Here is a 72,089-nt window from a genome sequence, read left to right on the forward strand (position 1 = left end):
CGGCTGAGACGGCTAACCGATGTTCCTTCCAGGTTTGCGGGCTCTGGCGTTGTGATTGGTCGGAGCCATGATGATGTCTTAGTGGTCACGACAAGGGTCTTGATGGAACAGTATGGGCGGCCGTTACTTCAGAGCGCATGCGCAGATGACGTAATCGTGCCGTATACAACAAATATCTCCTAAACTGTGCAAGCTTAGATATTTACAGTAGACATGTGCAATTTGTTTCCTTCCGAATTTGTTTTCCAATGAATTTTGACAAATTTGTTAATTCAGAAATATCTGAATTAACGAAGACCCTTTTAACAGTTTTCCAAATATTCATATATTAGAATATTTGAAAATTCGTTAATTCAGAAATTCTTAAATTCGTAAGATCGGAAATTAGAAATTTTGAAAATTCGAAAACTCAAAAATTTGAAAATGTTAAATTCAGAAATAATAACTAATTAATAACCATTACTGACTATTAAATTATAGGTATTTTAATTTCCTTTCAAATTTGGCTGTTAGTAAACGTAACAAATACAAATTTATCCGAAGTTATGAATTATCCGAAAGATGGCTGCGGCCAGAAATGCTAGAAAGATGTTTTTCAAACTGATTTTATAGGAAAATAAAGCATAGAGACATGAATGGATGGTGGAGCTTGCTTTGAATATTAAAAATGAATTAAATACCATTTTTGGTATGTGGTGCTCAGACACGGTGTAGTTCCGCTTTAATGTGGAATTTATGAAAATTGAGCTGTGGTCCGTACTTTCCTGCCTCATGCATTAAAGAATCGTTCTATTATTACAACGGCACTGACTAATAATAAAAAGCAAGAGATGAGAGAGATCAGGAAAAGCTTCAACTACAGCCACTATTGGCTCTTTAACTGCTTCAGCCCCGGAAGATTTAGCAGCTGAATTCTTTTTGCGATTCGGCACTGCGTCGCTTTAACTGACAATTGCGTGGTAATGCGACATTGCACCCAAACAAAATTGACGTACCTTTTTTTTCCCACAAATGGTGCTTTCTTTTGGTGGTATATGATCATCTCTGAAATTTTTTATTTTTTGTGCTATAAACAAAAAAGTGACAATATTTTGTACATTTTGCTATAATATCCCTATTTTTATTTTTTTTAATAAAAGCTAATTTTTCCTCAGTTTAGGCCGATATGTATTCTTCTACATATTTTTTGTAAAAAATAAATAAGCGTATATTAATTGGTTTGCGCGAAAGTTATAGCGTCTACAATATAGGGGATAGATTTATAGCATTTTTATTTTTTTCTAGTAATAACAGTGATCTGCGATTTTTTGGGACTGTGACAATATGGCGGACACATCAGACACTTTTGACACATTTTTGGGACCACTGGCATTTATACATCGATCAGTGCTATAAAAATGCACTGATTACTGTAAAAATGTCACTGGCAGGGAAGGGGTTAACACTAGGGGGTGATCAAGGGGTTTACTGTGTTCCCTCTCTGTGTTCTAACTGAAGGGGGTATGGGACTGTTGAGGGGAGATGACAGATCTGTCTCTTCTCTTCTCAGAGAACCGGGATCTGTGTTTTTACACAGACAGATCCCGGTTCTTGCTCTGTCACGAACGATCGCGTGAGCCCGGCAGTGCGCTCCTAGTGGTCACCGGGGCAAAACGACGTAACATGACGGCACTTCAACCACCCGTGCCATTCTGCCGCAGTAAAACTGTGGTGGCTGGTCAGAAAGTGGTTAAATGAGGGTTTGGTAGATTTGTTGTCTTTCATGGCAACAACATTTTCAATGGTTGACATGTGATGCCACCGTTTTATATTCCTCAGTACTTCATAACTTAGAGTTGGAAATAATTAAGTATTAACCACTTCAATACCGGGCTATAGTCATATGACATCCGCAGATGGGATCTCCCATCCTGGGCGGGCGCCATATGATGTCCTCTGTATCTCGCCACTTCTGGGGGCCCGCGGAGCAGTGATCGTTGATGAGGTATGTCCCTAGGACACAGCCCATCCCAGATCGGGGTAAAGAGCCAATAAAAAATGTCTCTTTACCATGTGACCCGCTGTATCCAATCACAGCCGGTCACATGTATTGTCCACATGCACGGTGCTCGTGCACACCCCTAGGGCGTGCAGAGTGCCGATCGGGGACGCGGCTTGTCACCCTGACAGCCCAACCCCGATCGTAGTAAAGCACCAATGAAACTGTCTCTTTACCACGTGACCAGCTGTGTCCAATCACAGCTGGTCACAGAATGTAAACAAACCGCAGTAACGATATCTTACCGGGTTCTCCTTCTCACACACCAAACGTGTGTGAGAAGGAGATTGTGATAACATGTCGTTACGGCTTACAGTACACACCAACACACACTGATTGCCCTCCCTAATAAAGAGTACCTGTCCCTACCCATCAAAGTACCTGAGTACCTGTCACAGTATATCTGACTACCCAAGTACCCGAGTACCTGTCACAGCCCATCGAAGTATCTGAGTACCCGAGTTCATCTGAGTACATGAGTACCTGTCACAGCCCATCTAGGTACCTGTCAGCACCCTTCGAATTACCCGAGTACCAATCTGTAGCCGATCAGAGTACCCGAGTACCTGTCACCAGGCTGATCAGAGTACCCAAGTACCTGTCACCAGCCCATGAGAGTATCTGAATACTTGTCTCCAGCCCAACAGAGTACCCGAGTACCTATCTGCAGGTCATGCCTCATAGAATATACATTGTGGTGTTTGCTTTCCAAAATGGGGTCATTTTGCGGGTAATTCCACTGGCCTGGTGCACCAGGACCTTCAAAAGTGTGATGGGTAGGAATGAAATGAAATGTGTAATTTATGCTCCTAGAACGCCTGAAGGTACTACTTCGATGTTGGGCCTCTCTATGTGGATTGTCTGTGTAAAAGTTTCACATGTGGTATTGCCATACTCAAGACGAGGAGCAGAATGTGTTTTGGGGTGTAATTTTTGCTATATACATGCTATGTGTTAGAAATATCTTTATAAGTTGACAACTTTGTGTAAAAAAAATAAAAAATAAACTGTTCAAAAGACATACTATGCCTCATAGAATAGACATTGGGGTGCTTTCCAAAATGGGGTAATTTTGTGGGTAATTCCATTGTCCTGGTGCTCCAGGGCCTTCAAAAGTGTAATGGGTGTTAGGAAATTAGAGGTGTAATTTATGCTCTTAGAACTCCTGATGGTGCTCCCTGCATGTTGGGCCTCTGTATGTGGCCAGGCTGTGTAAAAGTCTCACACATTGTGGTATCGCCATACTCAGGAGGAGTAGCAGAATGTATTTTGAGGTGTAATTTTTGTTATATACATGCTTTGAGTTAGAAACATCGTATAAACTGACCACTTTGTGTAAAAAAATAAAATAAAAAAAAAGTTAATTTTCTTTCCACGTTTTCCGAAGACTTGTGGAAAAAAAATGAACCACTCAAGGCTCATTATGCCTCATACAATAGACATTGGGGTCCTCTCTGTGTGGCCAGGCTGTCTAAAAGTCACACACATGTGGTATCGCCATACTCGGGAGGAGTTGCAGAATGTATTTTGGGGTGTAATTGGAAGTATGCATATGCTGTGTGTGAGAAATAACTTGTTATGACAATTTTGTGAAAAATAAAATTAAAATTTAAATTCTTAATTTTCCCAAGAATTGTAAAATTACAACTTCAAAAAACTCAACATTTCCAGTGGTGCCTGGAAACCGCTTAAATGGTCGATGTTTTCCCTTGAGTTTCTTCTGGGTTCGCGGGCTCCGATGCTGTGATTGGCCGGGGGGAGCCCGCCATTCACAGGCACAGGGCCTGGAAGGAAGGACACCCGTGGCCATTCCTTCAGAGCATATGTGCCAGTGATGTCACTGTCTGCATGCAATGTAAATATCTCCTAACTGGTGCATGTTTGGGAGATATTTTCACTACTTATAGGTAAGTCTTATTATAGGCTCACCTATAGGTATATGTCAGCAGAGGAAGTTTACTTCCTCTTTAATCAGATTTATATAGTGACTACATTGATTATCTCAACAACTTTATATTGAAGTGTATATATTTTATAAAGTGGCAATAATCTCAAGATAAAAAAAGTAACATATTGCAGGTTAGCAATCGTTAGATATTTGCATTAGTTTTCCTTTCTTTAGACCACTTTCACACTGGGGTGCTTTTCAAGCATTTTAGTGCTAAAAATAGCGCCTGAAAAGCGCCTCTCAAGCCACCCCATTGTAAAAGCCTGAGGGCTTTCACACTGGAGCGGTGCGCTTGCAGGGCAGGGAAAAAAAGTCCTGCAAACAGCATCTTTGGGGCGGTGGAGGAGCGGTGTATACACCGCTCCTAAAGTGCCCTTGCCCTTTGAGATGAATGGACAATGCTGCCAAAGCGCCTACAAAGCATTTTGGCAGCGCCACAACATGGGTGCTATTAACCCTTTGTTCGGATGCTAGCGGGGGTTAAAGGTGCTCCGCTAGCGGCCGAAAAGCACTGCTAAAACTAGCAATGCTTTACCCGCTAATGCCTGCACCGCCCCAATGTAAAAGGGGTCTTACTGTAGGATTTTTTTTCCCCCTTTGCTGTCATCTGGTGATCTGGCCAGTAACACACCTCCTGTATTAGAGTGCCTTCACTCTGGATGAAGGAGCACAGCACAGGGGACACCTTTAAAATTTTGAAAAAAAACGAATTTATATACTGTATACCTGATCCAGTGCACAGCTGCTGCTTTTACTGCTCTTTAGCAGTAAGCCCACGTACACACGGTCGGAGATTTTGGCAACCAAATCCGTCGGATTTTGCCCGTCGGATTTAGTCCGACGGATTGTGTCCGAAACTGTTGCATACACACGGTCGGGCCAAGTTGGCGAAAAATCCGATCTTTCAGAACGTGATGACGTAATTTCGTTACGATGGGACTACATTCAGGCTAGTATCCAATAGCTTTGATGTAGGAATTTGATCTGAGCATGCGTGGCACTTGGTCCGATGAAAATGCTCTACACATGATCGGATTAGGTCCGTCCAGCCCAGTTGGTCGGGAAATATTTCCAACATGTTGGAAAATTGGGTCGGACGGAGATTCGGACAGAATCAGTCCCATGCATACCACACACAGTCGGATTATCCGACGACACGGTCCGATAAGACGCATTCCGACAGATTCTCCGACCGTGTGTACAAGGGCTAAAACTGTTATGGGGTGAACAGCAAGTGGGTAATAAGTGGAAAATGAAAGATGACGCACCTACAATCAGATTTATTGAACATGTACATTTAAAATCCTATACTCACTTCCACATTGGATTTCAATTATTTCTAGCCTACTTCTATTAATCTGAATGATCTTGACGCTTGTAAACTTACTTTGTGAAGATCTCACGTATTCCCTTCCTTGTATTCTGTGACAGTCACTATTCCCTGTGAGTAGGCAGTGCTGTGTCACACATTTCACAGAGCCTGCCTTCTGGATCTACAGAGGTGCTGAGAGGAGGAGTTCCAGGAGGTGGAGTCAGTACAGGAATCACTGTCTGCAGGCAGCAAGGTACAATGGGATATGTAGTCCTTAGAAATTGAAAGCAAACCAAAGGAATGAGCAGAGGCAAAGCTGCAAAGCATGCATGGAATCCAGGAAAATGTGTAAACCGATGGCCAGCAGAGACAGGTAGGAATCACAACATTTTTCAATTAAGCTTATACTGGGTTGTCATACATTGCTATTACAATGCTGTAATTGTATAAAATGAAATTGTATGCTGTGAATTTGTCGTTTATCAAGACTTTCAACTACCTATAAAGCAAAGATTATTGTATTGAAAATAACATTTATTTTACAATGTGTAAAGTAAAAAAATTGTATAGGTTAACCTTATGTAGTAGGGAGGGGGCAAGTTTGCGCTCCCTTTTGGTCCCTTTTTTTTTGTAACGATAAAATGTTGAAATAAATAAAGAATTAAAAAAATAAAAAATAAAATAACATTTATTATGATAGCTGGTAGAAGTAGTATAGTCAGAATTCTGTAGCAATATTTTGCAAAAAAAAAAAAACTTAGCAGAGGATGGTTTCGATCCATCGACCTCTGGGTTATGGGCCCAGCACGCTTCCGCTGCGCCACTCTGCTACTTGTTGGTCTGGCTGTGTTTTATTGGCTTTTGTGGTAGATCAGTTGTGCGTTTTTGCTATTACAATATTGTTATAAAATAAAAGTGCATGCTGTAATTCATGTTGTTTATCAAGACTTTCACATACCTATAAAGCAAATGTTAATTTATTGAACATTTACTATGGTAACTGGTATGTACATAGCAGCTAGAATGCTATGGTGCTTTGTGAAAAACATATATAGAAGAGTAAAATTTTGATTTATCAACCTCTGGGTTATGGGTACAGCATATTCCTGCTGTGCCACACTGCTACATACATAGATTTCCTCTGTATTACCTTTTTGAAGGTAGGAGCTTTTGTATGAGCTCTTGTGTACTAGAGCAATATGGTGGCGCATCAAGGCAATTTGTTAGACAATAAGAAAGAAAAGGGATATATATATATATATGTGTGTGTATATATGTATATGTATATGTGACATGTGTATATGTATATGTGTGTAACGGATGACATTTTGGACAAAGTGTCATTCATGTGTAAATTTTTTTTTTTTGCCTCAGAACGGTAATGGTGTTCTGAGGGTTAATTATGCAGGTTAACTTTGACATCAGTTTGGCTGGGCTGTGTTGGAGTTCTGCCTGGTCATGTGTACGGTGAGGGGCACATGACAGGCCAGAACCAGGCCTGGTTGGATGTTTTGGGTATCAAACCAATCAGTGGGTGTGCTGGGCCCCACTGAGGAGTCTGGGGAGGGGTACTTAAGATGTTGAGGTCACGTGTTATGGGTTGTTCGTTCGTGAGGAGATATGTATATGTGTGTGTGTATATATATATATATATATATATATAAAAATATAATATTTAGAGAAAGATTAAGTAATAATAATGTTATTTTTTCATTTTTGTACTGTTTAACCTATTCTTGTTTAGGACATTTCACCAAAATCTGTATGAACAACCTATTTAAAACACATCAAAACTTAATATATTAAAGTGGAGGGCCACCCTGAAAAAAAAAAATACATTACAAATTAGAACAAAATCAAAAAAAAGAGAATTTTTTTTTTAACTTACCAGAAATGCCTGTTGCTAGGCACATCATCCTAATCTGCCTCTTCCTCCTCCGCGGAGATCCTCTGGTCTTCTCTCCTCCGTGCGGCGTCTTCTGGGTAATGGGTCACGCTGTGTTCTGGGAACTGTGTGTCCCAGAACACAGCGCGCCCCATTCACAAAGCGCCGCGCGACTCGCGCATGCGCAGTAGGAAACGGGCAGTGAAGCAGCAAGGCTCCACTGCCTGTTTCCCTTAGCCAAAATGGCGGCGCCGGAACCCGAGACCGAGGGACGGGTCAGCCTCGGGCGGCCGACATTGTGGGCGCCCTGGACAGGTAAGTGTGCTTATTAAAAGTCAGCAGCTACAGTGTTTGCAGCTGCTGATATTTAAAAAAAAATTTTTTTAAACCGGCCCTCCTCTTTAACTTGTCAAGTAACTCTGTCTGAACAGCCTGGGGGAAAGGCCAAAGAAACTACTTGTAATTAGTAGGGTAGCACTGATATCAGTGTTTTAAGACCGAGTACGAGTAGTGATACTTTTCCTCAAGTACTCGCCAATACCGATTACCGATACCTATTTTTACTTTTTTATTTTTTTTATTTACATTTTTATAACTTTAACTTTTTTGTGGGGAGGGGGTTATTGTTTAGGGCAGTGGTCATCAACCCTGTCCTCAGGACCCACTAAGAGCCGGTTCACACAGGGGCGACACGACTTCCAGGACGACTTTGTGAGGCAACTTGGAGACGACTTGAACACTACTTAGACATGACCTGGGGCGACTTACAACACGACTTTAAGTCGCCCCAGGCCAGGCGACTTTTGCCGCGGCCGATCAGAGAATGAGCTCTGAAGGGGGAACTCCACGCCAAATAAAAAAAAAAATGGCATGGGTCCCCCCCAGATCCATACCAGACCCTGATCCGAGCACGCTACCCGGCCGGTCAGGAAAGGGGGTGGGGACGAGCGAGCGCCCCCCCCTGAGCCATACCAGGCCACGTGCCCTCAACATGGGGGGTGCCTTGTCCCCATGTTGATGAGGACAAGGGCCTCTTCCCGACAACCCTGGCCGTTGGTTGTCGGGGTCTGCGGGCGGGGGGCTTATCGGAATCCGGGAGCCCCCTTTAATAAGGGGGCCCCCAGATCCCGGCCCGCCACCCTATGTGGATGAGTATGGGGTACAATGTACCCCTACCCATTCACCTGTGAAAAACAATTTACAAAAAAAACACAACACAAAAGGGTTAAAATAGTTTATTGCACAGCTCCGGGGGTCTTCCGTCTTCGGGGGTCTTCTCGCCGGACTCCTCCACTATCTTCTGCTCTTTTGATAGCTCTTTCACTAGCGGAGGAGCCCGGCTTTCTTCTTCGCCGCCGCCCGGGGGTCTTCTTCAGACTTCGGGGGTCTTGTCCCCCTCTTCGGTTCTTCTTGCCGGGCCACCGCGCCTTCTTCTAGCTCTTTTACAAGCGGTGGCCTGGTCTTCTGTCGCCGTCTTCTGTTCTTCTCTTCTTCTCTTCGGGAGATGTTGCCTCGTCGCTCTCTCCGCTCTCTATGACAGAACACGCGGCGTGCGACGACTTATATAGGGACATCACCGGATGATGTTCCCGCCCATTATGATGTCACAGTCCCAGCATCCTCTGGGACTGTGACGACATCATAATGGGCGGGGACATCATCCGGGATGTCCCTGTATAAGTCTCGGCACGCCGCGTGTTCTGTCATTGTGAGAGGAGACAGCGACGAGGCAACATCTCCTGAAGAGAAGAAAAGAACAGAATACCGCGACAGCGGCAACAGAAGTCCGGGCCACCGCTTGTAAAAGAGTTAGAAGAAGGCACGGTGGCCTAGCAAGAAGAACCGAAGAGGGGGACAAGACCCCCGAAGTCGGAAGAAGACCCCCGGGCGGCGGCGAAGAAGAAAGCCGGGCTCCTCCGCTACTGAAAGAGCTAGCAAAAGAGCAGAAGATAGCGAAGAAGTCCGGCGAGAAGACCCCCAAGACAGAAGACCCCCGGAGCTGTGCAATAAACTATTTTAACCCTTGTGTGTTTTTTTTTTTTTTTTGTACATTTTTTCACAGGTGAATGGGTAGGGGTACATTGTACCCCATACTCATTCACATAGGGTGGGGGTCCGGGATCAGGGCCCCCTTATTAAAGGGGGCTCCTGGATTCCGATAAGCCCCCCGCCCGCAGACCTCGACAACCAATGGCCAGGGTTGTCGGGAAGAGAACATCAACATGGGGACAAGGTGCTTTGGGGTGGGGGGCCTGGTACGGCTCAGGAGGGGGTGTGCTCGCTCGTCCCCACCCCCTTTCCTGGCTGGCCGTGTAGCGTGCTTGGATAAGGGTTTGGTATGGATCTGGGGGGGAGCCCCACGCAATTTTTTCGGCATAGGGGGTTCCCCTTAGAATCCATACCAGACCTAAGGGCCTGGTATTCTCTCGGAGGGGGAACCCACGCCAATTTTTTTTTAATAAATTTGGCGTGGAGTTCCCTCTTGAGAGCTGATAATTCTGTGAGAGTCACCTCCGTATAGACGGAGATCCGACTTGTAGGTGACCTCCATTGAAATTAACGGGTACCAGTCGCCTACAAGTCAGATTGATGTAGTACAGAAACCTTTTCTGAAGTCAGAGTGACTTCAGTAGTGTGCATTAAGACGGCTCTCATTCACTTTTTACATGTTGTCCGACCTGAGGCGACTAGGGGCGACCTGAAGTCGGATCTGAGTCGCCCCTGTGTGAACCGGCTCTAACAGGCCAGGTTTTATGTATTACCTTGGGGACATGCAGACTAGAATACTGCAATCACTGAGCAGCAAATTATATCACCTGTCATGTATTATAGTTATCTTGCAAACCTGGCCTGTTAGTGGGCCCTGAGGACAGGGTTGATGGCCACTGGTTTAGGGCGGAGAGGTGGGCTTATTGTTTAGGGCGGAGAGGTGGGGTTATTGTTTAGGGCGGAGAGGTGGGGTTATTGTTTAGGGCGGAGAGGTGGGGTTATTGTTTAGGGCGGAGAGGTGGGGTTATTGTTTTGGGGCGGAGAGGTGGGGTTATTGTTTTGGGGCGGAGAGGTGGGGTTATTGTTTTGGGCGGAGAGGTGGGGTTATTGTTTTGGGCGGAGAGGTGGGGTTATTGTTTAGGGCGGAGAGGTAGGGTTTTTGTTTTGGGCGGAGAAGGGGGAGGGGAAGGGAGGTATTTGGGAACACCCAAGCAGGCAGTCTGTCACCCTGCAGCCACCCGCAGAGGAGCCCGAGGAGGAGAAGCACATTGCCTGAGGACACAGAAAATGGAGGGGGCGGGGTCACCACAGGAGGGGGTGGAGTCGGTGTGGGGGTGGGGGACAGTGTGAGAGGGGAGGGGACTGGGGTGGGTCCACTGCGACGAAGGGAAATCCCCACTGAAAGCTGAAACGTTATTGGTTTCCATAACAACTAATGACTAGCTGTATTATTTTGTATACATTTCATCTGTGAGCGGGGGAATAGTGCTGACAGATGAAAGAGTCTATTCTGAAGTTATCGGTGCATTTGTACGAGTACTGATACTCATGCAAATGCTTAGTATCAGCACCGATAACGACCGTGCAACCCTAGTAATTATAGAGGTCAGATAGAAATAAAGAGGTTGAATAGATTGAGCAAAAAACAGTCATTCCCTCACCGGGAATCGAACCCGGGCCGCGGCGGTGAGAGCGCCGAATCCTAACCACTAGACCACCAGGGAAGTTGGTAATGCACAATCTAGTACCTATTCACACTGTGTAAATGTTACCTACCTGGGCAAGGTTAAAAATAAATTTACATGCACACATTTTTAGATGGTAGTGATGCCCAATAACATATAATACTGTAAATCACATAGCATTCAATGGCAGTTTGAATATCAAAACAGATATTCAACGTGTTTCAAAAATATCTTCATCACGCATTTCTTTTTTTTTTTATTGTTTATAACAGGGACAGGGCCCACATGGGCCGACATGGTACAAGGTAGTACATTAAACACAATATTGAACATACTTTTTTTTTTAATTCTTTTTCGCAATATAGTGATACAATGTTCCATATATAAACACATCCACAACTACATCTTATATTTAACACAGAAACATTCATCATTTAATCGTGCCTAATTTTTATTCTATTACATTTCCATATTTCCCTCTACTCACTATTGCATTTTGCTTAACCTGGGATAGCCCTGGTTATCTATCTTAAAGCGAAAAGAAAAAGCGAGAAAGAGAGAGAAAAAAAAGTTTCTCTATTGAACATACTTAAGTATTAAGATGTATCCTATTATAACACATAGAACAATGTTTCTAATGGCAAGCTATGACGTGGTGTATACAGGCATTATGTCCTGTCTGTGGGGCATCTCCTGTGCCCATGATGATTGTACGGGCTTCCCATCATTAAGAGGCCTCTTATGTGAGGGAGGATTCTTGTGTAATAATTTTATAATGAGGTGTGGTGTCGGGGTCCATGCGCCCAATCCCTTCATTTTCTCTTTTATTAAAGAAGCTCCCCACACGTGGGGGTAGGGGAGACTGAAAAGAGTGTTAGTGTTAAAACTAGAGAGAGAGAAAAGGAGAAGTGGAGGGGGAAAAAGGGGGGGAGGGAGGGGGGGGCTGGGGGTGTGTCCCCTCGAACATGGAGTGTCAGAGGGGTTCTCTGTATTTGCCTTGACATAGAGGGAGAAGAGGCATACAGAGGAGCGCTCACTCACACATCAGCGGTGGTTTCTCTCAGGGCTTGGCCCTCGGCTCAGTAGATGAAAATGTTCCACAGTTGCCATGTGTTAGAGAATGTTTCTTGTCTATTTTGCGCTGTGAGAATGAGGTCCTCCATATGTCTATCTCTTCCACTTTTGAGAGCCATAAGGCTATGGTTGGTGGGAGTGTGGATTTCCAATGAAGTGGAATGCAGGCTTTGGCTGCGTCTAGTAGATGTCTAATTACTGACTTTTTATAAACTTTCTCAGGGGTGTTGGACACATGTAGGAGGAAGAAGGTGGGATCGTCTGGTATGGTGCGCTCCATGAATTTCTGAGTGACTTCCCGTATCACACGCCAAAAGTAATTCAGTCTGGGGCAGGACCAGAAGATGTGCACCAATGTTCCCTTGTCTGTCCGACAGTGCCAGCAAAGATCCGACGTATGGAAGAATTTGTGGAGCAGTGCTGGGGTCCTGTACCATCTTGACAGGAATTTGTAGTTGGTCTCCTGTATTTTGGCACAGATGGAGGACTTGTGTGTAAATCTTAGGATACGTTGTTGTTTGGGTTAGATAGTCTGCCTGTGGTGTATTTAGGAGGTTGCAGGCATGAGAGCGTGTGTGTTATAGTTCCTGAGGTGTTGCAGAGTTCCTCTAGCATTGTGAGGGGTTGGTCATTGGCGACTGGGGGTTTCAAAGAGTGAAGAAAGGGGCTTAACTGACAGGACCTCCAGAAGTCTAGGCGAAATGGGCCCGTGGGGTCAGAGTTCTGCAAAAGTGTTCCAGCATCCTCCAGTGCTAAAATGGGAGGCCTGGTGTAGACCTGCATCGATTAGTCTCCGGAAGATCGCATCCTGTATACCCGGCGTGAACTCGGGGTTTCCCAGTATGGGGTACAAAGGTGAGTTGGGGGAAGAAATGTATGCCTTAGCAATGAGAGGGGCGCAGACTCGTGTTGTGTTGCCACTCAATGGGTGGCGTTTGGTTTCAGTTGAAAGTGTCGCTTAGCACCAGGGAGCCATGTTGAGGGGGGTTTCGCTTTGATTTTGCTCTAGTTGTGTCCAGAGCTTGGTCTCTGGGGACGACACCAGTCTATGAGCCTCCCCAGGTGTATTGCTTGGTGATATGTGTGGATGTCCGGAAGTGCAAGACCGCCATATTGTTTGGGTAGGACCAGGAGTTTATGTGGAAGTCGGGGTCTTTTCCTGGCCTATATGAATTCTGTAAAGGTGGATTGTATCTGTTTAAAGTAAGATGCGGGAATATGGATAAGTAAAGTTTGCATAAGGTAGAGGAATTTGGGGATATTGTCATTTTTAAAATGTTACAGATGCCTATCCAGGAGTGTAGACCTGTGTGCCACTGGTTTAGCAGTGTTCTAGTTGTTTTCAATAGGGGTGGGAAGTTGAGATCATATATTCGTGAGAATGTATGGGGAATATGTGTGCCCACGTACTTCAGGGCAGTTGTCGTCCGCTTCAGTTTAAAGCTGGATTGTAAATGTGTGTTGTGTTCTTTTTCAGCGTCGGTGCCTATAAAGATACTAGGTGTTTTGGTACAGGTGGATGTGTAGAGCAAGTTCAGGACTTTGGAGGTGTTGTCCCTTGCTTCCCTTGTTGGTACAAAGCCTACTTGGTCTAGATGTATTAAGTGAGGTAGATGGTTTTGTAGTCTGGTGGCTATAATCTTGGTGAACAATTTAAGATCCGTGTTAAGTAGGGATATAGGGCGGTAGCTCCCACAGTAGGTTGGGTCTTTGCCGTCTTTAGGAATAATGGATATTTGGGCTTGCAGTGTGGTGGCATGGAGTGTATCTCCCTTGGTGAGGCAGTTAAGTTTAACTAGGTGGTCGCCTAGTGAGGGTAGTAGTGTCTTATAATATTGGAGCGTGAGGCCATCTAGGCGGGGGGCTTTCCTTAGTTTGGTGTTTTTTATTGCACACTTTATCTCTGGTAGCTTGATGGGGTCTTCTAGCTGTTCACATGTCTCAGTAAGTAGGGTGGGCATACAGGAGGAGGTTATGTAGTCTGTTATATGTTCCAGAGGTGGAGATGTTTTGGTCAGGTTATAGAGTGATTCGTAGAAGGATTTGAATTTTTTGTGTTATTTGCTGGGGTAAAGCTACTTTTTGACCCGTCAGAGTGTGTATAGATGGTTTGTAGGACGCCAGTTTCTGGGAGCGTAAGGATTGTGCTAGTAGTACCACATTTATTACCTGATTCATAAACCTTTTTGCGAGAGATTTGGAGTGTCGCCTTAGCTTTAAAATTGAGTAGGTCAGTAATCTGCGTGCGTAGCGTATCAAGCTCATCTTCTATTGGTCGGGGTTTGTTTGTGCCTAGTTTCCAGGACCTGAAGTTTTGCTAAGTGAGGTTAATTGTGCTGTCCTTAGTTTTTTGAGTCTTGCGCCGTGGTTAATAAGTGTCCCACGTATTACTGCCTTGTGGGCTTCCCACACTAGGCCAGTGCCACTGTCAGTGTCATAGTTGGTTTGAAAGTAGTTGGTTATTTCTCTTGTCACATCTGCTAGTACTCTGTAGAAGGCTCCAGGGTCTGTAGAAGGCTCTCATTTTTGTCTCAAAGGGCTTCCTTTGCCTTCTATGGAAGTCGGTCAGGGCATATCTCAGTGTGGCCGGGGCATGGTCCGACCAAGTGATTGATCCTAGCGAGGTGTCTTTGACTGTTTTTGTAGTTGGTTATGGGGAATTAAAAAATAGTATATACGCAAGTAGGTATTGTGGGGGCGGGAATAGAAAGTGTAATCTCGTTCGCCGGGGTGGAAGAGATGCCAGACGTCTATTAGCTGTGATGTATGGAGTGCCATGTGGATGGCCTTACACGTCCCGTAGATGTGTCTTCCGCGGGGTGGAGACAGATATTGAGGTAGCCGCTGACAATTAGCTGCCCTTCGGAAAACTTCCGCAGGATATTTAAATGTTTTTTGATTAAATTGTCTTGTTGGCTGTTCGGGGTGTAGAGGCTTGCAATAGTCACCTTTGCACCCCCGATTAGACCTTTGATGAATAGGAATCTGCCCATTGGGTCATTCATCACCTCTCATCACGCATTTCTATCACCACCCTGTAATGTATAGAAAGTTGGCACTAAATTGTTTTAATAGATCATCATCTCAAACATCAGAGATAACTAGGAATGTACTCACATACAACTTGAATGTGCCAATGCTTAAGAGTCTGTCCAGGAATCTCCTCCTCCCTAGAGACCATAAAACACCCACCAAACAGGACCGCATAAAAAATAGAGACAATTCTAGCCACATGACACAACATATGTGTCCCTAAGAACCTTTCAATTACACTTATTGTTCCCACAGGATTACGGGAAACAATCAACCAAATGGCCATATATAAGGGGAACCATTGCATATCTTGCAGAACCCTCTATGACAGAGGGAAACACTGCACCAGTCTCTAAACTCAAAGATTTGAACCATCAAGAAATACTCTTTACTGCTATTCAGTGAGTTACCCTGCAAATCTATATCTATTTTATAACTTTTTTGATCACTGCTGTTTCTTTAAATTATTTATCTATATTTTTTTCACTCTTTTTTTTTTTTTTTTCATATTGCACATATATATATATATTAATTTCTTTTATGCGGTTCTGTTTGGTGGGGGTTTTTTATGGTCTCTTGGGAGGAGGAGACTCTTTAGCATTGGCAAATTTTAAGTTGTCTGTGAGTGCATTTCTATTTATCTCTGATGTTTGGAATGATGATCTATGAAAACACAATTTATTGGCAGCTTTCTCTACAGGTTGGCGATAGATATCCCTGATGAAGATATTTTCGAAACATGCCCGATGTCCCTTTCCATGTACAAACTGTCATTGAATCCTATGTGATTTTCAGTATTTTATGGTATTGAGCATCACCACCTTCTAAAAATGTGTGTTACAATGTTGAATGTTCAAATGTATGTTTATTAACATGTTGGAGCCTCACGGAGGTTCAATTTTTTTGATTACAATGTAATAAATAATACAATGTATGTTTTATACCTAATCCATTTGGTAGCACATATTGGTTGCCATAAAGTCCTAAAAAAGAGGAATTTACAGTTATTGAGATATAATCAGCAGGATGATGGCAACCTCTGCCCAAAGCTCAGTGAACCTGTTTTTAATGAATACATGTTATGGTAGCCTCAGCTGAGCTTGTTAAGAGCCATATATTTTACTGCAAATTAAAAAAAGACATATTTTTCTAAAGTTAGATTAGACTCAAAATTTATTCTGTTAACTATTATTGGGAGAGGAGGGGTGATGTGCAATGCTTGAATTCTACAAACTGGTAACCTAAAGCATGAAGAAAATACCATCGCCCAACGTGGGGCTCAAACCCACGACCCTGAGATTAAGAGTCTCATGCTCTACCGACTGAGCTAGCCAGGCAAGTGTGGAAAATAGAAGGGCTCCAGTCTCACCACTCCACAACAAGTGGAGCTTCCCCTTTTGGATGGAGCTCCTTTTTAACCATTTCAGCCCCGGACCATTTTGCTGGTCAAAGACCAGACCACTTTTTGCAATTCGTCACTGCGTCGCTTTAACTGACAATTGCGCGATCATACGACGTGGCTCCCAAACAAAATTGACATCCTTTTTTTCCCCCCACAAATAGAGCTTTTTTTTGGTGGTATTTGATCACCCCTGCGGTTTTTATTTTTTGCGCTATAAGCAAAAAATAGAGCAACAATTTTGAAAAAAACGCATTATTTTTAACTTTTTGTTATAATAAATATCCCCCAAAAATATATAAAAAAAACATTTTTTTCCCTCAGTTTAGGCCGATACGTATTCTACATATTTTTGGTAAAAGAAATCGCAATAAGCGATTATTGATTGGTTTGCGCAAAAGTTATAGCGTTTACAAAATAGGGGATAGTTTTATGGCATTTTTATAAAAAATTTTTTTTACTAGTAATGACGGCGATCAGTGATTTTTATTGTGACTGCGACATTATGGTGGACACATCGGACATTTTTGACACATTTTTGGGACCATTGTCATTTACACAGCAATCACTGCTATATAAATGCAGTGATTCCTGTGTAAATTACACTGGCAGTAAAGGGGTTAACCAGTGGGTGGCAGTGTAGGGGTTAAGTGTTCCTAGGGGTGTCTTACTAACTGTTGGGGGCTGGGCTTTAATTTAGTGAACACTGATCTTTGCTCTAATCACATGGAGCAGAGATCAGCATCACTAGTTGCTAGGCAGAACGGGTAAATGCTGTTTACAACGGCATTTCCTCGTTCAGCCGCCCTGTGAGACGATCGCGGGTATGCCTGCGGCGATCGAGTCCAGGGGTCCCGACCAGCACGCGAGCGCGCCGCCGGCGGCGCGCTCGCAATGGCAGGGCAGGCAATGGCAGGGTGGCAAATTTAAAGGGACTTACAGGTACACCCATTTGCCTGCCCGTGCCATTCTGCCAACGTACATCGGCGTGCGTTGGTCGGGAACCGGTTAAAGGGGAGGGCCAGTTGTAGTTTTTTATTTTTTTAAAGTCACCAGCTACAAACACTGTAGCTGCTGACTTTTAATAAGCAGACTTACTTGTCCAGGGCACCCTCGGCTCTCGAGTCTCGGTGCTGCCATGCTATCTAAGGGAAACAGGCAGTGGAGCGTTGCGGCTTCACTGCCCATTTCCTACTGCACATGCGCGAGTTGTGCAATGCTTTGTGAATGGGGCGCTCTGTGTTCTGGGACACACAGTTCCCAGAACACACAGCACCCCATTACCCAGAAGACAACATGAGGAGGAGTGAAGATCATCGCAGAGTAGGAAGAGGCAGATCTGCCTAGCAACATGGTAAGTTTAAAAATTATTTTTTTTTTTTTCAGATTTTTTTGCAACATTTTAATGTAGTTTTATTTTTCAGGGTGGCCCTCCACTTTAAATACATTTTCTAAGCCCACGTACACACGATCGGAGATTTTGCCAACCAAATCCGTCGGATTTTGCCCGTCGGATTTAGTCCGACGGATTGTGTCCGAAACTGTTGCATACACACGGTCGGGCCAAGTTGGCGAAAAATCCGATCTTTCAGAACGTGATGACGTAATTTCGTTACGATGGGACTACATTCAGGCTAGTAGCCAATAGCTTTGATGTAGGAATTTGATCTGAGCATGCGTGGCACTTGGTCTGATGAAAATGCTATACACATGATCGGATTAGGTCCCTCCGGCCCAGTTGGTCCGGAAATCTTTCCAACATGTTGGAAATTTGGGTCGGACGGAGATTCGGACCGAATCAGTCCGATGCATACCACACACAGTCGGATTATCTGACGACACGGTCCGATAAAACGCATTCCGACAGATTATCCTACCGTGTGTACAAGGGCTAACAGTACAGTAATTGGTGTCTTACTAGTTAACTGATATAGACATTGTCATGTGGTATGGGGAGCGACGTGTGTATTCATATGTAAATATGTAAATTGCAGCTTAGTTCTAGCAATTAATCGCATATCAATGCTTTCAATCTAAACATATGTATGTAAACTCTCTCCTTGTAAAACAGCCAATTCAACTTACAGCTATATATATATATATATATATATATATATATATATATATATATATATATATATATATTATAGCTTTATTTTATTTTTTTAACCGATTGCTGGCCAGCCGCTGCAGTTTTACTTATTGTGTTTTTTTTTTTCAAAATTGTTGCTCTTCTTCTGTTTATCCCGCAAAAAAGAAAAACTGCAGAGGTGATCAAATACCACCAAAAGAAAGCTCTATTTGTGGGGAAAAAAAGGACATCAATTTTGTTTGGGTACAGCGTCGCACGACCGCGCAATTGTCAGTTAAACCGATATTGCAAAAGATGGCCTGGACTATGAGCAGCCAAATCTTCCAGGGCTGAAGTGGTTAAATAAACAAACATATACTTACCTGCTCTATGTAGTGGTTGTGCACAGAGCAGCCTGAATCTTCCTCTTCTCAGGTCCCACTTTCCTTGCTCCTCCCTCCTGCTGGGTTCCCCCACAGCAAGCAGGTGCGCTGCCGAACCATGGCTCTGTGTGTTCATTCACACATGGAGCCCCGGCTTGGCCTCACCCCCTCCATCTCCTGATTGGCTCACTTGCCAAAAGACAATCAGAAGTGTGAGTCCCCAGGGAGGCAAGGCTCTTGTGATCAAGAAGGGTTTCAGGTAAGTATTAGGAGGGCTGGGGGGGAGCTGCACAGAGAAGTTTTTTTTACCTTCATGCATTCTAAAAAACGTTGTGGACAAGTATCTTTGCCCAGATCGCAGATTGGACCTGCACCTGGTTCATAAAGGGGAGGATTAGTCTCATCTGGAGCGGAGTAACCTTGCTCTCTCTTCAGACTAAAAAACGTTGTGCCTTTACAACCACTTTAAAATAGAAATGAAAGGCAAAGCATTTGTGTATACACTATAAATACCCTTTTCCCCACCTTTCTTATAAGTGATCACAATCTGTTCTGAGCTGCATAAGGATCTCAGAGAGCTGGAGGAGGAGAAACGGCAGCACACCAGTCTTTCCAGTGAATTGGGGGGGGGGTGCGTATCAGTTTCAGGACAAGTCTGATTATTGGAGGAGAGCAGGCTGAGCTCTCAGCACAGCTAGAGAACTGACCACGGTGTCCTCTCATGCCTGGTGTGTTCAGTTTTTGATATGAAAGCAGAGGGAGTGTCGGGAACAACATGGATTTCATTCAAAGGAAGCAATACCAACAGGAACCATTTACATACAAGTACATGGTACAGCAAGCACATATCAGGAAGATAAAATGTTGGGTTTACTTATTTTATAAATTAGAAAATGATACAGATGTAGACAATGATAACATTATCATGTATATCTTTATTGTAGCAGGAATTTCCTAGACATTGTAATACATTTTATTTACAGGTGAAACTATGGACTATGGTGAATCCTCTCTTGGAGCGCCGCACCTTGTGCTTATCACTCTTATTCTTGAGTGACAGATTACCTCTGTTCACCAAAAGTATTTCATGGCTCAGGCAGATCTGTGGGGCTCCTGAATATTAGAAAAAGGAGAATGTCACAGATTGGAGCTCACTTCATCTGGATCGTAGGACAGATATGCTCATAAATGCAATCTGCAAAAATAAAGCTAATACATTTTGTAAAATCTTCTGGATATGATTGCCTCAATGTGTGCCTGCAGGCTCCATGTAAAGTTGACCTCAGATTAGACACCAAGTTTCTTCTCACAGACAGCCGTATACTCAGTGTGGGAGCATTTCTTATCATTCCATTTCCCTTTCAACCACAAGTGAGCACAGTCTTCATTGTTATCATTATTACTGGGCTCATTGGGCATCCAGGCCCTATAAGAGAATAAACATAAAATTATGGATTGGACGGGTCAGTATTTCATTTTATAATATGCCGTATTCTTACTTTCAGGAGAACATTTATACACGGCCATACTGATGTTTAAAAAATATATATATATAACTGTGCCCATTAATTGCTGCCACTGTGCCATCAAAAGCAGCCACTGTGCCAAATGCTGCCACTGTGGCCATCAAACGCAGCCAATGTGCCCATCAGATGCTGCCAGTGTGCCCATCAGATGCTGCCAGTGTGCCCATCAAATGCTGCCAGTGCCCTTGAATGTCACCAGTGTGACCCCCGCCCGCTCGACATCTGCCCGGCACTTACCTCGTCTTGGAGAGGCAGTGGGTGACAGCGATGAGCGGGGTCCTTCATGCGTCTCCTGCCGCCCCTATTACCTGTCCTCTCCTCCTGATAAGCGTCCAATAGCAGTGCCTGTCGTTTCACCCAATTAGGTGATGGGTAACCGACCCAAGCACCTGATTGGAATGCAAATATTAATTTCGCTTTTATAACACAGCTGAGTCAAGCATGGCTCTCGCTGTTTACCCTTTTTGACACCTATTAGAGCCTATGGCTGTCATAAGGTGCTAAAAAAATAAAAAAAATACCCGCTGCTGTAATTCAGGGGCCCAGCACAGCATTGCTATGAAACACCTGGAGGTGTTCAGTTAAGAGCACAAGCAAATATGACAGTTGGCAATTCCAGCATGTATCTGTTTTGGGAAACAGTTGCATTGATGTTTAGTTCTGCTTTAGGCTCTGTACCTTATTGTAATAACCTAGTTTTTTGGAGCTGGAGTTTGGTCTGAACCATAGGCTCTGGTAGGTCTAACTTACTTGTGTTACTTGTGTTGCAAACCTGTTTCTCAGTCCTCTACATCTGTGATGACCTCATTGCTACGCTGTGACTGAGGGAGCATATTGTGGATGTGTCAACAGAAGACTATACATCTAGACATCTTACTTGTATGAGGATGCATAGACTGTCCCATCCACCCACGTCCACTTCCCTTCTTCTTCTATGTCACTCAGACCAATCCAGTGAGGTTGGTCCCCTGTTTGACGACTGATGAAGTTCTAAAGAAAAAGATATGAAGAATATTACTAGAATAAAATTGTTCACATATGATATATTCAAGTTAAACAAGTTGGGGTTCAGCGTGTTCTATCCTCCTTTCATAATATTCAGGTGGATTCAATGAATCCCAACAGACATTTTTCTGGTGCTCTGCCCTTTAAATAATCATCAGGTAGCTGCTGCCAATTCAGGTAGTTTTTAATATAAATAAATTTACAAAATGGCGCTATTAACCAAATTAAAATATAATTCCATCCAGTTCCTACAAACAAGAGGTAACCTTAAGACCCCTTTAACATCACACCGCCCTTTGCGTCGGCGGTATTTTTTAGCGGCGTTTTACCGCCAGATTTGCGGCGCATTTCGGCCGCTAGCGGGGCGCTTTTACCCCCCGCTAGCGGCTGCGAAAGGGTTAAAACCGACGGCAATATGCCGCAATAGCGGCGTTTTGCCAGCGGCATTACAGTGCTGCGCCATTGATTTCAATGGGGAGCAGCGGTGGAGGAGCGGTAAACACACTGCTCCTTCACCGCGCCAAAGAAGCTGCTGGCAGGACTTTTTCTGACGTCCTGCCAGCGCACCGCTATAGTGTGAAAGCCCTCGGGGCTTTCATACTACACACAATGGTGCAGCTTCTTTAGGGCGGATTGCAGGTGCTATTTCTAACGCTATAGCGCCTGCAAAACGCCCTGGTGTGAAAAGGGTGTAATAACAAACATGCCTATACTTACCTACTCTGTGCAATGGTTTTGCACAGAGGAGCCCTGATCCTCTTCTTTTGGGGTTTCCTGCTGGCGCTCCAAGCCCCTCCTCTTCACCAGGTGCCCCCCACAGAAAGCCGCTTTCCCTGGGGGGGCACCCATGTGGGCTCACCCCCGAGTCCCGCTGCTATGTCTATTGACACAGACAGCAGGACTCAGCCCCACCCCCCTCTCATGTCACAGGATTTGATTGACAGCAGCGGGAGCCAATGGCTCCTGCTACTATCAATCTGACCAATGGGGAGAGAGAAAGCTGCTGGAGCCGCTGTGCTCATGCACATCGGATTGGATCAGACTCAGGTAAGAAAAAGAGGAGGTCTGGGGGGAGCTGCAGCACAGAAGGCTTTTCACCTAAAAGCATAGATTGCATTAAAGCGGTAGTAAATCTCTGAAAAAAAAACCCTGCAAGACAAAAGCATAATGTGCTAGTATGCATTGCATACTAGCACATTAGGAAATACTTACCTTAGAACGAAGCCCCCACAGCGGTGCCCGGTCACTGCTGAGGAGGCTGACATGTTCCCCCAGCGTTTCTTCTGAGTTCACAGGCTCCAGCACTGGGAGTGGCCGGAGATGTGATGACATCACTCCTGCGCATGCCTTCCGTTCCGGCAAGGAGCTCTGAAGTTCCGGCACGATTCACCAGACCTTCAGAGCACATACGCTCCTGACGTCAGCGGCTGCATGCAGGGTGAAACCATGGGTTAGGAGATATTCATTTTACCTACAGGTAAGCCTTTATTATAGACTTACCTTAAGGCTTTAGAACTACTTTAAGACCAATGCTAAGTTGGCATACAGAGATGAGCAGAGTACCTATCCCTGTACACAGTGCAGTGGAATGACACATTTGCTACCACTACTCCCACCCTCCCTACCTGTCATTGGTTGTTAAGGTGTACGGTAAGTTAATCTGTAAAGTGACATTACACTGGACCCCTTCCCCCATCCCGCCTGGACCCGCTCTAACAGACTGCTGTGATCCCTCATTGTCATACACCAAAAAGTTGCTTCACACCATCGGAGCATGCATACTGAAGAAACAGCCCACTCGTGCCGTTTCTTCAGCAGCCACGCTAGGACCGGCAGCTCCAAGGCGCGTGCGCCAGAGTGGCATCATTGCGGCTCCAGTGAACCTGAAAATAACTCCGGGAGACATGTCACGATCACAGCGGTGTGCCAAGCCGCTGCAACAGCTTCTATCTAAGGTAAGTATTTCATAATGAGCTAATATGCGATACATACTAATTCATTATGCCTTTGTCTTACAGGTTTTTTTTTTGGTTTATAACCACTTTAAGCCGCAGGAGTCCCCCTTTCTTTGCTCTACTTTGCATATTTGGGATGTGGTATCTGTAGTTTGATTTCTTCATCTTGCCTGTTTGACCATCTTAACAAAGGGAAACAGGCAGTGGAGCCTTGTGGCTTCACTGCCTGTTTCCTACTGCGCATGCGAGAGTCACACGTCTCTTTGTGAAGGGCCAAGAGAGGAACTCTATCTTGTAGGAAATCAGTTCGCAGACCCATTGGTTGGACAGCCGAGAGGCCCACAAGGCTGCAAACTCCCGAAGGCAACCCTCCGCCTGAGAGACGGGTGGGGGCAAACCTTCATACGGTAGCACTTTTGCTCGCAGGCTTGTTAGGCTTGCGTTTCCAGGGACGCTTTTGTCCCTCAGGTCGTCCTGTCGGGCTGGGGGCACTTAGCCAAAGCCCTGTGCGGACGAAAAAGCCGCTTAAGAGCGGAAAATGAGGGCCCTTGCCTATGGCGTGGCTGCTTGGTCTTCCTGGTCTATGGGAGTAAGGTACTCTTCCCACCAGTGGCATTCTTAATGATGTCATCCAACGATGGCTCCAAAGAGCTGCTCACCAAGGAAGGGTAGATCCGTCAAGGTTTTTTTAGATGCCTGGTCCACAGACCAGCATTTTAGCCAAATCTGCTGATACTGAAGCCCTGGACAACAGAGGGAGTGTATCCAGGGCTGCGTCACAAACATACTTAAGACCTTGCACTAACTGGTCTGCTAGTTCCACATAGACTGTTGCTATGAGGCCTGTTGCTCCCCCAATTCGCGGTGCAAAAGTTTTGCCCACTCAGCAAGGGTAATGCACCACTATAATTTTTGGGACCGAAAGGGTCCATTGCGGTCTTCCCCATTCCTTGTATACGAACTTATGAACTTATCGAATTAAGTCAGTTACGGAAACACCTTAGGTGCACGGGCTGGCTTACGGGACCCAAAAGGGACCACTACTTCAGCAGAAGGATCTGCTGTATCCTGAATCTTCAGGGTATCAGACACCACTGTGATAAGTGCTCCAACTAGCGCTTTGTCGCACGTGGACCCAGACGGGGAATCATTCTCACTGCCCGATCGGTCCTGGTCAGCGTCATCTGAAACGACAGAGCAGGGGCCAGTCGCACCGGGGCCCGAGTCTGCGTCAGAGTTCTCCCCAGAGGATGGGGGCAGGGGCCGCTTTTTACCACCTTTGCGCCCGTGCACTGCCTCCATCCTGGCAATGAACATATCAAGGACCGCAGACAAAGCATCCAAAAGTACTGCATTGCTTGCAGACGAGCCGGTTGCAATTTCCGGGAGTTCGGGGGAAGAAGCACCAGTTTCTGAAGCCATGCTGACCCACCCTGTTTGCCACCCTCTGGGACGTAGGACAGGTGCACAGTCCCACCCTCCTAGCTGCTGCAGACTGAGGAGCCCCCACTGCAGGACTCACCACCGTGACCCAGTACTGCGCCATTCAGCTACTAGTGCCTGTGTTCTATGTCAGCTCCCAGGTGTCCTGAGTGAAAAACTGTGCTGTTCTGAGCAGCAGGGACCAGCGCTGAGCACAAAAACTGCGCTGGGCTACAACAAAATGTCTGCCAAGCATCCAGTATAAAGGACATAATCACAGGGAAAATGGCCGCCAAACTACAGTAAAATGGTTCCTGACCATGCTTCCCACTGAGGCACACCAAACATGGCCAACAAACAACTGTACACAGGGGAAAGAGTGAAAATACAGGGGAAATGGCGGCAGAACAGCACTATGGCGATCAGCAAGTGCAGACATCCAGCGGGGAGACCACAGATAGCCAGGGACACAGCCACCCAGCGCAGCCCCCCATCCAGGTGAGATCCCCTCGGGGAACCTCTGGCTATAGGCACACACCCCGCTCAGCAGCCCATCTGCAGCATCCCCCACGGGGGGAGGGGAGATAGGAACAGGGAGAGAAGAGAGGGAGGATAGGGGCCCCCGAATCAATCTCCCAGGGAATGCCCAGCTGCTCAACCCCACCAAGGCAGGGAGAGCTGTACTTACCATCCAGATGAGCTGGGAACATCCCATCACTGACCCACGCCACGAAGAGTACGGGGTGGCTGCTGGCCACGGCACACTGTGGCGCAGACATCAGTAGCCCAGTCATATGTGTGCCCCAGAGCTTTGTGCTCATCGGCCACCCCTGGTGCCTGAGGGGCATGTCGTGGCCGACCCAGCACGTAGCTATGGTCTGCACACACTCGCTGGCTGGAGAGACTACAAGGATAAGGGTATCCAGCCTGTCACCCAGCCGGCTGTTGATAGTCACAGGATCCAAAATCTTGCACAAAAGACAAACTTCTGCAAAAAAATCCCAAGACCGATGGTTCCGGAGGTTTCTAGGTCCATCTCCTTCACTAGGCAGAAAAAAACTAAAGCTGCAGGAAGCAGTCTGAGGGGTTGTTACTGGAGGGACCACCCCCTGGACGAAACTATAAAGTTCTGTTTTTTGTTTCACATGTATAACATGTTCTGCCTAGTCCTCTCCTGAAGGTGGCGTAACAACCCTATGGTCAAGAATATGGAGCTGTGTCAGTCAGTGAGCAACAGACGAAGTGCATTTTGATAATGAAAAGCTCACCTGTTCTTCCTCACTAGTAATTACAGCTAAGTCCGCTTGTTTGATTACACAGGTAGTCCTGGCCTTCATCCAGTTGGATCTGGTGCTTGTGAAAAAGTAGCAACTGCCTTGGAAAGTTTGCCAACCGGTCTCACAGGTGGTTGCCTCTGGAAAAAAAATGTATTAATTTTATTTAACTTTTTTTTCAGATAAGATTTACACAACTTATACTTCCATTTTTGCAATAGAATCCAATAAAATTGAATCTTGAAAGTTGTGTCAATCTTGTGTATAAACATTTTTAAATAGACCCCATAGAGTCTTGGGCCCCTTTCACATGGGGCGGATCTGTTGGACAGACTCCGCTAGCCCAGCAGGAGATCGCTCCGTTAATCCCCACTAGGGATGGGCTTGGGCGGGTTCGCACACTCCACGTGCAGAGGCCGCCAGGAAGTCGTGCTAATCACAGGCAGTGAGACATTTCCCGATCTCTGCAGCCACACATTGGGAAAATGTCTCACTGCCAGTGATTAGTGCAGTGCCATGCCAACTTCCTGGTGGGCTCTGCACGTGGAGTGTGCGTACATGCCGGAGCCCATCCCTTTTTTTTTTTTGCCACCTCAGTGAGTTTATCCAGGAGACTTAATTCACCTTGCAGCTCATATCTCCTCCCACTTTCCACATCATCGTGGCACATTTCTTTACTTAAATTTTATTTTAAACAAAGTTAAAATCCAATCAAAGGCGGGTGGGCAGGAAGCATAACACGCCCCGCCCCCCGTTAAACTTTTTAGGATAAGCTCAACAATTGTTCTCATAGGTCTACTCCTGGCTGCATATATTCTATTTTCTATCGGCTTCACCCCACCACCTCCCCCCCCTCCCAATCCCCCCTACCCCCCCCTCGCCAAGGGAGGCACAAAAATACACCCACCCCAGTCGGCTAGGGAAAAAACTGTAGACTGTGAGAACACACGTTGTATCTCATCTATCTATGGGGGAATCCCCAATTTCACCAGCCCGGGGCCCCATATCCTCTCAAACTTCTTACTATTGCCTTGTTTAACAAAAAAAAACCCTTGCATTGTTAATTGTTTTTATTATATTAACTAGCCAAGTTTCAGCTAGCGGGCTAAGGTGAGACTGCCAGTTTTGAGCAATTAACTTTCTTGCCTGAAAGAGGCATCTATTAACTGGTATAAACTTATTTTTTGGAATTGTATGTCCCTCTGGTATAGCCAATAGACAGGTCCTTACCGTTGCTTCCAATGTCAAGCCGAAAACTCTATTTACATGATCTACAACCTGTGTCCAATACCTAAACAGTTTCGGACACCTCCAGAGCATATGGATAAAATCTCCAACTTGGCCGCATCTGGGACACTGATCATTATCTCTCCAACCCAGTTTAAACATTTACCTAGGAGTATGGTAAACTCGATGGAAAAAAAAGAGGTGGGAGGCTTTCTGTGAAGGAGAGATAGAGACCTTACTTCCCTGTTCCATAATCCGATCCCAATCAGATATGGACAATGGGCCCACGTCTCTCTCCCATCTCCTCTTATTTTTAACTACACTGTTTCAATCTAGACTTTTATCCCCAAGTCTGACATATAGAAAAGAAATTAGTCCTTTAAGCGTATCCATGGACATAATTTGTGAAAGCACCGGGATCTGGATCAACTGCACCTCTTGAGACCTAAATTGTGCCTGGATTGCATGCCTGACCTGGAGATATTTATAGAACGAACGGGTCGACAAGAGAAACTCTGACTTTAGGTCCGCAAAAGATTTAATATCAGAACCCTGGAACATCTGTGCTAATTGATCTAACCCTTGGTCTACCCACTCCCTACATCTTTCTACTTTAAATAACTCGATTAAGTTTCTGTTGTCCCACAAGGGGGCTAGTACGGATACCTTCTGGTACCCCAGTAAGGTCTTGACTGTTTTCCAAAGTTTGGCGATCTGGGTAACTGTTGGGCAAAGCATATCGAATGAGTTAGCCTCGAGCGCTTCCATAAGCGTATTGTGTGGGCATCCTAACATCATTAATCTATGACAAAATCTAACTTCATTTATAGCTGTTGCTCCTGCTAGGTGCTGTAACTGAGCCGCTAAGTAATAAAGTCTAGGATGCGGGATCACCAACCCCCCTCTTCCGGCGACAGCTGCAGCGTCCGTAAGCTAATCCTAGGCGGCCCCTTTCTCCATATAAGAAGTCTAAATAAGGATTCTATTTTCTTAAACCACCTCGCACCAATCCATATCGGTGCGTTGTGTAGAAAGTACAAAATTTGAGGAAGCCATACCATCTTGACCAAGTTGCAGCGCCCCGCCATCGACAGGGGGAGGGAGCCCATCCCTAATCCCCACTGAGCAGGTGGATGATGGGTCCGTCTCCGCTCACTGTGCAGGGGCCACCTGTCCATTTTCATCCAATCCGATCCGCTGGACAGATCGGATTGGCAGGCGGGTGTCTGCAGACACATATCCACTGACATCCGCCTGCCCATGGAAGTCGGATGGCTTGCTCGGATCCGCCTGAAAAATGGACAGGCGGATCCGATTGGGCCAATTGTGTGAAAGGGGCCTTAAAGTATAACTAAAGGCAAAACATTTATTTCAGTTTTGGATAGAGTGGAGAAGGATTAGAATGTTTGTCAGTTTTTATTGCTGTGCCCCTGTTACGGAGATTCATCTTCTCTATTTGTCCTGTTTACCATTATCATTGAAAGCAAAAGAAAATGCCAAACTTTGGGTTTTCCCCAGAAAAGTAATAGGGGAAATATTCCAATGGGAATGCTAGTTCTGGTTACCTGGGGGCCCCTAAGAAATTCCCTTAATTTTCAGGGATTTCCTCTCACTTCCTGATTGGCTATGGGACAGGAGGTAAATCTCCACAATGAGACACAGATGGCGAAAAAAAATCTAACAGGAGTTATAACCCTGAGAAAAAAGTTTTGCCTATAGTTCTACTTTAATTTGTATTACCTCCTGCCTGGACAATTTTTCAGAATGTGAAACTGTTTTGGAGTTTTTGGAGGATGTTCTATCAGAGAAAAGGAATAGTGATAGCGTCTTTCCTGTTGTTCTACTTATAATCCTATTCCCTTTCCTTTATACTTAGGTATGTTGATGATGTCAGGATATTTGTATGAATATACTGTATAGATAGTGCCAGAAATGTTTTATCAGCAATTCCGGACTGATCAGAACGTCAAACAATTGGCAAGTCTATAGCTGGGTACACACACATATTGAAATTTGTTCGGTTTAGCAGGATCCTGACCAATTTTGATCTGTCTGTACCCCTCTCTGTTCATCAGTAATCAGTCGATAAACCAGCTTCTGTCAAATGGTCCTGCTGGAAAACCAGCACTCATTCAGCTGCTGCAGTCAATGGCTGCAGTGCTGATCAATGTTTTCTGATAGGAGGGGGGAGTCCCAGCTGTAAGAATACAATAGCGCAGATGGGAAGATCCCTGTAGCCACATCGCTTGTGTGGATATGAGAATCTGTGAGTTTTTTCATTAAACCCAAAGCTTGAACAAAAAAAAAAAAAAACTGTGTATATCCAGCTTAAAAAGTGGAACTTCACTCTCCCAATCAACATTGATTATTTTTAATACTCATGTTGCTAGCACTAGTAAATAGATAGGAAAATATATCTTAATTACTTATCTTAAACTTTTTTTTTACATTTCTTCAGTTACTTTCTGGTTTCCTGCCTAAGGCAGAAGTCATACATCCCAGGAGTCTTCAGGAGAGGAGGAGGGGTTTTCTCAGCTAAGCACACCCTCCTGCATGCATACTTGAGCTAATGGCAGGAAGTACAGTAAAACCTTTAATTGCGAGCATAATTCGTTCCAGAAATATGCTTGTAATCCAAAGCACTTGTATATCAAAGCAAATTTCCCCATAAGAAATAATGGAAACTCAGATGATTTGTTCCACAACCATTTATTCATAGGTCCTTCAGTTTATAGTCCATATAAAAAGATGATAGCAATGTGACCAGGTGGTGTAACCATAAAATGTCCATCCACAAATGGAAGCCTCCAGCAGGGATTAGAAGCAAAATCCAGCAGGAGCTACAGAGTATAAAAGAGAAGAGAGGCACCTCTAAGTGTAGCAATATGTTCCTAAATGTTGTACCTTCATTAAATGTAACCATATTGCTACACTTTATACTTTATACTCAGTTATGACGTGATACTACTTGTATATCAAAACATCGCTTGCATATCAAGTCAAAATTTATTTAAAAATTTTGCTTGTCTTGCGAAATGCTCTCAAACAAAGGTTTTACTGTAAATGTTACATGAATCCTTTTCCCTTACTCAAGATTACCACAGCCATAAATGCGCGGGGGTGTTTTTCAAAGAGATTTTTTACCAAAATAAAGCATGGAGACATGCATGGATGAGGAAATTTGCTTTGAATATTATATAGTTTGTGGTGCTCAGATGTAGTGAAGATTGCCCCATCAATGATAACAGTGGGCTACTGTATTCTGATAGCAGAAACTGCCACCTGTTAGAATACCCAAATAGTGCTTGCTTCTGAATGGATTCAGGTGCTGTTCGGCTAATAACTTTCCAACTGGTTCCTCGACAAATAGAAAGAAAATAGGAATTTCCTCAGTATTGTAGAAAACAACAATAAATAACTAACAGAAGTTTTAACTTATCCTACTTCTATGTTCATGTTGGAAAAATGACCCTTTATCTTCTTGCACGTGAGATCTCCCAAATGGAGATCCACAAAAATATAAAAAATTTGACCAGCAGGGCCAACCCTTCTCTATTCTATTCAAAACACAAAGAAACGTTCTCGTTTATTTCAGAGTATTGTATATTTAGAACATCTTACTTTTTACGTCCCGTTCTATTTGCTTCATCTTTAGTGACAGGTTACCAACTGTAAGAAAGTAAACCATCATTTTCACAATATATTAACAATGTTTTAATATTATATACAGAATATGAATGAATGCATGTGTTCCATGGTGAAATTCATGGCGAATGAGCTATCTCTTGCCATATTATGTTGTCCATGAACATTAAATGGTGGTCAGGTGTGTGGCCTCCAAATGATCATTCTAACATACTATCCTTCTACAAACATGTAGGTTTACATCAGGTAAGCTTGCATATCTCTCCTTTTGGACAGGAGTGTGGGAGCTTGTCTAAGGATTAAACATTGGAACTAGCCAGAAGAATCAATTCTGGTCAATTGTTTTTTGTTTTTTTTTACCTCCAGCAGTCTTGGTCAGGGGAAATTAGAAAAGGCCAGTCACTCAACTTATTTACCCTGACCATGACCACGTAATGCGCTGTTCATCAGATGGTTCTGCGTTGTCCATAAACATCTCCATACATTCCTAGTCTCACAGAGGTTAAATAAATATTTCCAACTCACCATAATATATATAGATTCAGTAGAAAACCTGGGGCCAGTATTTTTTTCAGGGCCATTTTTTCCTTGCATTGTGATTTGCAACAAAGTTAGACTGGCTATACATGGAGATCCAAACCAAGTATGGGCAGATAGAATGTACCAAGTTGATCGCTCAATCAACTTTGGTACAACCAGCCTAGCGAATGGCAAATTAAATTTCGACTATCGCTAGCGGTTGCTACAGCCGCATGCAATAATAGCAATAATCACTGTCTTCTCCTGGCGGGGGGCAGCTTCCCCCCCCCACTGGGAGAATACAATGACTCAGCAGGAGTGATTCCCCTGTCAGCACTATCTGTGTTGATGGGGAATCATGCAAATTTCTTTCCTGCAACCCATGCTTCCAGGTGTTATATCAGATTAGGCAGAAGTGACGTTTCATCGCCGCCAACTTGCTACACCTCGCACTCCTCCACAGTAAGGATACACTGAGAAGGGGCAAGCGGAAATCTTGTTACACCCACCGGAGTTTTGCATCTTACACATTTTCTTAACAGTAAACTGAATTTATATAGTGAAATACAGTACTTAGAACTCCGTCTCACTGTTTAGATGTTGAATTTTAAAAGCAGTGGCAAGTGTGCTAATCTCACAGGTTTGCTAGTCAGACAGAAGTTTGCTGCTTTTAAAATTCAACATGTAAACATTCACACGTTGTAAGTACTGAATTTCATGATATAAACTCAGTTTACTGTTAAAAAAAAGTGTAAAATGCAAAACTCTGGTGGGTGTAACAAGATGTCCGCTTGCCCCCTTCTCAGTGGATCCTTACTCTGAAGGAGTGCAAGGTGTAGCAAGATGGCGTTGACAAAATGTCACTTCCGTTACACATTCTGATAGGTCGCCTAATCTGACAAAATACAGGAGAAAAATTTGAATTGTCTATGGCCTGCATTACAATATTAAAGTCTTATCACTGGGGGAGAGGTGGCTGAAGAAATGCTTCCTCCTGCCTGCAGCAGACTAAGTAATGTCACTTGGCTGGAATTCAAGGACTGATTTTTAGTAATAAGTTTTTTTTTTATATTATATTAAGGTAATACTAAAGTCTCTTTTTTTTAAAAAAAATAACAAACTTGTTATATTAACCTGCCCTGTGCAGTGTTTTGCACGGAGCAACCCAGATCCTCCTCTTCTCGGGTCCCCTTCTGGCACTCCTGGACCCTCCCTCCTGCTGAGTGCCCCTACAGCACGCAGCTGAGCCACTGGTCTGTCCACTCAGACACTGAACCGTGGCTCGGCCCTGCCCCCTCTCTCTCCTCATTGGCTCACTGACTTTGACTGACAGTGCTAGGAGGCAATGGTGCCCCACTGCTCTCTCAACCAATCAGGAAGGGAGTCCTGGACAGCCGAGACTCTCGTGGAACATTGCTGGATCGAGAGGGGGCTCGGGTAAGTATTAGGGGGGCTGTTGCACACACAAAGCTTTTTATCTTAATGCATAAGGATAAAAAAACTTTCTGCTTTTATAACAGTTTAACTCACCTCCCCTTCACTACTCTAAATATCATTACCTTGACCCATATAAGTTGCATGAGACTCTTAATCTCAGGGTCGTGGGTTCGAGCCCCACGTTGGGCGAAAGATATTTTTTCATCTTGCCACTTGTAGGAATTTTATAACGCCTACCTCTGCCAAAAAGACCTTAGGACTACTTAGTAGAATATTTTTCTTAAATGTAATATGACTATAGAAATCTGTACCATATAGTATATCATTCCTAATAAGTTTAGCTGGGGTTAGCATAATATGTATTTGCTGTCGTCAAAATTGCAATTAGTTTACTTTAGTTCTCATGTGCAGTGGTTATAGCATTGATGTCACGCGCATCTCTAGCTCTGAAATACAAGTATATATATATATATATATATATATATATATATATATATATATATATATATATATATATATACTCCAATTACATGCATTAAAGTGGAATTCCACCCTGAATTTTTTTTTCCATTAACAGACTCCTTTTAACTTAAAAACAAATATTTGGAGGAATTTTTTTTTTTTTATACTTTCCAGAATTGCCCTGTTTCTATGTAGTCCACCTAATCTGCCACTTCCTGGTCCATGGAGCTCTCTTGTCACTTCTTCCCCATCTATGCTCCTGGGAAATAATGTGTCATCATTTCCCAGGAGTCTGTGGGCAGTACTGTGATCAAAAATCATGTTATTACCTGACAGGAAATGACACGATTTAAGGCAGATCACAGCACCATTTTTAAAAAGGGAAGAAAGCTCTTTGTTGCCATAATGGGGCGTGACCTTCCTCCGTCGCCGCCCATTGTTATGGCAACTTTAGAAACAATCAGTGCTAAGGCCACCGGTGAATCGCGCATGCGCGAGACGAGAGGTACATGCTTGTTACCCAGCATGCACCTTTCCTACGCTTCTCCAGGAAGATTTAGCGATTGGACCTCACATGCCCACGATCATGATGGCAATGGCAACAACAGGACAGAAAACTTGTGAGTAGAAATTTTATATTTTAGCAACATCCTTTTTTTATTTTATTTTATTTATTTTGCCACATCAGCGAATTCTCTAGAGAGATGTACAGTAAATCAACTTTCCGTTCAACATTGTCTCCTTTTCGTCTTCACATCATTGTAGCATATCAATATATATCAATAAATATCTTTTCCTTATTAAATACAAATCTTTTATTCATAATACACCCTTTTATTATTCCCTATCCCCTTCCCCCCCTCCCTTTCCCCGAATTGTGTCAGTATTTTCCCTCTCCCCTCGTCCTCCTCCCGTATGGGTCTATTATGATCTTAAATATTCTGCATAGCTCCAATCTTTCTTAAAATCTTTCCAACATTTCCATTTTTTTATTACTACTTCTCTTATTTTCATCCCTACAACTTAGATTTTCCATATTATATGTCTCTTCGACTGCATCTACCCACTCCCACATCGTTGGACTTTCCACCTCCTGCCAGTTCTTAGGAATCAGTTTTTTCGCTGCGTTTAGGAGATGTGTGATGATAGTTTCTTGATATTGTTTTGCGTCCCTCTTTGTACCATGGAAAAGTACAATCCAGGGATCCGCTTTCACAGTTATTTCTGTTATCTTTTGCAAAATCTTTCCCCAATAGATTTAGATTTTTGGGCATCCCCACCATAAATGTGCTATCGTTCCTGTGGTTTTGCAACCTCTCCAACACTCTGCCGATCTCCCCTGTTGGTATTTAGCAGTCTTATCCGGGGTATTGTACCATCTAGTTAGGCATTTGTAATTCATCTCGGCAGTTTTACTGTCTATTGCCGAACTATGTGTTAATCTCAGTATTTTACTTGTGTCTTTGTCCCTCTGTGTTCCTAAATCCTTTTCCCATTTTTTTATACATGGCGGAATCTCCAGCTCTCCCAGCGACATCAACAGTCCATACATCCTGGATACAATTCCTTTAGAATTGTCTGTTGTACAGAGACGCTCCAACATGGTCAACTCCTCTCTGGATCTTATCGGTTGGGGTAGGATTCCGATGAAATGGGCCAGCTGGAGATACTGCCATTCACTAATTAACATTAGACCCTTGTGTTCTAATTCACTAAGTGTTATAAGTTTCTCTTCTTTAATAATCTTTTATTTGTATTTTTTCTTTTTTTATCCAATTCCCTCCTATTGCCTTGGAACAGGAAACAAAAAGAATCTATAACCAATTGGCTAAAGAAAGATATCAGGAAGGTAATAAACCTACTAAGTATTTAGCAAAAATGCTTCAAAAGAAAAAAATCTATTAATTAAATAGAGAAAATCCAAACAGAACATGGGGCTATGGTTTATACAACGAAAGAAATAGAATCATTTAGAATTTATTATAAACGACTCTATGCAGTAAAAAATAAGGAAAAAGGAAATAGGAGGAAAAAAAAGGAAAATAAATGAGTACTTAAATAATGCTGGACTGATTGTCGAAAATGAAAAGGAAAACTTAGAAAGCCCCATAACAGAGGAGGAAATAAAGCATTGATAGACTCAGCCCCTGGGAAAAGTCCCGGACCTGATGGACTAACAATCTATTATAAAAAATGTAAAGATATTTTGATCCTGAGACTTTGTAAATATATGAATGGGCTAGGGTTAAATTATGAAATGAGTAAAGAGGCATTGATAGCTTCAATAACTGTAATTCAAAAGGAGGGGAAGGACAAGACGATGTGTTCCAGTTACAGACCAATATCGCTATTAAATGCAGATACCAAATTATTTGCCAAAATACTGGCAGGTAGAATGAAAACACTGATGAACTCACTGGTTCACCCTGACCAGGTTGGGTTTGTATCTGGTAGGGAAGGTAAGGACAATGGGGTGAGAACCCTTTTGTTGCTATCACAGAGGGAGGAGACAGGATCCCCGGTTCTACTACTGTCGACAGACGCTCAAAAGGCCTTCAACAGGGTAGATTGGGGATTTATGTTCCAGACAATGGTAAAAATGGGAATTGGACCAAGGATGGTCCAATGGATTAAAACATTTTATTACCACCCTAGAGCAACCATAAAAATAAACGGGACACCCTCCTTGCCCTTTGAGATGGAAAATGGGACTAGACAGGGTTGCCCATTGTCTCCCCTCTTATTTGTTCTATCGATGGAGCCATTACTCTCTACGTTTTGGAAATAATCTGGAAATCACAGGAATCAAAGTGGGGAAGGAGGTACATAAACTTGCAGCCTTTGCAGATGATGTACTGTTTTATATTAGCAATCCTAAGAACACATTATCTAAGTTAATTAAGGCCCTGGAATATTATGGGGAATTGTCGAATTTTAAAATTAATCAAATAAAATCTGAAATTTTAAATATCAATCTCAGTAAACAAGAAGTACAACAGATCCAAGAAGAATGTAAATTTACATGGAGAAAAGATTTGAAATATTTAAGAATAAAACTGGCAAATTCTTTGAAGAAGATATACCAACTAAATTATATCCCACTATTAAATGAAATCAAAAAAGAACTGAGAAGATTTGGTAACAGACCACTATCTTGGTTGGGACGAATAAAAGCATTAAAGATGTTTATTCTCCCAAAGATCTTGTATAAATTAAAGATGATGCCGATCGAAATTCCTTCTGCTTATTTTTCAAAGTTGAAATCCTTACTGATTAAATTTATATGGAAGAATAAAAAATCAAAGATTTCCTTTTCAATACTAAAACAGGGAAAAAAGCGAGGGGTCTTGCTGTCCCCGATAACTATAATTATTACAAGGCAATAGTGCTGTCTAGAATTGTCGAATGGGTAGGTGAGAAAGAAAACGAGAAAAGGTGGGTACATTTAGAGTGCACATATAGCAAGGCACAATTGGGTAAGATAGTGTGGAACCCTCCAAAATGTAGGGTTTTAGATGTGAACACAAATGAGTTGACACGAATAGTATTTAAGATTTGGGATGGGGTTTATAAAAAATTGAATGGACACTATAATTCACCGTTCAGGCTGGGTTCACACTGCTGCGGGGGGAGATCCGGATGTGATTCGCACCGCAAATCACATCCGATCTCCGTAGCGATGCGAGTACAGCCATACAGATAGTATGGCTGAATTCGCATCGCTCCCGCAGCAAACTCGCACGGGACCCTTTTTTTGGTCCGCAACAGAATCGGATCGCATGGGGGTTCACACCATGCGATCCGATTCCTGTGTGAGTCGGCAGATCGCACTGCAATATGCGGACGGATCTGGGGGTGTCATTAACATATCATTGACACTCCCAGCCGTCCGCATAGGGCAGTGTGAACTGCCGGCGGGAGTAATCCGATGCGGGAAAACACCACGGATTCGCGGCGTTCCCGCATCGCAGCGGTGTGAACCCGGCCTTATAGCACTGAAGAAAATTAGTTCTTCCTACCAGGGAAATGGCAATAGGAGCAACATCCTTTTTTTTTAAATTGTATAATCGTTTTTTTATTTAGGAATGAATTATGCATGGATCATTTAAAAAAAAAAGTGTGGCCGGAACTCTGCTTTATGATAAAAAAAAAAAAACCTTCTGAATTTAGAACCATGAAAAGCATGAAGAGAACTTACCAGTTGAGTCCAAATTCTGAAGGTCATTCTTACTAGCCATGGTGGTAGCCATTTGAGATGGACTCTCTAAAAGACAAGAATTGAAAAATGGATAAACTGACAGAAGTAAAGACAGACACTTAAGGTGAGACTGCATCTACTTTATGATAAAGCCAGGTTCTTGTTTTAATACTTGGTCTTTGGCTGCATCTTGGTGGAAGAGATACAAAAAAAAACTCAAAAGCAGGAAAATGTAACATTCCATTACTATTTTACTGGCATCCATACTAAACACTGGTATGCTGGTGTATAGAGATGAAATCATTGGGATGAAGGGCATTTCTACAGGGAAATTGTAACGGAGTGGGGTTTTTTTTTTGGAAATGTTTTTTTACTTTTACATTTTTACATTTAAACCAATGCTTTATATATATTTTATTATTTTACTATGTATATAAAATCAATGTTTTAAAAATAAATATTACAGTTTACCAATTCTTAAACATAAAAATAAAATAACTGCAGCGCTCACAATAATGCATACATCATGAATAATTCTTGATCAAAAAATGTATTTAGAGAACAATTCAAATAGTGATGTGCAAATAAGTAAAACGTCCCATGTATAAAGTGCTTATGTGCTCCAATCGTTACAAGTGCAGTAGTGCTCCAAACTTCAAGGTGTGACACACACCCCTCCCGTGTACCCACTCACAGAATGAAATGGACCCCTAGCTTTTCAGTCCAGGGGTCATTCAAGCTGAAACACTGGCCAGAAATGGCAATCCGCAGAAGGGTTCAATGGAGATCTCCCCCAATGTGATGGTTATATGTAGGTAATAACACCAAAAATAGAAAAACGGGGACTAGTAGTGAAGTACAGTTAACAGGTGTTTATTGCACAAAAGTTAGGTTGGTACTTACAAGACAGAAAAGTAAAACAAGCATATCGCAATTTAAGGATAAAATCCAGGATACGATGCATCCAGCGTGCGTGCCACTGAAACCGGAAGCGACGTCGTTTAAACTCGGCACCAGAAAAGAGAGATTGAAATCATCCTAAAATCAAACAAAGATGGCGGCAGCAAGCCATCTTTGTTTGATTTTAGGCCTTTTTCAACCTGTCTTTTCCGGTGCCGAGCCCAAACGACGTCACTTCCAGATTCACCAATACAATTCGCTTTCTCTGCAAACAGAGCAATCATGTTGTGTATAACTGCCACCCTTTATTATGGTTTTGTTTGCAAGAACCCCAGTACAGCCCTCCACATGTGAGCTGAAGTCGGGTTATGTAAAATATCACTAAGCATGGATACCACTTACTCTGTGACAGCACTATTATGAAGAGTACAATGACCATCACATAGGATAGTGCAATCAGTCCATATGTGATCAGATTCGATTTTTGTGTGAAGAATCCCCATTTATCTGTAATGAGATAAAAATATGAGATTAGCTAAACATTTTATGCTTAAATATGGTCTTGTTAAGAGTAACTGATCAGATTACAGTTTCATTTTTCTAATGCTGGTTACGAAGTAAAATTAGGAATTTAATACTGAGCAAGGTGTTCTATGGTCCAAGCAGCTCCCCCCCAACCACTACCCCCTCATAGACTTAGACCTCTTTCACACTGGGGCGTTTTTCAGGCGCTTTAGCGTTAAAAAAGTGCCTGTAAAGCGCTTGAAAGAAGCCTCATCTGCAATCCCAATGTGAAAGCCTGAGTGCTTTCACACTGAGATCCCTTTTTCACATGGGGCGTTTTTCAGGCGCTTTAGCTTAAAAAAAAGTGCCTGTAAAGCGCCTGAAAAAAGCCGCAACTGCAATCCCAATGTAAAAGCCCGAGTGCTTTCACACTGAGGCGCTGTGCTGGCAGGGCGTCAAAAAAAGTCCTGCAAGCAGCCTCTCTGCAGCGCTTTTGGAGCGGTGAATACACCGCTCCTAAAGTGCCCCTTCCCATTGAAATCAATGGGAAGTGCCTGCAAAACGCCTGAAAAGCGCTTTTGGCAGCAGCGCTTTATGGGCGCTTTTAACCCTTTATTTGGCCACTAGCAGGGGTTCAAAAGCGCCCCAATAGTCCTCAAAAAAACGCTCGTAAAATGCTGCTAGTTTAAGCGGCACTTTACAAGGGTTTTAGGGGTGCTGACATTGTGAAAGGGCTCTTAAAGCACTTGGGCTTTCACATTAGGATTGCAGATGAGGCTTCTTTCAAGTGCTTTACATGTGATTTTTTGTTTTACACTAAAGCGCCTGAAAAAAGCCCCCGTGTGAAAGGGGTCTTAATGCAGAAAGGAAGTGCCACCACACACCGGATAAATCACTGTTGCCTTAAAACAGCTGATTTGCATGTTTGTTTTCAAAAAGTCTGATCGTGTGTATGGGCCTTAACACATGAATATGCTTTGCTCTAAACCATTCCATTGTAGCTCTGGCTGTATATTTAGGGTCATTGTTCTGCTGGAAGGTGAACCTCCGCCCCAGTCTCAAGTCTTTTGCAGACTCTAATGCCACGTACACATTCTATGTGAGCTTGTTGTCAGAAATTCCGACCCTGTGTAGGCTCCATTGGACATTTGTTGTCAGAATTTCCAACAACAAAAATTTGAGAGCTGGTTCTCAAACTTTCCGACAACAAAATCCGTTGTTGTAGAGTCTGTGCGTGTGTAGACAATTCTGACACACAAAATTCCATGCATTCTCGGAATCGAGCAGAAGAGCAGCACTGGCTATTGAACTTCATTTTTCTCGGCTCGTTGTACGTGTTGTACGTTAACGCGTTCTTGATGTTTGGAATTTCCAACAACATTTGTGTGACTGTATGTATGCAAGACAAGTTTGAGCTAACATCCGTTGAAAATAAATCCAGGATTTTGTTGTCGGAGTGTCCGATCTTATGTATGTGGCATAACAGGTTTTCTTCTAAAGGCCCATACACACGATCAGACTTTTTGACAACAAACATGCAAATTAGCTGTTTTAAGGCAACATCCGACCGTGTGTACGCTCCATCGGACAAACTTTTTCAGTTTTCAACGGATTTTTGTTGGCTCTGCGAACGGACAAACTTTCCAGCAACAAAAGTCAGATGGAGCAAAGTCTGATCGTGTGTACAGAAAACCATAGGACTTTTGTACACAGTACAAACACACATGCTCAGAACCAATGCAAAAGATCAGACAACAATATGGAAGTTGACCAAAGGTGGCGGTAAAGAGCAGAAAACCACGTGATTTGGTGAAAGTAAAAGTCAGATCGTGTGTATGCAATACAAGTTCAGGGCCAATGCCCTTTGTACAAAAATTCACAGGAAAGTTTGTACAAAGTCCGGTCGTGTGTATGAGGCTTAAGAGTGCCCTTAGTATGGCTCCATCCATCTGCCCATCAACTCTGACCAGCTTTCCTGTCCCTGCTGAAGAAAAGCATCCCCACAACACGATACTGCCAGCACCATGTTTCACGGTAAGGATGGTGTGTTCAGGGTGATGTGCAGTGTTAGTTTTCAGCGTTTAACTTTTAGATCAAAAAGTTAAATTTTGGTCTCATCTGACCAGAGCACCTTCCACATGTTTGCTGTGTCCCCCACATGGCTTCTAGCAAACTGCAAGTAGGACTTCTTGCCAATCACATGGCAGCAACTCAATGCATTTAGGCGTCTAACTGAAACCTATCAAACTGTGTTTACTGTGCTTCAGTTTGTGAATGAACAGGAAGCCACTCAGCACAGAGCACTCCCCATTCATTCACTGTCCAGTGCAGCTGAGGCTGCAGAGAAAAGGAACTGGGGAACCTCTGTCCTCAGCCCCTTGCTCTGTGGCAAAAGTGAGACATTGGGGGTCTATACCCCTCATATTTCACCAAAGCCCCCAGTGGCCTTTTTTATTATAAATAAAAAATATTGTAAATAAAAATAAAAATCTACTGACATTGCTCACTACCAAACTGACAGACATCTCTGCCCTATTGACATCTTTCTCTGACCTACTGACACCGTCCCCTTTTTAATACATTTTAAAATGTTTGTTTACATTTCTAAGTTTATGTCTGTGTGTGTGTGTGTGTAATGTGTGTGTGTGTGTGTGTGTGTGTGTGTGTGTGTGTGTGTGTGTATGTATGTATGTATGTATGTATGTGTATATATATATATATATATATATAAATAAAATACACACACACACACACACACACACACACACACACACACACACACACACACACACACACACACACACACACACACACACACACACACACACACACACACACACACACACACACTTGTGTGAAAAAGTATTTGCCCCCTTTCTGATTTATTTATTTTTCATATTTGTAATAATACACAAAAAATATCCTGAGTAAATGCAAAATGCAGTTTTTAAATGATTGTTTCATTTGTTAAGGCAAAAAAGCTGTCCAAACCTGCCTGGCTTTATGTAATGCACCTAAACCTAATAACTGTTTGTGTCACCCTTGGTGGCAACAACTGCAATCAAGTATTTGCGATAACTGGCAATGAGTCTTTCACATTGCTGTGGAGCACTCTTCTTTGCAGAATTTTTTAATGCAACCACATTGGAGGGTTTTCCAGCATGAACAGCCTGTGTAAGGTCATGATGATACAGCATCTCAATTTGATTTATGTCCGGTCTTTGACTAGGCCAGTCCAAAACCTAAATTTTGCTTTGTTTGACCCATTTGGAGGTGGACTTGCTCTTGTGTTTCATGTCATTGTCCTGTTGCATAACCCAAGTGCACTTGAGCTTGAGTTCACAAACTAATGGCCGGACATTCTCCTCTAGAATTTTCTGGTAGAGCTCAGAGTTCATGGTTCCATCAATTATGGTAAGTCATCCAGGTCCTGAAGCTGCAAAGCAGCCCCAGACCATCACACTACCACATCATGTCTGACTGTCAGTATGATGTTCTTGTTATGAAATGCTGTATTCGTTTTATGCCAGATGTAACCCGCACACCATCCAAAAAGTTTAATTTTTGTCTCATCAGTCCACAGAATATTTGCCTAAAAGGATAATCAAGGTGTTTTTTGGTAAATGTGAGATGAGCCTTTGGCCTTGAAACTCTCCCATGGATGCCATTTTTTTCCCAGCCTCTTTCTTATTTTTGAATCATAAACACTGATCTTACCTGAGGCAAGTGAGGCCTGCAGTTCTTTAGATGTTGCTCTGGGTTCTTTTTTTACCTCCTAGCTGAGTCGTTTTTCATGCACTTGGTGTAATTTTTGTAGGCCGGCCACTCTTGGGAAGGTTCACCACTGTTCCAAGTTATCTCCATTTGTGGATAATGGCTCTCCCTGTGGTTCACTGAAGTTCCAAAGCCTTAGAAATGGCTTTGAAACCCTTCCTAAACCAATACATGTATATTACTTTGTTTCTAATCTGTTCTTGAATTTTTTTAGATTGTGGCAGGATGTATGGCTTTTTGTCATCTGTTAGTGTGCTTCACTTTGTCAGAAAGCTTCTATTTATGTGATTTCCTGAGTCAACAGGTCTGGCAGTAATCAGGCCTGGGTGTGGCAAGTGAAATTTAACTCTGCTTTCCAAAAAATTGTGGTGAATCACAGTTCATTCATGATTCAGCATGGGAGGGGGCCATTATTATCTTTTCACATAGGGCCAGGCAGGCTTGAACAACTTTTTTCCCTTAATAAATGAAATAATAATTGAAAAACTGCATCTTGGATATACTCAGGTTATCTTTGTGTAATATTAAAATTTGTTTGATAATTTGAATCATTTAGGTTGTAAACCTTTGTGTTTTTTCATCTTAATGCATCCTATGCATTAAGGTGAAAAAACACCTGACTGCCCCCCCAGCCCCCCCATTTTACTTACCTGACCTTGATACACTGGGACATGCTGTCTCTCTGCCCGGGGTTCTCGGCTCTTGATTGGCTCCCGCTGCTGTCAATCAAATCCAACGACGCGAGTGCCGGGGGGGCGGGGCCAAGTCCTGCATCATTCGGCCTCTATGGATGCCGAATGCTGGACTCAGGAGCACGCACGCAAGATAACCCCCTCGGGAAAGCATTTCTCTGAGGGGGTTATCAGATGTGGGGAGGAGCCGCAAGAGACACCAGGGGACCCCAGAAGAGCAGGTTCAGGGTCACTCTGTGCAAAATGAACTGCACAGTGGAGGTAAGTATGATATGTTTGTTATTTTTTATTTTTATTATTTTACCTTTACAATCTTTTTAAGTGTGAGAAATATGCAAAAAAAAATAAAAAATCAGGATGGGGCAAATACCTATTTAACTGTATATACATATATAAATACACTTTGGGTTGCACACCCTAATGCAAAAGTCTGCACACACCAATGCCAGTAGTGTAGCATTGTCAGCCTACAATAGGATCTGCTGTTACTGGTTGGAACTCCAGGTAACTTATTCACAAAATGATTTGATTAACAAAAGTGTATACAGTGGGACCTGCCTGATATACAGAAAATAGATTTTGAGTTTACACACAATAACAGACATATACATTTAGTAAAGATCATCTAGCAAACTCTGGGAGACTACTGAGCTGTGCTCTGCAGATACTTAGTAAATGTCTGTCTAGTAGTATGTCCCAAGTTTGCTAAATGCCACTTTAACAAGATGTTCTTTACAGTCTAACATTGAGATGTAAAAAATACAGTTTGAATTTATCTGTTTTGTGTTCATCCTCCCTTGCACATACCGCCAAACTTTCTAAAATGACACCTTTTAACATAAAGTATGTAGGCAAAGAACACATCCCTACCTTGGCCCCCGGTTACGAGGACCAAAAAGATCTAGAATGCAGAAAATGATTGGCTAAACCACACGTGCGTTTTGACGTCTACGTCTTCTTTATGTTGGCTTTTCAAAATAAATTTAGTCATACAGAAAATGGATAAAAAAGATTAGAACAGCATAACGTTTTAGCAGTAAAATAGTACATCTATGTACACATTAGACAAAAAAGACAACTGAGGATGCATGAGGGAGAGAGGGAGTTGGTCTCAGTTGGCAGCTACGCTCTTATACTGCAGAGCTACAAAATGGAAAGAAAACAATGTGTTACCTGGATAACTCATCTTGTCCTGTAGTACTGTCTCATCAGACTCCATGAATTAAAATGCTGACTTTTTTTTTCTATTGTACTGTTTTTATGTTTAAAAAAAAAAATGCTGACCCAGAGGAAGTGATTGTGATAAAAACATGTTTGTTGGATGCTTACTTGAACAGGAACAGAAGCTTTCCTGGGAAGTAGAAAAACTTAGTCATTATTCTGAGCAACCACAAATGCAACTGTCCTTAATGTCTGTTGCAACTCCATCCAAATCAAGAGGTTTATTTACTAGCAGAAAATAGTATATCTCATGCTAGTGCATGTTCAGCTGATTTCCAGGTACAGAAAATTCGACGTAGTTACATTGATCCAGCTTGGGCTCGCTGAAGTATGTATACTTGTAGGATTCTTGTGCAAGCTGCAAATCACTGTAGTAGGCACTTACAGTGGTCCAGGCTGAGGTTGCCACTCCATCCACCTCCTTAGGACATCTCAGATGTGTGGTATCTGGATGCTCTTCCCTTGAGCTACTGCAGGAGCCAGGGTGAGCTCTACTCCCTGTCAGCACTCTCTGCAGCAGCGGCAGATATACCAGCTTGCACATCCCCCATCCACTGAGCCCGAGCGGCACACAAATAACTAATCGGTCACTACAGTAATTGATGTTAGCTTTTGGGTCCCATGCCAAGTGGCTGCACTGTTGCTTCCTGAACACAGGGGGCTGATCGCTTGGCACAAGCACCATGCAGAGAACCCTATTAATTTTCTCAATGAATGCAAAGAATTCTCTAATTGGATGGGGTGACGATTGTGGCATCACCACCTGCAAAGTGTTTGTTGAATGATGCCCATGCTGAGCTAGCAAGTCCTGTGTTAATAATGTAACAGGGCAACTACCTGGCACAGGATCCAGAAGCTAATGCCAGATGCCAGACCACTGTAGTAGAGTGCCTACCATAGTAATTTCCATTTTCCACTGGGATCCCACAGGTATGGCACATATACACTATTTTGCCAAAAGTATTGGGACACCTGCCTTTACACGCAAATTAAATTTAATGGCATCCCAGTCTTAGCTCATAGGGTTCAATATTGAGTTGGCCCACCCTTTGCAGCTATAACAGCTTCAACTGTTCACAAAGTTTAGGAGTGTGTCCATGGGAATGTTTGACCATTCTTCCAGAAGCACATTTGTGAGGTCAGGCACTAATGTTGGATGAGAATGGTTTCAGGGCTCCAAGTCTAATGCAGCAACTTGTCTGGAGGCGAGCTGGCTGAGCTCCGCTACTTCGCTTATAGGGGACCAGGGGCATGTGAGTGTACTCCTGGGCCTACGCGTGCGACATGGAGGGTATGGACAGCCACTCCCGAGGTGTTTTATAGGACCTACCCAGTGATCACCTGTGCACCTGCTGTGGGGAAACCCCTGTTTACTGCATTTTACCCAAGTTTGGGCCAGACATGGCATAATAACCCTAGGACAAGTTAGGCCTCAAGGCACTGTGATAGAGCTCCCGGATCTTTTAAACAGAATGCAACTCTGCATTCTGAGCGCAACGCACTCCTGATCCCTGCATTCTGAGCACTACGCACTCCTGATCCCTGCATTCTGAGCATGAGAAAACTGCTGATCCCTGCATTCCGAGCATAACACACTCCTGATCCTTGCATTCTGAGTGCTATGCACTGCTGATCCCTGAATTCTGAGCGCTAGGCACTTCTGATGCCTGCATTCTGAGCGCAACGCACACCTGAAGGCAGTGTGTTTTGAACACAGTGCAGGAAACACACATGGAACATGCCTTTCTGGCATTGCATTCTGGTGTGAACCGGCCCTAACAGGACATGGTGCCCAGTGATCTTTGACTTCATCAGTGATGTTTAAGTAGATCTCCATCTCTCTAAGGTTGCCTACCCCTGAACTAAATGCAAGATCTGGAGTTACTTTGAAAACCTGTTAGGCCCCTTTCACACAGGCGGACCATTCAGGTCTGCCTGTCAGTTTTTTTTAGACGGACCTTAACGGAAGCTCCATACAGGTCTATGGAGTGATGGATGTCAGAGGTGACATGTCCGCTCCAATCTGCTAAAGTGTGAGGGATAGAAAGCCTACTTTTCCATCCTTCTGGTGGATCGGATGAAAATGGACTCTACAGTCCGTCTTCATCCAATCTCCCATAGAGGAGAGCGGCGCTCTGACAGGTGTGTCCCTGCACAGTGTGCAGAGACGGACCTGTCATCTGCCTGCTAAGTGGGGAACGACAGATCCCTGCTGAGCAAAGCGGAGCCCATACATGAACACATCTGTGTGAAAGGGGTCTTCGCAGCTTGATTAAAGTCATAATCAGCTTTGTGTGCTTTTTTGTAGAAGATTTTTTTTTTGCTTGCATTTTTTCCCTAGGTAAAGCTCTGCTTTAACCTCCCCAAACTAAACCGTAATGGTGTTATGTAGACTTTAACAGAACTGTTCAAAGCTCTGTAAAAGCTTTGCAAATGCTACTCTTATTCAAGCTGAAGCTTGTGTGATAAAGTTATAAGGTCTGTAATGTTCGGGGGACCAGGTAGACCGCAGGACACAGGCTTTTCATACAACAAACGGTTTATTAACTTAAATAGCTTTACAGCAGCCAAAAACAAAAGGAAAAAGATTTGTAGTCTCACCGACTTGCAAAGCCCAGAACAGCTGTCCTTATCAGAAACAGAGCTTGGTCTTGATGGCAGGTAGCTTCTCCTACCAGGAGCCTTCCAAACAGGACACTGCTGTCCACTTCATTTGCTGCAACCCAAAACAAACGCCAAACACCATCCACCATGTGTTCTCCACTCCTCCACACCCATCTACAACTTCCTGTCTTGCCTTTTAAAGACACTTCCTCTAACAGGTGGGTTAATCAATTTTCATTCCCTAAAGAGAGCACAACCCAAACAGAGGGGAAATATAGCGTCCTTCCAGGACCCAGCCACGGCGTCCATTACATATCCCCCCCCTGTGCCCCAACGCCAAGGAGGTGGAGGCAACAGTGGAGCTCAAACAATGGACTCGGGAGAGGGCATCTGCGTTTTGATGCAGTCTCCCGGGCCTATGCTCCACTACAAACTTAAATTCCTGGAGTGCCAGGAACCACCGGGTAACCCTGGCATTAGTCCCTTTTCCCTGTCTCAGCCATGTTAAAGGGGCATGGTCAGAAATCAACCTAAACTTCCTCCCCAAAAGGTAATATCTGAGGGATTCCAGAGCCCACTTAATGGCCAGACACTCTCGTTCAATTATGGCATAGTTTTTCTCCGCTGGTGTTAACTTCCTGCTGAGGAAGACTATCGGGTGTTCCTCGCCATGAATAACCTGTGACAACACCGCTCCCAATCCTACATCGGAAGCATCAGTCTGGACAATAAATTCTTTTGAAAAATTGGGTGCTACCAGGACAGGGTGTTGGCACAGCGCCGACTTGAGCTCCAAAAAAGCCTTCTCAGCGTCTGCATTCCACTCCACCATGACCGATTTCCGACCCTTAGTCAGATCGGTCAACGGAGCCGCCAACGTGGCAAAGTTGGGTACAAACCTCCTGTAGTATCCCACCATGCCCAGGAATGCACGTACCTGCTTTTTTGTGAGGGGGCGGGGCCAATTCTGTATAGCCTCTATCTTGTTGACCTGAGGTTTCACTACCCCTCTACCCACGATATAACCCAGGTATTTCACCTCCTCCATTCCCAAAGCACATTTTTCAGGGTTTATTGTAAACCCCTCCTTCCAAAGAGAGTCCAGCACTGCCTGCACTTTGGGCAAATGTGATTCCCAGTCTTTGCTAAAAATGACTATATCGTCCAAGTATACTGAGGCATACTTCCGGTGAGGTCGTAAAATCCTATCCATTGCTCTCTGGAAAGTGGCTGGAGCAGTTTGCAATCCAAAAGGCATCCTTTTGTACTGAAAACTCCCCTCTGGGGTAGAAAAAGCAGTTTTCTCTCTAGCAGCCTTAGTCAACGGTATTTGCCAATACCCCTTGGTAAGGTCTAACGTAGTGATATACCTGGCTGGACCTAGTCTCTCGATAAGCTCATCTACCCGGGGCATAGGGTAGGCATCAAACCGGGAAACTTCATTAAGTTTCCGGAAATCATTGCAGAATCGCAGAGTCCCGTTGGGCTTCGGTACCAACACAATCGGGCTCGACCACTCACTCTGCGATTCCTCAATAATCCCTAGGTCTAACATCTTTTTTACTTCCTCTGAAACGGCCTTCCTTTGAGCCTCTGGGATGCGGTAGGGCCGGACAAAAACTTTGACTCCTGGTTCTGTGACAATATCATGCTCTACGACACTAGTGAGCCCGGGCAAGTCTGAAAATTTTTCTTTATTTCTCTGCAAGAACTCCTTTGCCTGCTGACTTTGGGTTTTAGACAGGGTATTTGCTATTTGGACACTCTCCACCCCAACCCGAGGCTCAAGTTTTGTACTAGCCAGGGAGGTCGCTGGTTCCCTGTCTGTCCAGGGCTTTAACAAGTTTACATGATATATCTGGAAGGGTTTCCTCTTGCCTGGTTGGTGGACTCTATAATTTACCTCTCCCACTTTTTCTACAACCTCGAAAGGGCCTTGCCATCTGGCCAAGAATTTACTTTCCACAGTGGGAATCAACACTGCTACTCGATCCCCCACTTGAAAGTTCCTAATTTTGGCTGCCCTATTATAGACCTGTCGTTGAGCCTCCTGGGCTTTTTGTAAGTGTTCCTTAACTAGCGGCATCACAGTTCGGATCCTCTCCTGCATTTGAGAGACATATTCAAGAACACTTTTATGCTGGATTGGTTCACTTTCCCATTCTTCTTTAACAAAGTCCAGTAGTCCGCGAGGTCTCCGCCCATATACCAATTCAAAGGGCGAAAACCCAGTGGAGGCCTGGGGCACTTCTCGGATAGCGAACAGGAGAGCTGGTAACAGGCAGTCCCAGTCTTTCCCATCCCTTTGTACCACTCTCTTGAGCATAGACTTAAGGGTCTTATTAAAACGTTCTACCAATCCATCTGTTTGGGGATGGTAGACCGATGTGCGCAGCTGTTTAATCCGGAACAGTTTGCATACATCAGCCATAACCTTCGACATAAACGGGGTGCCCTGGTCTGTGAGTATTTCCTTGGGAAAACCTGTCCGTGTAAACAACTGGAATAACTCTCGTGCAATAGCCTTAGAGGAGGTATTCCGCAGGGGTAGCGCCTCAGGATATCGAGTGGCATAGTCAAGGATCACTAGTATGTAAGAATGACCTCGAGCCGACTTTACCAAGGGACCCACTATATCCATGGCTATCCTCTCGAATGGGACCTCAATTATGGGTAGAGGGACCAACGGGCTCCGGAAATGGGTCGCCGGAGCGGTCAACTGACAGGTGGGACAAGAGGTACAGTATCTCCTTACCTCTGCTTTCAAGCCTGGCCAGTAAAACCGGTCGGCGATCCGTGCCTCCGTCTTTTCAACTCCCAGGTGTCCCCCTAACACATCATCATGGGCCAGGTCCAGGACCTTGCGTCTATATTGTTGGGGTACCAATAATTGTTCTACCACATTTTCTCTCACTTTAGTAACCCGATAAAGCAATTCATTACGTATTGAAAAATGTGGCCACCGCTCATTAGCACCTGGCTCTTGGGGCTCCCCATTTATTACTACAACCTGTTCCCGTGCCCTGGCCAAAGTGGGGTCCTGCATCTGGGCAGTACCAAATGCCCCCTGGGGAACACCCAAATCTGGCAAGTCAGGGGTAGAGGCCATTTCCTCATCATCTTCCCCCAGCATTACCTGAAGCGGGGAAGGTTCCCCCCCCTCAGTGTTCAGGTAGGTCTGAGAACCCCACATATTGATATCTTTAACAGAATCAGCACTATTTTCATCATTATTAACCAAAGTCTTGGCGTTTTTATCAACTGAGTCCATATTATGAACATGTGGCATCTCAGGGTTATTACCCTCTACAACAGGAACAGAGGGACTAGTTTCTTCCCAGTCTCTGGACCTTTCAGATAGTTCTCCTTGTCTCCAAAGTTTTGCAAATAATGGACAGTCTCGTCCTATGATAACGTCATGTACCAAGTTCTTTACCACCCCCACCTCTTGAGTACCAGTGCCACATGCTGTGGAGATGGACACCGAGATGAGAGGGTACTCTCTAGTGTCCCCATGAATGCACACAACCCGCAAAATTTTGCTTACCGGACCGATCTTCCCAATTACTCTAGGGTGAACCAGGGTTACCATGCTTCCAGAGTCCAGCAAGGCCCATGCAGGGTGGTGGTTCACTTGGACTTCACACTCAAAATTCCTCTCTCCAAGGTCAAGATGTGTTGTACACGATTTATGGGCATAAAAAGACCCCCTCCGAAGAACCCTGCATTCCATGGGTTCTTCCTGCAATGGGCAGTGGGCCCGGGTATGGCCCCAGGCATGACATCGCCAACATTGTACATCCCCTCCTCTCCGATCAGGAACAGGTCGCTGAGGGGGTAACGGGTGTGACTCTTGGCCTTCTGGGGTGTTGGTTCCAGGGCTCCGGGGGACATCCGTTCGAAGGGCGGCAGTTGGTCGGAAGGGCCGTGGCCGACTGGGCCCTTGACGCTTGGTGGGGCCAAGCAGATCCTCCACCACCGTATATCGTTCCACCATCTCAACAAGGCCGTTCGCGGTTTTGGGGTCTCCATGACTGACCCACCGTTGAAGGTCATCTGGCAGTGACCTTAAGTACCGGTCCAGCACGATCCGCTCCACAATTTGGGGGCCAGACAACACTTCGGGCTGTAGCCATTTTTTTACTAGTTGCACCAGGTCATGCATTTGAGATCGCGGTGGCCGGTTTGAACGATACTTCCATTGGTGCACTCGTTGGGCCCGAACGGCCGTAGTCACCCCCAACCGAGCCAGTATTTCTGCCTTTAGTTTTTGATAATTTTTAGCATCTTCTGGTGGTAGGTCAAAATAGGCTTTTTGAGAATCTCCGGTGAGGAAGGGAGCAATTAAGCCGGCCCACTGGTCCTGGGGCCACCCTTCTCTCTCTGCCGTCCTCTCAAATGTTGCCAGAAACGCCTCTACGTCATCACTCGGGGACAACTTCTGCAAGAAATGGCTTGCCCTTATGGTCACCTGGTTGCCAGGGGCAACGGCCACTTGTTCACGGACCTGAGAAAGCTGCTGCACTGCTTCTTTTAAGGCCGCCATCTGATCCTGCATAACCCCTTGTTGGGTCGCTTGCTGGGCTGCTAACTGGGCCACCAACAGGCGAGTATTTTCTTGCTGCAAAGCCAGTGCCTCGTTGTGCTGCGTTGCTAAGCGCTGATTAGCTTCCTCATGGCAGGTCTGCGCTTGTATATTTGCCAAGGACAGCTGTTTAATTAGCTCCTCCATGGTTTCAGCTTTCCGCAGTTGTGCAGCTTTAACCCAGGACATAAATTCACTGTACTGTCCCTTTAAATGTCAGTTCAAATTCACAAAAAAAAAAAAAAATAGCAAGAAAAAAATGCCTGTTACTTTGTCCTGCCCGCATTCGAGCACCACTTGTAATGTTCGGGGGACCAGGTAGACCGCAGGACACAGGCTTTTCATACAACAAACGGTTTATTAACTTAAATAGCTTTACAGCAGCCAAAAACAAAAGGAAAAAGATTTGTAGTCTCACCGACTTGCAAAGCCCAGAACAGCTGTCCTTATCAGAAACAGAGTTTGGTCTTGATGGCAGGTAGCTTCTCCTACCAGGAGCCTTCCAAACAGGACACTGCTGTCCACTTTATTTGCTGCAACCCAAAACAAACGCCAAACACCATCCACCATGTGTTCTCCACTCCTCCACACCCATCTACAACTTCCTGTCTTGCCTTTTAAAGACACTTCCTCTAACAGGTGGGTTAATCAATTTTCATTCCCTAAAGAGAGCACAACCCAAACAGAGGGGAAATATAGCGTCCTTCCAGGACCCAGCCACGGCGTCCATTACAGGTCCCATTCATACTGTATCTAGTTGGTCTTTTGTGATGTGTTACATTGTTCATAACTAAGGATGAGCCGAACACCCTCCGGTTCAGTTCGCACCAGAACCTGCGAACAGACCTAAACTTCATGAGTTCGACTCGAACACGAAGCTCATCCCTATTCATAGCCTGTGTTGTGGTAAGGTAGCACAGCTTCACAACTCATGCTAGTACAATACCATGCATTGTGGTGCACTATAGCACACACACTTGGAGGTGCATTGTCTTAGTGTATTGGGTTATCATTGAAAAATAATGACAACATGCCAATATATGTATGGTGCATTACCACACTTTATTGCAACACAGCACAATGGATAGGTGTGAATAGGTCCTAAGAGACATTTTAAACCTGTGCACATGGCCGTCTTTAAGGCAGGACAAAAGGGGCAGCTGCCCTGGTCCCCATCATTGTTGTGAGGCCCAAAGCAGCTTGCCAACTCTCCCAGGTTAAATTCCATTGTTCCTTGAATTTTAGGCCTGTTCTGTGTCCCGATATCTCAGTGTGAATTTCTGTTACTAATGCTGCCCAGTTTTGCCCTATTGCTGTGTACAGATGACTCACCTGCATGCCCTGTGTTTACGTGTAAATAACCTGCATTGGTATGTAAATAGTGGCAGCATTAATATGTAAATAGCTGTGGACCGCCTACATTGATATGTAAATAGAGGTGGCATTCATCTGTATATCATGCTCCTCTGAGGCCATATACACCATCACTTCTGCTGAATGATGCCCACTGGGGAGGTAAAGGAGCATGCTTGAAAGTCCTGCCTGCAACTGTGCTCATTAAGAATAACATCAGCCTGTTCTGCAAAGGTAAGCAAATTGGAGGTGAAACCCTTTTTCAAAATATGGTGCCACAGCACCCTGAATTTTGGTGCATGTGAATAGGCACATCTCAGCAGATGTGTGAGGGTGTCAGTAACAATTAATAACACTGCTGTGTATCTGCTAAAGAGCAGCCCATTTCTGTGGTGTAAGGAAAGAAATTTTACATGCATTCCCAACACACAAATGTGAATGGAGGCTAAATGTCTCAGTTAAATTGGTGGTCAGTGTAAATCTTCTCGTTACATTGGGGCTTGGTGTACAATCCTTTCATTTACATTAGTGGTCAGTGTGAATGTTCCCCTTACATTGGCGGTCTGTATAAATCCCTCTTTACATTGGAGGTTACTGTGAATGCTCCTATTATACTAATGGTCATGTAAATCCCCATTGCATTGGTGGCCAGTGTAGAAGTTCCTCTTTATATTGGTAATTGCTAAAAAAAATCCAAACTTGCATTTTTGGTCACTTTTAAATCCACCCTTACATTGGTGGTCCATGCAGAAGCCCCCTTTAAATTGGTGGTGAATGTAAATCCCCCTTACATTGGTGGTCAGTGTAGAAATACCCCTTTATTGATTTTTGATGTAAAATACCCCATTACATTGGTTGTCAGTGTAAATTCTTCATTACATTGGTGTTCAGTGTACATTTCCTTTTAGAATTGCACTTACACTGGTGGTCAGTGTAAATCCCCCTTTACAGTGGGGGTCAGTGTAAATCCCCCTAACTAGGGATGAGCCGAACACCCCCCCCTGTTCAGTTCGCATCCAGAACATGCGAACAGGCAAAAAATTTGTTTGAACATGCGAACACCGTTAAAGTCTATGGGAAACTAACATGAATAATCAAAAGTGCTAATTTTAAAGGCTTATATGCATGGTATTGTCATAAAAAGTGTTTGGGGGCCTGGGTACTGCCCCAGAGGACATGTATCAATGCAAAAAAGTTTTAAAAAATGAAGTTTTTCGGGAGCAGTGATTTAAATAATGCTTAAAGTGAAACAATAAAAGTGTAATATTCCTTTAAATTTCGTACCTGGGGAGTGTCTATAGTATGCCTGTAAAGGGGCACATGTTTCCCGTCTTTAGAACAGTCTGACAGCAAAATGACATTTCTAAAGGAAAAAGTAATTTAAAACTACTCACAGCTATAATGTCTGTCCGGAAATACACATAAAAGTTAATTGATAAAAAAACGGCATGGGGATTTACCCACAGGGGAACCCCATACCAGCCCTTCAGGTCTGGTATGGATATTAAGGGGAACCCCACACCAAAATCTTAAAGAAAAATGCCGTGGGGTCTCCTCAAATACCCATACCAGACCCTTATCCGACCACTCAACTTGGCAGGCTGCAGGAAAAGAGGGGGGACAAGAGCGCCCCCCCTTCTGAAATGTGCCAGGCCACGTGCCATCAACATTAGGAGGGTGCTTTGGGGTAGCCTCAAAGCACCTTGTCCCCATGTTGATGGGGAGAAGGGCCTCATTGCCACAACCCTTGCCCAGTGGTTGTGGGGGTCTGCGGGCAGGGGGCTTATCGGAATCTGGAAGCCCCCTTTAACAAGAGGACCCCCAGATCCCACCCTCCCGTGTGAATTGGCAAAGGCTACCATTTCACAAAAAAAGTGACAAAAAGGTTAAAAACACAAGAGACAGTAGTCCTTTATTATAAAAATGAATAGATTGCGGCGCTAACAGCAAAAACAACTAAATAAAAAATGATTCTTATCTAAAAAAATATATATAAAGTGCAAAAAGTGTAAATCACCTCACAAAGTGCAAAATGTGCAATATAGAGCAATACAATAAAATATCTACTATAATCATATTAAATGTGCTTGCATAACACAATCATGCAAAGATATATAATCCAAAGAAAATGCTGAGAAAAATGTGCAAAAAATGTAAAAATCTAAAAATAATAATAAATAATGCTCATTAATTCCAGTTCATGCAATTGCTTCGTGAGCACAAATCAAAGTCCATGCACAAAAGTGACTTCCAAAATGTGTGCTAATCCAGTGACTGAATTCAGTGCCAAGCCAGTGCACCACCAGTTTCCCCCAGCCTCTCACCTCAATTGCTTGGTATAAAGACACAATATAAAAGCCAAAGCTAATCCATCCACATTCGTCCAGCAGCTAGTATCCACCTGTATATTTCTTTGCCAGGTTCTTCACATCTCACTCGTTAAGGTGTGCGGTACATATAGTGTGGAACAAAAGGACAGGGGGGCTCTCATGTGTAGTATGAAAATATAACGTTTTAATAACGTAAATAGCAACTTACATTGAAGCAGAAAACAGCGAGTAAATGTAGTACAATCCGAACTTCCGGTCTCGGCCGCGACCGGAAGTGACGAGTGCAACACCACAGCTCCTTCCCTGACGCGTTGCGTCACGATCACATGACTTTTTCAAAGGGTAATGGGAGTGTGGTGTGTACGGAGCTTTTATCTGATCGGCGCCGTCGCCATGGTAACAGCGGCGGCGCCGTGACATGCAAATAACGAATATAAACACTAATACTGATTAATCCTAGTAGTGACTTTCTCTATAAATTATTAAAACATATACAGCATTGCAAAAATATATATATATAAATACCCTAGACGCTCTAAATTATCGGATGGTAAATATTAATAGATAAAAGATGATATCTAGTGGTAGAAACTCGAATCACATCCTCTCACATATAATAATAAATAAAGAGCGGCATCTAGTGGTAAAATCTCAAATCTCACTTTCTATATAGTTCTATATAGGCAACATTAAAACCTATACAGACAATTATATATAAATTGCTAAAAATAATATTAAAAAATATATTGTTAAAAAACATAATAAATCTCCTTTAATATATATACTAAAATAAAGTAAAATAATAATTGATAAAAATCCATATCTAAAAAAATGTAAATCAGAAGTAATATATCATCTTTCCTCACTATTACTATCATCAATTAGTGGGTGCCTCCTTGGACTGTCAATGGAGTATATATAATAAGAAAAAAACACCCAAAGCTAAGATATAAGTAAAACCATACAGTACCATGTACAAAAAATTAAAAGCGATTTTAAATGAAATATTAGAAGTGATTTCTAAAAAAGGGTATATCAAAAAGTGAATGAATACTACAATGAACTAAAATCGGAGGGAAAAAAATTATTTTTTTAAAAATTCGAAATAAAACAATTAAGATCGAACTCAACATTGTGGCCTAAAGGTGTCAACGTACGGAGTTCATGTATCCAGCGGGATTCAGCCTGACTAATTTTGATCACCTTATTGTCACCCCTCCAGTGTGGTTTATACTTCTGAATGCCACAAATGATTAGTGATGAAGGATCTTTTTTGTGGAACTTAGCATAATGTCTAGACAAGCTATGTTTGTCAAAACCTTTTTTAATGTTCTGAACGTGTTCTCTGAGTCTTTTCCATAGCTGTCTTTTTGTCCTTCCCACATATTGAATGTGACATGGGCATTCCAGAACATAGATTACCCCTTCACTATAACAGGTGATTAGGTCATCTATCTTATATTCTTTTTGTGTTACTGTAGATATAAATGTCTTCTTTTTATGTTTTTCATTAACATGTCTACATGCGTAGCACCTTTTACATGGATAAAAGCCTTTTCCTTCAAAAAAAGAAAAAGGCTTTTTGGGGGGATCAAGGACATTTTTAGCCAAATTGTCCCTCAAAGTGGGAGATCTCCTATAAACAAATTTAGGTATTTCTGGTAGGATATCTCGGAGATGTCGATCCATTTTAATAATCTCCCAATGTTTTTTTATAATTTTTTCTATCTGTTTATACTGAATATTATAATCCATGACAATGGATACCATATCTTGTTTTTCTGATTTGGTGACATTATCTTGTATTCATTTTTCTCTATCCAGTAGTGCCACACTTTTTATTTGGTCCTCAATAAAGTCCGTGTGGTACCCCTTCTGAATAAATCTATCACCAATTAGTTTAGCTTGTGTAAGGAACATTGATTCATTGGAACAGTTACGTCTTAATCTAATCATCTGTCCCCTGGGTATATTGTCCAGCCATCTGCGATGATGGCAACTATCCAGGGGCAGGTAACTATTTCTGTCCACTGTTTTAAAATGGGTACAAGTATTTATTATGTTATCTTCTTTCTCAATCACCAAATCTAAAAAATTATTTTTTTCTTCATTGATATCCCATGATAATCTAATATTTTTCTCATTCGTATTCAGATTAAAACAGAAGTCATTAAGGCTTTCTCTATCACCTGACCAGATTAAAATAATATCATCTATGTATCTTTTATATAATGTGACTTGTTTAGGCAGATTTTTATAAAGTATTTCCTCCTCCCACTGTGCCATATATAAATTGGCTACACTCGGTGCGTATTTTGCTCCCATAGCGATGCCACATATTTGTTTAAAATAACAATTATTAAACCAAAAATAGTTTGACTCCAATCCAAAACGTAAACATTCAGTAATAAATTTTCTTTGTTTGCATTTGAGATTACTGAAATTTCTTAAACCCCATTTAGTGACTTCTATTGCCTCCTCATGGTTAATGATGGTATATAAAGAATTTACATCGGCAGTGACTAAATAAGTAGGGCCATTATCCAATCTAATTTCATTTAATAATTGAATAAGATGTTTAGTATCTCTTAGAAACGATTTTGTCTCCTTTACAATGGGCTGTACAAAGAAATCAATGTATTCTCCTAATCTGGAGCAGACAGAATTGATACCATTCACTATGGGCCTACCGGGCGGCTTTGTCTCATTTTTATGTATTTTGGGAATGGTGTAAATAACAGGCACCCTACAAGTATTGGGCACTAGGTATTTGGCTTCTTTTTTATTCAATAGACCTTTATCCAGGCCTTTCTGTATAATTTTGGACAAATCCTTCTTATATCGTAGGGTGGGGTTATTATGTAACTTTAAATATGTAGTTTCGTCTCCTAGCTGTCTATATAATTCTTCATTGTAGTCATCTTTGGACTGTATCACAATGGCTCCACCCTTATCGGCTTGTCATATAACAATGTCCTTTCTGGACTCAAGTTGTTTTATACCTTTTCGAATGTCCACAGGATCATATACCTTCTTAATTTTCAGTTCTTGTATATCATTTAGAACCATTCTTTTAAATACTTCAATGTGCCCATCATTTGCCACTGGTGGATTGAAGAGGGATTTGTTTCGTAAATTTGTGTATTGTGTACCGTTCTGTTCTGGAAGTTTCATTCCTCTTCCAATTCCTGAATCAGTCAGCATGTATTTCTTTATATTCATGCTCCTGATGAATTTATTAATATCTACATAGGTATTAAATTTGCTCCAATTTCTTTTTGGAGCAAATTTTAGCCCCCTGTCTAATACTTTAATTTCTTCTTTTGTTAGAACGGCTCCACTTAAATTAATGCTACCCTCTCCTATCTTTCTCTTTTTCTTTTGTTTTTTGACTCCGGATCTACAACCTCTTCTCGTTTTTCGTTTCTGCCATTTCTTCTGTCCTGTTTTTCTGGAGATCTTCTGGGCGTTTTGTTCACTTGGAGGTCTTCTTTTTCCTTGTTTTTCTGATGATCTTGTTTCCTGGGGCTCCTGTTTTCGCTGGATATCGGGGAATACCTGTCTGGTCTCCATGGAGTCACATTTTGATCGTGATATCGAGGGGGATCCCACTGACGTTGATCTAAAAAATGGTACGGGGTCTTTTCATATTTCTGTCTTTCAGACTGATGGTATTGACGCGTAGGAGTCCTATTGTCTTCATAGCGTCTTTCATCATCATATTTCCTTAATTGTTCATATCTATTGTGAACAGGTACTGCATAGTGCTCCTTTTGAGGAGATCTTTCTCTTCGTCTTGTATATTGATGATAGTAATTTTGGGGAGACCTGTCTCTTCTGTCATATTGGGGTGTATACCCACGTGCTTCTTCCCTTCTTCTTTGATCTACATATTGGTAACCGGTGTGATTCCCCTCATGGTACCTTCTTGGGGGAGAGGGAGATCTTCTCGCGTAATAGAGGGGTCTAAAAGATTTCCCTTTAAAATTATTGTCTTTAAAGTTGTTGTTATTATAGCCATTCCTTTTCCAGAAAGGTTTCTTCCAATTTTTTCGATTCCCATTCCAGCCATATCTTTTCATCGGTGTAGCATATCTTATTTGGGTGGATTGCGAAGGAACTATTTCCTCTATTTTATTTATTTTCATTTCTTCTTTGACCGGAGAGCTGCTATTTGAGTTAATGACAGGTTCTTCTGCTTTTTTCTGCCATTTAAATACCAAATCGTCATTAAAATCCTTTATGTCCCTCTGGTATTTTCTCTTTTTTCTTGCAGCTGTTTCATTATCCTTTTGTTCTAAGTCATTATTAAGTTGTTTCGATAATGCAATAAACTCTGGGAGATCCTTAAGTGGCTCAAGATTAGTTTTAATGTCTCCCACCATTTTCTCTATTATCCTAATCTTTTTCTGTTTACGTTTTATTAAAAAATTCAACAACTCTAGACCTTTATCATTAAAAAAGTGGAACCATTCATCTATGGACTCTTTATCCATCAGGCCGTCATTCATGGGAACATCCCATCTAAGCCTCCTTGGGACTATTTTTTCTTTAATATATTTTTCATGAGTCACAATGTCCCACCATGCATTGATTTTCTTTTCCATTAAATGTCCCATTTTTCTAAATGAATTTTCAATTGACCCTATATTGCTAACTTCTTGTTTTTCAAAAAATTCATCTACATTTAAGGTTCTACTGTTTAAAAAATTGAATACTTCCATGGTGTGCTGCACTAGGAAAAGAGATAGTCCTTTATTCATTTCTTCTTGTTCCTCCAACTTCTTCTTCTCCATCTTCTTCTCCATCTTCTTCTTCCTCCGCTCTTCTCATCCTGCATCTCGTCCCGCATCTTGCTCCGGCTTCTTCTCTGCTCTGTCCGCACGATCTGCCTCGCGTTTTACGTAAACGGGTGACCCTGCCCTCCGTTATTTAAGAAGTGTCAGAAGAATTGAAGCGCCACACGGGGGAAGACTCTCACCAGATGTTGCATGCATAAAAATTTTTTTTAAATGCTTTAGATCTCTGAAGGACAGTAAGTACAGGAGAGGAGTGTGGAGGGTATGGCAGTGGGCACTATGTACAGGGGAGGAGTGTGGAGGGTATGATGAGGGCAGTATGTACAGGAGAGGAGTGTGGAGGATATGACAGTGTGCACTATGTACAGGTGAGGAGTGTGGAGGGTATGATGGGGCAGTATATACAGGAGAGGAGTGTGGAGGGCATGACAATGTGCACTATGTACAGGTGAGGAGTGTGGAGGGTATGATGGGGCAGTATGTACAGGTGAGGAGTGTGGAGGGTATGATGGGGCAGTATGTACAGGTGAGGAGTGTGGAGGGTATGATGGGGGCAGTATGTACAGGTGAGGAGTGTGGAGGGTATGATGGGGGCAGTATGTACAGGAGAGGAGTGTGGAGGATATGACAGTGGACAGTATGTACAGGAGAGGAGTGTGGAGGGTATGACAGTGGGCACTATGTACAGGGGAGGAGTGTGGAGGGTATGATGGGGGCAGTATGTACAGGAGAGGAGTGTGGAGGGTATGATGGGGGCAGTACGTACAGGAGAGGAGTGTAGAGGGTATGACAGTATATACAGGAGAGGAGTGTGGAGGGTGTGACAGTGGGAACTATGTACAGGTGAGGAGGATGAAGGAATCTGGGAAGGGAAAATTTGAAGGGTTGTGGAAGGATGTTTAGGGACTGCGTAGTGGTTAAGAGGGTCATACATGGATTGAAACTAAGCCAATTAAGCAGAGACCAGCCCTGTATGGGCTAGCTGGTTGTACACAAGTCAGTCTATTCATCGACTTAAGTATAACCAGCCTGTCAGGTTTTTCCCAAAACAATCAGTGCTGCCAGCTATAGTTAGCAGCACTGATTATTGTATTGTGTGGGTTGGGAAGGCTCCCCACTGGCAGAACACAATAACACTACGGGAGTGATTCCCCCATCCACAGGTCAGCAGGTGAGAAGGTGTGAGGGGATAGGCTGGGGAGAGAGGTCTGCAGGGGAGTGTGAGGTAGTCATGGAGGGATATCAGTTAGCGGGGGGGGGGAGTAACTGGGAGGTGGCTAACATAGGAAGTGGCTGGGCAGTTACCTGGTTAGTGGGGAGTGTGAAATGGATGATGTGTTTCAAGTTCCTTTCACATTTGCGGTAATGCTTACTGCCCTATGAAAAGTCATCTGTGGTGGATTGCTTTTCAACAAGTGGTATAGCAGCAGCTGACAGGCATTTATGAGGTGCAACTGCCACTCCTTGTTTTCTTACATTGCTGAATGGTAGTTTTACTAGTTTTACTTATTGGACTATGCTGCTACTGCGAGCGAGTTTGGCTTCCAGTTGCACAGTGGTCCCATTGAAATCAATTGGAGAGTTTGATAGGTGGTGCTGCCTGTCATACTCTGCAGGTGCCAAGCTGTCCATTAAGCTCAGTGCCTCTGACAAGTAGTGAGGAGAGGCACTGTGATCTCATCCTCTCAGTCTGCTGCAAACAGAGTGTGCCGGCTTGTATTTAAACTGGCCACTCCGTATGTAGCTTCTGAGTTCTGACAGGCTGCACATGGAGCCTTGTATCTCAAGAACCATAGATGATAAGAGCCCCAAATTTTGACCAGTGGTGGGGTAGGTCTTCAGGTACCACTGTGACCCCTGGTCGCTGAGCCATGACCCTTGAAGTCGATCCTTTTTTTTTGTGATTTTTTCTTTCCTTTTTTTGGCAAATGGGCCTATCTTAAGGTAAGGGGCCTGGATCTGCAGCTCCAATAGCCCCTACGTTAATCCTTCCCTGGTCAAAGGTAAACTGATTGCCTCCTGACCAAAAGAAAACCTCTCCAACCATTCCTAACCTGGCAATACATGGATCACAAATTCACCCGGCTCAACAGGAACCTGCCAAATTTCGATTCATGTATGGGCAGGCTGGGTGTGTGTGTGTGTGTGTGTGTGTGTGTGTGTGTGTGTGTGTGTGTGTGTGTGTGTGTGTGTGTAACCAGCCTGTCAGGTTTTTCCAGAATGATCAGTGTCGCTGGCTATAGGCAACACTGATTATTGTATTCTGATGGCAGGGAAAGGCCACTAAAGCCCCGTACACACTATCAGATTGTCTGCTGAGTTTTCTTCAGATTTACCAAAACCATATAATATGAGGTCAAACCTTAGGAGTTTCAATGTGTATGCAATTAGGCAGGCCCTTCTACTACATGGTTTTGGTAAATCTGAAGGAAAAACTCAGCAGAAAATCTGATGGTGTGTATGGGGCTTAAGGTAAAAAGCTGTGTGTGAGGGGACTCTGATGGAAGGTGGCACTCTGTGGGCTCTGTTGTAGGGTGAGACTCGGATGTAAGGTGGGACGCTGCAGACAGTGATGTATAGGGAGAAAATTTGAGACTATGATCTAAGGGAGGACTCTAATGTGAGTGTGGTGCTCATCCTGACTGCTGTACCCTATCTTCTTCCCATCTAGCCTATAGCAGAATGATGGCTGAGCAGGGGATCAGTTATCCTGACTGGGCGTCATATGATGTCCAACAGGCTAAGCGTCTCGTGACCATCTCCCGGGGGCACGCAGCACGGCGATTGGTATTGCAGTGTGTCTCTTGGACACACCACATCTCCGATTTCAGTAAAAAGCCTGTGATGTAGGCTCTTTACCATGTGACCAGCTGTGGTCAATCAAAGCTGATTACATCGTAACCAAGTAGTGCCGGGTTTTCGGCTTTTCCTCTATTCGCGCTGACAAGGGGCGAGTAGAGGAGAGCCGATAAGTGGTTCTACTGATTGGGGGGGGGGGGGGGGGTCAGCGCTGATAATCAGTGATGCACATCAGTGCTCCACCAGTGATGTCTTCCAGCAATGCCAATCTGTGCCCACCTATGATGCCTGTCAGTGCCCATCAGTAATGCCTATTATTGCTATCTATCAGTGCTGCCCATCACTGATCCCCATCAGTGCCACCTCATCAGTGAAGGAAAAAACTTACTTATTTACAAAATTATATAACAGAAATAAAAAAAAAGTATTTTTTTTCAAAAATGTCAGGCTTTTGTTATTTGTAGCGCAAAATTACTCCCCCCCCAAAGCTCTATTTGTGTGGGGAAAAAGATAAAAATATCATATGGATACAGTGTTGCATGAACGCGCCATTGTCATTTAAAGTGTGACAGCACTGAAAGACATAAATTGGCCTGGGAAAGAGGGGGGTAAAAGTGCCAAGTATTGAAGTGGATTTATGTTGTTTGGTTTACTTCTCACCCACATACTCTGTACATTATACTGTACATGGACCTGTGGACCTGAACAAGGTGTTCATTGCTGTTTTTAAATAAGTTTTTCTACAAGGTAGCCTAAGTAAGACAAAAATATATTTTTTTGCGTGCATAAAAACATATATAATGGAAACTATTTTTTAAAAAACAAATGATCCTTTGACTGAAATGTATTTGTATCTTTGAGATTATCATTTGTGACACAGTAAGTAAAATTTTATGGGTATAAGGACTGTGGTATATGTTTACATTGTATACAGCAGATGCAGATTCTGTTCAATCCTCCTTTAAGACTCTGCCACTGGCCATGTCCATTGTTTGCCATGGTGCACTATGCGTGCCGCAGGTTAGAATCTCCCTGGTGGGAGTTCCAGTGCTTTTTTTTTTTTTGCCGAAGTGCCCATAAAGCTGTTAAGATGGCACTGCCCATGAGAGACTCCTAGTGCCTTTACTGGGTTGCCAGCTTTAAGTCCCCTGCCACATTGCATGTCACAGAGCTTGGTGCCCCTCCCCATGGGTATGCCCACATTAATGTTGTGCCAAAAATATGACTGCCACATGGCAGCTATCTGTAAGCCTGGAGGTCCCATAATCTCCTATTGCCCAGGGGTCCCATGAGTTGTCAGTTCGCCCCTGATACGGTGATATGTCTAATTTGAAAGAAAGGAGAGAAATGGGACTATAACGGTGCTTAGTCATGTACTACCATAGCAGAGGAAGACTCAAATACAGTAAATAAAAAATTAACAAAACATGAATTTATTGTTATACAAAGTTGATTACAAGAGTAAAAAAGTGATTAAATACTAGAGATCATTCAAAGGAGTTCCAGGTAGTGGTTACATTGAAGATTAACTATAGGTTGAGTGATCATACGTTTATCCCAACATGTTTCGCCTACTAAGCTTCATCAGAGGATGTATGCATCAACCAAAAAACAGAGAAGGCAACTATATAAATATAAAAAACAAAAAGAGAAAAAATGAGTAAAACTATAATTGAATACATAAATTGTTCGAACAGGAATTCCCTTGTTGATAAATCCAATAAAAGACGAGAGGACTTACTGTCTGTGATCCTAATGCCGCGTACACACGATCGAATTGTATGACGTACTTAGTCCGTCATACAATCCGGCGGACAATCCGGCGGACTTTCTACCGAACGGACTTGGCCACACACGGATACACAAAAAGTCGGATGAAAGCTTGCGCGATGACGTACAGCACGTACGACGGGACTAGAAATAGGAAGTCCAATACACAGCAAAGCACCCTTTGGGCTCCTTCTGCTGACTTTGCGTTAGTGGAAGTTTGGTTAGAGACGATTCGCGCTTTTCAGACTTCAGCTTAATTCGTCCATTATTTTTATTTATTCTCGAATTGGAATATTAATCATAAGATGAGGATGAATAAAGACATTTGTGATAACTCTGTGTGAATATAAGCAGCAAAGCAACTTCACTTTTCTCGCATTATGAAGAAGAAAAGAATGTGCTATATTAAAAGATCACAAAATTAGCAGCATGACGAATATGCTAGCTTCAATACGAACACTAGTTTTACAAGACAGAGCACTTCCGCCCTGTAAATCCTTTCTGGGCATGCGCCATTCTTAGTCCGTCGGACTAGCATACTGACGAACGTATTGTCCGCTGAAACCAAAGTACGACGGGAAGATTGGTGTGCAAACCGGCCTTCTTAGTACTTCAGACTTCACGCTGAAAAAGTCCGCTGAAGCCCACACACGATCGGATTGTCTGTTGAAATGCGTTTCAACGGACTAAGTACGTCATACAATTCGATCGTGTGTACGCGGCATTATAACCCTAAAACGATGTAAACAATGAGGGGGGCTGGGGGACGGGGTTGTATGTTTTCATTTAAAAAAATATATATTTTTAATTTTCTCTTGGACCTTTTGGCATTTCAACATACAGTAAGTACCTTGACTGAGATTCTTTAATGCATTTATATAGACATGTAGGTTTTTAGTGCAACCTTCCCTTCCCTTTTTTTGGTTACTATCTTTTGCATAGGTTATAGAACCTCCTCTATTAGTGGTACATTTGGTTTTGCGATCTTTTTTCGTGACAGTCTGGTAATTCGAGCGCTCACTATGGTCGCATAAGTGCCTGTGATCTGTGCATTCCCTTGGTGGCTCCTTCCTCCCCCGTCCCCCAGCCCCTCCTATTGTTTACATGCTTTTATGGCTATTAGGGTCCCAGGCGGTAAGTCCTCTCGTCTTCTATTGGATTTATCAACACTGGAATTCCTGTTTCAACAATTCATGTATTCAATTATAGTTTTATTCATTTTTCTCTATTTTTTTTTATTTTATGTTTATATAGTTGTTTGCTCTGTTTTTTGGTTGATGCATACATCCCCTGATGAAGCCTAGTAGGCGAAACATGTTGGGATAAACGTATCAACCTACAGGTAATCTTCAATGCAACCACTACCTAGAATCCTTTCAATGATCTCTATTGTTTAGTGTTTTTTTCCTCTTGTAATCAACTTTGTATAACAAACAAATGTGTTGTTCATTTTTTATTTACTGTGTTTGAGTCTTCCATTGCTATGGTAGTACATGACTAAGCACCATTATAGTCCCATTTTATCTCCTTTCTTTCGAATTATACAATTTGGGGATGAGGTGCGTTTGATTTGGTGTCTACCTCTAGTCAGACAAAAAGAAAACTACTGTGATATGTCTGTATCTGTATAATGTGATCACGTCATGTGACATAGTGTACACAATACTGCAACATTGACATCTCCAGTGTACACTGGAAACAGGCCACAAAGTGTTTATAGTGAATATGTTGGAATTAAACATGAATTCATGTTATATTTCTAAAGTTTCTACAACCAAGATCAGCCATATTGACACTTGCAGTCCCACACTTTTAAAAGGTACAGAGGAATGTGGCACCAAACACAATCTGCATAGCAAAACGCGTTATCTTCAGCCCACCTGGTGTGCACGAAGCTTCAAATAGATTGATGATGAAGATGGCCCAGGGCGCATAGACTGCAATACCCAGAAGCCAAGTATGGCAGGTCAGTCAGTAATATAAGGAGGATTGTCATGTGAACACTGATTGGTCCAAAGCAAATGGGACTCAAAGTTCCCACCTTGGAACCCAGGAACCTAATATTCCTGGCTTCTGCAACTCTGACCACACTATCAAAACAACCATGACCTCTTTAGGATGAACCGACTCTAAAATGGATCCCCATGGTATGATCAATTTTTTTTTTTTTAAACGAACGTCAATGTTGCTTCTCACAAAATTCAAATTTTACATGCTAAAAAGACCATGCATTTATCTGTTTCTTTAAGATGTATGCACTAACCCCCTTTCAGGTGGACAAAGCCTAAACCTTTTGGAATTTTTTCCCACCTGAATTAAAAGGGAAAAAAAAGGGGGAAAAAAAAACAACAACCACTCCAATCTGGCCATTATCACACAAAAACAACATGACAAGACAACCACCATAAAACAATGGCAAACACTCAACTTTTAATTAAAGACATCCATGGACTTTCCTCATGAGAAGAGTGCTCATTTCGATCTGAAAGACAATTAGTTAATGGGGAAAAACAAAACATGTGAATCTCATCACAACATTTGTAACTTCATTTGTAACTCTTTAATACTATTGTTTATTTTTTTCATTGTTTGCAAACAATTACTAATGAGCTCATGGTACCATGTGATAATCAATTATACATTTACAATAACCTAACCCCTGTTCTTCTATATTTGCCCACTGTTCTCACGTTGAAGGACCTGTAAACAAAACATAAGTATTAGTATCCAAATCCATTTAACTTCTTCCCTGGTCTCTGGAAAAGGAACACAAAGACAGTGATTACACATAATTATCATGACAATGGACTTTTTAAGTCCCCCAAGCCTTTTCTCATTAATTGTAATGCTAGGGGAACAATTGCCAATAAAAAAATTGAAAATAAGAGAGTAAAAAAAACAATTATAGCAGAAAAATGTTTTGGCCACAAAAAAAATTCAGAGGCTTATCCTTAAAAATACTATATATATATATATATATATATATATATATATATATATATATATATATATATATATATATATATATATATATATATATATATATATATAAAATCAGACTTTTAACATTGACCAGATATTTAATATTCTTAAAAAAAAACAAAAAACATTTGAAAAAAAAATAAAAAATGTAACCTTGCCAGAAATCCCTTTTGCTAGGCAGTCTTCCTAATCTGCCTTCTTCCTGCTCCTCGGTGATCTTCGTCTTCTCCCCTCCTCCGCGTTGTCTTCTGGCTATTGGGGAACGCTGTGTTCTGGGAACTGTGTGTTCCCTAACACAGTGCGTCCCATTCACAAAGCGCAGCGTGACTCGCGCATGCACACTAGGAAACGGGCAGTGAACTGCCTGTTTCCCTTAGTGAGGATGGCAGCGCTGGGACCTGAGGGACATGTCAGCCTCGGCGGCTGACATCGCGGGTGCCCTGGAAAGGTAAGTCTCCTTATTAAAAGACAGCAGCTACTTTTGTTTCAGCTGCTGACTTTAAAAAAAAAAAAAATTTTTACGGCTGAAACACCGCTTTAAGTTAAAACAATGTATCCTTTGAAATGTTCAATTAGTTTAACAGGCCATACCTCACACACCTAGGTAGACATGCATAAGATCAACACATCAAAGAGTCTTCAGCTGTCCCTTTGATATGTTAAAATTCAGTTGGCTTGGACAACTCAACTGAATTTCTGGTCATTATGGTACTTTAATACAACATCTTACATGAATCGGCCAACATATTACAACACATTGGACTTGTTTTTTTTCCGCAACGTCTTTCATCTTCATTAACATGCATAAGGCATTGGCCATTTTCTGTTTCTTGCCTTTTTTTACTTTTTATTTATAAGCTTGGTATGTGTATTACATTGTTTCAAAAGCTCACTAAATTGTTGTGTTAAATCACTCTCTTATAGATTGAAATCTAACACCACCATGTTTGTTAATGAAACTTTCAATGACCTCCATTGATATGCTAATTAGCCTACCCACACTGAAGTTGCTCAGCCAGTTGCTTACACAATGCAACACAGATAAACAACCAACAAATCAGATACAAACCGTTTAAACCTAACAGTGACTTGTAGTTCTACAGCCTACAAGACACAAGGCAGACTCTTACTCAATGCCTTCCTGTTAGGTTGCAGGCCACATTGATCTTCTATTGGAACAGAGAGTTATTCCACTCTCACGTGGGTAAAAATAAAAAATGTAAAACAACAATATATATTTCCCCCACTTTTTTTTTTTTTCCTCAAAGTTGTATGGTAATTCCTAACCAAGGGTGATCAGCCCTTACTCACCAGTCCACCAGTCCACTTGACCAGCTACACAGTATTCTAACACTTTGCATTAGCAATACACTAAACATTTAACATATATACATATAGCGACCAAAAATCTCACCAGTTTTTACGTGTGCGTCCCACTGATGAAATATTCCACAGAACTTTCATGACCATCCAAGCATGGTTTCAGAATTCGCAAGCCAGCGCCAATCTTGTCCACACTAGAGACGATTTTCAGTTCTGGGTGTCTGAGGATTTGTGCTTACAGGAACTCAAAACAAAAATACATTAGGGTTTGCGAATTCAGGCCAGAAAAAAAACTACACGCCTTTTATCTGGGGTGCCAATTGAAGAAAGCGATATAATAATAGTTATTACTACTATATCTGTGTATTAATTTGTCTAGTCCCTATAGATTAGTTAGTCTATTAAAACTCTGAGCGCATGCTACTGTTAATATCACAATAATACAAAGTTAGCTATGAAACCAAACACACGGTTTATGAGTAATCAAGTCTCATTTATTTCCCAAGGAAATAAGAAAGCTTATATAAGGTATTGTTAGAAAATTACAAGATTACATAGCATACAATCAGAACACAATACAAGAGTATACTTAGCACATCCTAGCAGCTGAGCCTCATGATGGAATAAGAGATCTGGGGCCACATGGTTTAGGCCTGAACCATCACCCAGAGTAGGCCTCAAGATGGCCGAATCATCAGGTTAGCAGAGACACAGCCTCATGACAGGCCTTTTGCAGGTAAACCAGAGCTAAAATGTTTTTTTGTGTAAAGGGGGGGGGGGGTCCACATTGCAAAATATTGTTGGGCGTGAATAATGATATCAAAAGAAGATCATACCCGAAAACGACCCCAAGGCATTATGAATGTTATTCAGCCAGGTGGGGTAGCAATCCAAAGCATGGAGCCCATAGTAATCAAACCCATCTTTTAAGACTCAAATGCGGATACGACAAACTGAGAATTGGCAATATGTAGAACAGTTGCATAAAGTCATAAATGAAGATAACCGCATTGGTATTCAAATATAGCACTGGGGGAAACAATGTTATAAGTACTTAGTGAACTGCAGGTATGGTAAGAATATTCTAGTCAATGTTTCCTTGCTGTGAAAAAGGTTTGTGAGTTTCGGGTTTGGAATATGATAGAGGACCTTGATAGATAGAGAGATCATACATATGTGTATTTATATATATATATATATATATATATATATATATATATATATATATATATATATATATATATATATATATATATATATATATATATATATATATATATATATAAATAATTTTTTTATTTTATTTTTTTTGTATTTTCAATACTAAGGATCAAGGAAAAGCCCCTGAATTGTTTTTTTTGTTGTGGTTAAAACATTTTTCTGTTCTGATTATTGGGTTTTTTTTCCCTCTTATTTGATTTTCAATAAAAAATAAAAGTAAAACATTTATTTTTTTTATTTATTTTCCTGAGGAATATGGTAAAGTTTACCAATATTGCCTGCTTAGTATAGGAAAATATGTCAATTGTTCCCCTAGCATTACAATTAATGGGAAAAGGCTTGGGGGCTTAAAAAGTCAATTGTCATGATAAATTGTGTGTAATCACTGTCTTTGTGTTCCTTTTCCAGAGACCAGGGAAGAAGTTAAATGGCTTTGGATACTTATGTTTTGTTTGCAGGTCCTTCAAAGTGAGAACAGTGGGCAAATATAGCAGAACAGGGATTAGGTTATTGTAAATGCATAATCGATTATCACATGGTACCATGAGCTCATAAATTAGTAATTGTGAAAAAAATAAAACAATAGTGCTAAAGAGTTAAGCCGCGTACACACGCGGGGACTGTTCGCTCAACTTTGTTTGTCAAACAGTTTCAGCGGACAGTCCGCTCAAACTTAGCATGGACGGACTTGCCCACACACGATGAACGAACAGTCCGCTGAAACCGTGCGCGATGACGTGAACGGCACATACGACGGGACTAGAAAACGACGTCCTATACACTGCAATGCAACCTTCGGCGTGTAAATCCTTTCTGAGCATGCGCGGAACTTAGTTTGACGAACAAGCCTACACACGAGGGTACTGTTCGCTGAAACAAAGTTTCAGCGGACAGTTTTTCGGAAATTCCGAAAAACTTTGTTCAGCAGACTGTTCGCTGAAACTGTCCGCTGAAAGCCCACACACGAGCGGACTGTCCGCTGAAACACTGTTCAGCGGACAAAGTTGAGCGAACAGTCCCCGCGTGTGTACGCGGCCTTACAAATGTTGTGATGAGATACTCATGTTTTGTTTTTTGTTTTTCCCATTAACTAATTGTCTTCCAGATCGAAATGAGCACTCTTCTAATGAGGAAAGTCCATGGATGTCTTAATTAAAAGTTGCGTGTTTGTCATCGTTTTATGGTGGTTGTCCTGTTATGTAATGTTATTTTTGTGTGATAATGGCCAGATTGGAGTGGTTGTTGGTTTTTGTTTCCTTCCCCCCCTTTCATTCAGGTGGAAAAAGTTCCAAAAGGTTTAGGCTTTGTCCACCTGAAAGGGGGTTAGTGCATACATCTTAAAGATATAGATAAATGCATGGTCTTTTTAGCATGTAAAATTAGAATTTTTTGAGAAGCAACATTGACGTTCGTTTTTTCTTGTTAGTTTAATACTTGTTTTTTTTTCTTGTGGACAATTTGGTGCTAATGCTGAATCTGAAAGACTGTGCCTATCAACAAGACTTTGCCTGAGTCTCTCCTGATGAATGCAAACATGTTATTAATACATGTGCAATGGGTTGGAGGTTGGGGAAGGAAGATAACATATCCAATCCATCAGAAAATTAAATGTAAAATATGTGTTTTTTGTTGGAAGGAGGAATTGAAAGAAGATGTTTTTTTTCATATATGACATGTATTGATGTAATGGAAGTAATATGGTGCGGGCACCCAGGAGGCAGGTTGGCACTTATGCATAATAAGGT

General features: G+C 42.7%; 1 protein-coding gene and 1 non-coding gene across 3 annotated transcripts; both read right to left on the reverse strand.

Annotated features, from left to right (window-relative positions):
* Positions 1 to 16,228: 16,228 nt before the first annotated feature.
* On the reverse strand, positions 16,229 to 16,301 carry TRNAK-CUU (transfer RNA lysine (anticodon CUU)). Its single transcript has one exon. It is a non-coding gene; the product is annotated as a tRNA-Lys (tRNA).
* Positions 16,302 to 19,732: 3,431 nt separating this feature from the next.
* On the reverse strand, positions 19,733 to 44,680 carry LOC143961026 (hepatic lectin-like). Of its 2 annotated transcripts, XM_077470149.1 has the most exons (7): positions 44,531 to 44,679; positions 38,790 to 38,894; positions 37,488 to 37,553; positions 30,848 to 30,895; positions 25,994 to 26,139; positions 21,221 to 21,333; positions 19,733 to 20,243 (listed from the first exon to the last, which is right to left on the reverse strand). In XM_077470149.1, the coding sequence occupies exons 1-7, from the start codon at positions 44,574 to 44,576 to the stop codon at positions 20,105 to 20,107; spliced, it is 663 nt and encodes a 220-aa protein (XP_077326275.1). In that variant the 5' UTR covers positions 44,577 to 44,679; the 3' UTR covers positions 19,733 to 20,104. The 2 variants fall into 2 exon arrangements, with proteins under 2 accessions (XP_077326275.1, XP_077326276.1); XM_077470150.1 differs by lacking the exon at positions 30,848 to 30,895 and having other exon boundaries at positions 44,531 to 44,680.
* Positions 44,681 to 72,089: the final 27,409 nt, after the last annotated feature.

The sequence above is a fragment of the Lithobates pipiens genome, unplaced genomic scaffold (assembly GCF_037356315.1).
Source record: "Lithobates pipiens isolate NorthernLeopardFrog02 unplaced genomic scaffold, aLitPip1_a1.2 Scaffold_8, whole genome shotgun sequence".
NCBI lineage: Eukaryota > Metazoa > Chordata > Amphibia > Anura > Ranidae > Lithobates > Lithobates pipiens.

Coding starts and splice junctions, on each gene's coding strand:
- LOC143961026 (XM_077470149.1), bottom strand. CDS start 44,576: ATGGAGTCTGATGAGACAGTACTACAGGACAAGATGAGTTATCCAG. Junction 30,896..37,487: donor TCAGAATTTGGACTCAACTG/GTAAGTTCTCTT, acceptor ACTTTCTTACAG/TTGGTAACCTGTCACTAAAG. Junction 20,244..21,220: donor GTCTATGCATCCTCATACAA/GTAAGATGTCTA, acceptor ATTCTCTTATAG/GGCCTGGATGCCCAATGAGC.